This window comes from Tenrec ecaudatus, chromosome 10 (genome assembly GCF_050624435.1).
Source record: "Tenrec ecaudatus isolate mTenEca1 chromosome 10, mTenEca1.hap1, whole genome shotgun sequence".
Lineage (NCBI taxonomy): Eukaryota > Metazoa > Chordata > Mammalia > Afrosoricida > Tenrecidae > Tenrec > Tenrec ecaudatus.
Genome location: NC_134539.1, coordinates 35,214,146 through 35,286,234, shown reverse-complemented (window position 1 = coordinate 35,286,234; position 72,089 = coordinate 35,214,146). Strand labels below are relative to the sequence as shown.

Genomic DNA, 72,089 nt, shown 5'->3' with positions numbered 1-72,089 from the left:
CATTATGGTTAGCTGGAGGAGAGGGTGAACAACTCTTTGAAATCGATTGGGCAATGTGTTAGGGTAGACGAACAAATTGAGAAACAAATTCATAATCATACATATATGTGTAAGAAAGAGCTTTATATAAAAGAGTAATTGTACATTAAGAAAACATCCCAGCCCAGTCTGATCAAGTCCATTAAGTCCGATGTTAGCCCACATGTCCAATACCAGTCTATGAATTCCTCTTCAGACTCATGCAACACATGCAATGATGCTGACTGCAGGAAGATCACAAGCCAGAGGGTGAAAAGTCTTGTGGATCCAGTGGCGGTAGAAGTGTCTCAACGCTGGCAGGGGTCTCCACATGGCTCCTCCAGTTCCCAGGGCTCTAGCGTAGCTCCATGTGTCTTGTCAGAAGGAATGTCTCACAGGGAGTAAGCCTGTTTCCCCGCCTCCAGAGAGCTATTTATCTCCTCAGCGCCTCCGAGTGAGGTCATCAAGCTGAGGGGCCTAATTGACAGGTTAAACTCCATCCCTTCACTCTTAAATCTCAAATTGACAACAGATTATGTAACCACCACAGGCAATAATATAAAATATCCTAAAACTGTGTATATCCTCTAACCAAGTCTTCCTACTTCTAAGAACCTAAAGAGAGCAATTTAAAATAAAGAAGAGTTTAGATGCCGATGCACACCACTACTACAGTAGCAGTTATGTGGAAGAAATAGAAAATCTCACAATGGAATGATCATCTCATTTTCTATACTCAAAATTTGAAATCATATTCTGCCATCAAGATGATTCTGACTCATCTCGGCCCTACAGTGCAGGGTAGAGCTGCCCCTGTGGGCTTCCCAGACTCACTTCACAGGACTCGAAGCCTCACCTTTCTCCCACAGAACGGCTGGTGGTGTCGAACTGCTGGTTCTGTGGTTCCCAGACCAACATGTGTCCCAGCATTAGGAGCTCTTCTGACAGTCACTTTGGTCTTTCCTTTCTTTCCTGTCTTCTCCGTGGCTTTTCACCTTTCTTCATGGATGATCTTTTCTCTGTGTTTTAAAGATCATTTTGTTGGGGGCTCTTACAACTCATAACAATCCATACATCGATTGTAGCAAGTATATTTGTACATATGCTGTCATCATTCTGTTCTAGACATTTTCTTTCTATTGAACTCTTGGTGTCAGCTTCTCTTTTTCCCCCTCCCCCAACCATGACCCCTGGATAAATTATAAATTACTATTATTTTCATATCTTACACTGACTGCTGTCTCCTTTCCCCCATGGTTTCTGTTGTTCGTCCGCCTGGAGGAGGAGTGGTATTATGTGTCGATCATTGCAATCGGTTCCCCCACCTTCCCCTTCCCCTTCTGGTATCGCTACTCCCATTCCTGGTCCTGGTTGCTGTGTGTCATGAGTGCTCATCTCTTATCTGTACCTGTGTCATGTATGAGCTTCTTGATGCCATTCCGTAAATCCTCAGGTCTTCCATCATTAGGATTCAATAGATCACATCTGTCCTTGAGAGGCCCTCTGAATCCAGGTGGGATGTATTTGAGGTTGCATTTTGGCTCTCACGGTCATTTCCATTTCTTCTGCTTCCACCTTAATGGGCATATGAGCAATTGATGGCATGTTTCAAAGCAAACACCTGGCCTCATTTCAGCTGACGACATTGAATTTTTCCATCATCTCGTCTCATCGATACAGTCATTTTGATTCCTGTGTATTCCACCTGGTAAAGTCCGTGTGTGTAGTCACCGTTTATGTTGTTAAAAATATCATGTTGTATCTGCCATGCGTTTGCAAGTCTTTGGTCTCGCAAAACTCTACCATGTGGTTTCCGCTTTGTCTATCACCAAGGCCATGTTTTCCAACTACTGTTACTCTCCTTTGGAAGGAAAGAAAAGATCAAAGTGGCCATTAGAAGAGACTCTGCAACTTGCTCTTGATGGGAGCACAGCTAAATAAATAAAGTGGAATAAATTATGAATTTAAAAAGCTGAGCGGAACAAGTCAAAGGGCTTCTTAGGAAGACAGGGCATTAAAATGAAATGTGCAACGATCCAGAGTTAGGTAGCCAAAAAGAAAGGACGCCCTCAGCATATCTCAGACTGAAAGAATGGAAGAAAATAATCCAAACCTTGAGCTGCAATATTGGCTTTCATGGGCAAAATATTGACGGATATGGGAAATATCGAAAGAAGATGAGGCGAGTACATAGGCATTGTATCAAAAAGAATTGGTGGAAAAACAACCATTTCGAGAGGCGGCATATGATCAAGAGCCAATGGCATTAAAGAAAGAAGTCCGAGCTGCACTGAGGTCGTTAGAAAAACAAAAGGCTCCGAGAATTGACGGTATACCAATTAAAATGTTTCAGCAAGGTGATGAAGTACTTACTTGTCTATGCCAAGAAATCTGAAAGGCAGCTACCTGGCCTACCGATCTCTATCCATATTCATGCCCATTTCAAAGAAAGGTGACTGTGTTCAACAGGGTTCTCTAGAGAAACAAAACCAGGACACTTATGATTTTATAGGTATATACAGCACAAAAGAATATAACAGCTGATTAGTTCACACAGCAGTGTAGAGGGCTCGGTTCAACTCACTTCAGTGAAACAGTTAATATACTGGAAGTTCTTCAACTCACAAGGGCTGTTTGGTCCAAGGTCAAGGAAGCAGACAGATGAGTCTTCCATTGAGCAATGCAGGCAATCTGGCCAGTGGCAGCAAACAGCAGGGAGGGGTCACCAACAGTCAGCCATATGACAGGATCCAACAGTCCCAAGCTCAAGCAATGTATACACCAGCAGCATGGCAAAGCAGGTGTCAAAGGAACCTCAAGCTCTAGCGACACAATCCATGGGTTGGGTGTCCCACAGGTAGTGTAGCTCGCAAGCTGAGGCAGAGAGCTAACTAAGGCAGCTGCACACTGGTCCGATCACCAGAGAGCAAGAGAGAGAGAGAGGCAGGGCTCATCAACCAACTCTTTGCCCTCCAATCCAACTGTGACTTTATTAATCCCATATGATCTTATTAGCAAGGTTGGCACAAATACCTACTTATCACAGTGACACACAAAATGTAGAAATTATCCAATACTATCATTAATATCATATGCAAGTAAAATTTTGCTCAAGATCCTTCAACGATGGTTGCAATTATATACTGGCAGAGTGCAGTCAGAAATTCAAACCAGATACACAAGAGAACATGGCCCAAGGATTATCAATGCTGATGTTAAATGGCTCTTAGTTAAAAGCAAAGAATACCCAAAATATGTTACCTTGTGTTTCATTGGCTATGCAGAGGTATTTGACTATGTGGATCATAACGAACTATGGCTAACATTGAGAAGGATGAGAATTCCAAAGCTCTTCATGTGGAACCTGTACATGAACCAAGAGATAGCAGTTCAAACAGAACAAGGGCACATGTATGGTTTAACATGAGGAAAGGTGTGCATCAAGACTGTATTCCTTCATCATGCTATTCCATCTGTATGCTGAGCAAATAATCTGAGAAGTTGAACTATATGAAGAAGGCAGGCACCAGGACTGAAGGAAGACTTATTAGCAACAACCTTGGATATGTAGATGACACAACCTTGCTTGTTGAAAGTGAAGATGACTTGACACACTTGTTGATGAAAATTAGACTGAAGTTTTCAGCATGAATTGCAACTCCATGTAAAGAGAACCAAAATCCTCACTGCTAGACCAATAAGCAACATCATAACAGTTGGAGAAAAGATCAAAATTGTCGAGCCTTTCATCTTGTTTGGATCCACAATCAAAGCTCATAGAAGCAGCAGTCAAGAAATTAAATTACATATTGCATCTGGCAAATCTGCTACACGAAATCTCTTTAGAGGATTGCACAAGACCACTTTGAAGACTACCACGCACCCAATCCAAGCCATGGTATTTTCAATCCTCCTATGAATGTGAAAGTTGGACAATGAATAAGCAAGACTAAGGAAGAATTTATGAAATCAATTATGGTATTGAATAAGGGTATTGAATATACCTATGAGTTGGAATCAATTCAATGGCAATGAATTTTGGGGCCAGAAGAACAAATAAATCTGTCTTGGAAGAAGTACAACCAGAATGCTCTTTAGAAGCAATGAAGGCAAGATGGCATGTCAAATACTTTGGTCGTGTTATCAGGAGAGTCCAGTCCCTGGAAAAGGACATCATGCTTGGTAAAGTGGATGGTCGGGGTCAAAAAGGTGTGTTAGTGCAAATCTAGACACATTCATATATGTGTAAGAGAGAGCTTTATATCAAAGAGTAATTGAATACTAAGAAAACATCCCAGCCCACTCCATATCAAGTGCATTAAGTCCGATGTTAGCCCATATGTCTGACACCAGTCTATAAATTCCTCTTCAGACTCACACAGTACATGCAATGATGCTGAATGCAGGAAGATTGCAGGTCAGTGGGTGGAAGGTCTTATGGATCCAGTGGTGGAAGCATCTCCAGGGCTCTGGATTTCATTAGCGTGGCTCCATGTGGCTTGTCAGCAGGAAGACCAAGGCAGAGAGAGTGTATCCTGCCTCCAAAGAGGAAGAAGGAAGTTTCCAGAATCCTCATAAGAAGGCCACACCCACAAGGAGGGGATCAATCAGGGCACAGCCTAGGCTAGGCTAGGCTAGGCTAGGCTAGCTAGACAGGCTAGGCTCCACCCCTCCATTCTTTTATCAAGTTGGCGTGAAATTGTGTAGCCACCACAGAAGGAAGACCCTCAACAAGATGGATTGATCCAGTGTCTGAAACCATGGCTACAACATAACGCCAATCGAGAGGACAGTTCTGTTGTCCATAAGGTCTCTGTGAGCTGGAACTGGCTCTGGAGATGGCACCTACTCATCAGTCAGCTTGTCACCTTTGTGGTGGCTCACATGTTACTGTGATGCTGAGAGCTGTGCCAGCGTATGGCAAATGCCAGCAGGGCCACCCTCGGTGGGCAGGTTTCAGCAGAGCTGGGAGACTAACACGGACTCATGAAGAAACCCTGGTGATCTGAAACCATGTCCGTGGAAACGTGACAGATCACAGCAGAACACTGACCGGTAGGTAGCAAAACACCACCCACTGTGAAGATGGCGCAGGGCTAGGCCGCACTTTGTTCTGTTGAGCGTGAGGCTGCCATGGGTCAGAGTCGACTCCGTGCAACATTAGCACAAGGTGACGGGTGACGTGTGCTCACAGCCGGGCGGTGTTTCCCGCCAGGTGAGGACAAAGTGGAGGAAGCCAGCCTGGGGGGAACAGAGGAGAACAGAGCTGAAGCCCAGCACGTGCATCCCTACGTGAGGACCTGGGAGGTCCAGGCCCACCTTCCCTTCCCTGGGCTTCTGGGAGATGCTCCTCACAAAGCTGCCTTTTCATTGCTTAAGGCCGAGTTCTTGTCACTTACAACCGAAGGATCACTAACCTGTCTGCAGCAGACCCACGCATAACAACTCAGACTGCGACAGGGCTGGGAAGCAGCACGGGAAACGTTGTCTTGCCCTAATAAGGTAAAAAAAACAACCAGATACAATGTGTTAGGTGTGCCACATATATCAGACAGAAGAACGAGAAAGGAATTCATTAAAATGATAAAAGTTGTGCCAGTCGGGGGGGTTATAAGTGATTATTTTCTCTATTCCCACACTGTTGCCTTGGTGTTTCTTACACTTGAAAAAATTAAAAAAAGAATAAAACATTTCGAGTGAGATGAGTCATAGACCAAAGCAACTGCGATGCTGAGGGAGCCGGGCCTGCTGCCCAGAGAGGGCAGGCACGGAGCTGCGGGACCCAGGGAAGGATATTTTTATTACCTCCAGCTGGAGAGATCAGAGACGCAGTCACAAAGGAAGCAGCATTTGAAGCCGGCCTTCGGTGACGGGAAGGACTTCACAAGGAGCAGAGTGGCGGGTGGGGAGGGAGGGACTTGAGGCAGAGAGGAAAGGAGAAATGAAGGTGCCTCAGTGGAAGAGCTCCAGGTTTGGGGGGGAGGATGCGGCATTGCCCGTGGCAAGAACAGAAAGTACAAAGGCGGGGGAGGGGGGGGATTTGATTCCTTGGAAAGGCTGCCATGCAGAGGTTTCAAACTGGTGGTCTCTGGCCCCTTTGTTTTTATTTAGCCAACACACCGATCCCATATCTTTTCGCTAGCTGCCAAGCCTCTCATCTCTAAGGCCACCCTCTGAATTCAGCTTTGGGGTGCCAGAGCCAGGACTCTTGTTAAACACAAAGTTCCATTGGGCCAGCTGGCTCCTTAGATGCTGCCAATAGGTGCCGAGAAAGGGTGAGTCTCTGATGGAGAAGTGAGGGTCTGTGGTCTGCACTCACTGCTTTGCTTTGGCTTCTAAGGCTGACCATTCCCCATATCCCCAAATCCAGCAGGAGCGCTCCTAAGTATGTATTTTATTTTTTAAGAGAATAAAAAAAAAAAGAAATTCTTCCATGTTCTCAGATGACCAGCAGGGCTTCTCCGCTGGGAGACTTGCCCAAGAACATTCACTTTCGGTCAGCAAACTGACCGGAAGCCCATTACAAAGTCCCGGGGGAAGAGCGTGGGTGGGTGAGCCGCCTGGGCGTGTCCACACAATGGAGTAAGGCTGTATGGAAAGGAATAAATGACAGACGGGTCTTAGATACAACGTTTCTATGGGTGGGTCTTAGATACAATGTTTCTACAGGTGGGCCTTAGATACAATGTTTCTACGATGGGTCTTAGATACAACGTTTCTACAGGTGGGTCTTAGATACAACGTTTCTACAGGTGGGTCTTAGATACAACGTTTCTAAATGTTGGGGAAGTCAACTTCCAGGTGTTATTCAGCGCATTGCTTTTACAAAGTTCACTAACATTCAAAAGTAAATATATGGCTTGAAGATGTGTACATTTAGGCTGCAACTATTGCAAAATAGGAAGGAAGGATAACCGCTGCCCTTCGTGATCATGGTCACCTCCCAGAGAAGGGTGGGGAGGGGACCCGGAAGACACCCCAGACCACGTGAGGGCACTGGAAATGTTCCAGCTCCAGAAGTGGGTGGATTCACAGGTCTTCGTTTGAATATTCCGCTTGGCAATGAATATGTACATTGTAAATAATGCCCTGCCTTTTCTGAGGTAGGAACGGTGTGTGTTTAGGAAGGAGGAGGGCAGTAAAACTGAACAGGTAAACTGGGGGCAGTCAGATCGTGAAAGAGTTTACTGGAAAGCTGAGCACTTGGGACCCTACCCTGCAGATTCTGGGAAGTCCCAAGAGGCTTGGGGTCAGAAGGGGTGTAGACAGATAGATAGACAGCCCGGCTCTGAAAGGATTGCGGGGCGGACAGCTCGGGGAAGCTCCCGTTGCAGTCAGGTCAGAAAGGGAGAGGAAGCAGGGGGGTGGGGGTGGGGTGGGGTGGGTAAGACAGCAGGTGAAGGGATCCTCAAAGCCCTTTGCATCCGGGCAGCAGAGAACAGAGAAGGCAGCAGAGCAGGTGTTTGTCAAATATGAAAAAAGAAGAAAAAGATCTATTTTTTTCTTGTTTAAAGGAAAAGCAGGTGTTTGATCCCACCTCCCCGGGGGAGTTCTTAACTGGCAAAAGTTACCAAAGTGTTCCCTTCTTCAGAAGCCCTGCTAACCTCAGTGCAACGCTGGCAGGTGAGACTCAGCTCGCACACTGGCTTTGGCAACTTTGCAAAGCTCCCAGCGGCCTTGCTGTGTGGCACACAAATGACAGCTGTGGAGTTTTACATGGAAGGCCACCTGGTAAGGAGAAGAGTGGGTGATGTTGGGAGGGGGGTGCACCTGGGTTCTATCCTGGCTTTACCATTCAGACAGCACTTCGTCCCTCTCTCTGGCCCCAGTCTCCCCTTAGATGAGCCGTGACCAACCTGTTGAATTCTGAGAAGGTCCCTAAGGCAGGGCTGGATGGGCTTTCCTGCTTCCTGCAGGAGCCCCACTCAAAGGTGAAGCCGTTTGTTGGCTTCCTTCGACTGACAGGAATTGACTACTCATTCACTACCACAGCGCCTAGGGGAGCTGGGGATAGGGGCTGCAAAGGATGCAGCCCGAGGCCCCTTGGAAGAAAGGCCTGGTGATCTTTTTCAAAAAATCTGTCATGAAAAGTCCTGTGGAGCCCAATTTTACTTTGCATTGCTTAGGGTCAGAGCCGATTCAACAGAGCCTGGTTCTTAGTCACCAGCGGCCAGTTGTTGCTCTCAGAACCTGAACTACTTCGACTCACTGCTTTGGGTCAATTCCTGCTCACAGACTCGCTGTGGGACAGAGTAGAAATGCCCTTTGAGGGGGTGGGGGTTCTGAGACACTTGGATCTTTATGGGAGCAGACATCTTTCTGCTCTCATCTTTCTCCCTTGGACCAATGGGTGGGCTCAAACCACTGACCTTGCAATGGTCAGACCTCTGCTACATGGGCTCCTTAAGGCTTTTATTTAGATGGCTTCTGTTACATATGAGGAGACAGAGAGGTAGTTAGTTATTGTGCCAACCTGGCTGATAAACACATGTGGGGTTAATTGAAGGGTGGAGAGAGAAATGGCTCAATGAGCCTCGCCTTTCTAGTTCTTGTGTCTCTTGCTCTCTGATGGTCGGACCAGGGTGCAGCTGCCTTAGCCAGTTCCCTGCTTCAGCTGGCAAGGCTGACTTCCTGCAAGAAATCCCTGAGGAGAAGCCATGTGGACCTACCCCGATGCAGCCCTGGTTGCTGGAGCAGCCGTGTGGAGACCCCTGCCAGCGCTGAGATGCTTATACATTCACTGCTTTGGCTTTCCTCCTGCAGTCGGCATCATTGTGTATGTTTTGTGAGATGGAGGACTTCATGGGTTGGTGTCGGACATATGGGCATTCAATAACTTGCTCAAAGGTGCCTGGCTCATCATGACAGAATTGGTGTTTGAGTACACAGTCTGACTCTAGGGGCCTGTAGATTCAGATGCTAGCTTCCTGTCTCCGGTCACTCCCTCCCACCTCCAGGGGATCCTCCATTGTATCCACAGCACAGGGTTCACTAGACCTCTAAGCTGACTGGACAGCCTCTTCCAGACTGGGTTCAGGCCTGGGCAGTTAGCTCTGTTCCTCCCACCACACAGTCTAACGCAGGTCGGCAGGGCTCTCAGAGATGGACACAGAGGGAGGGTGAACACTGGGACAGAAGTAAAGCCCAACAGTGACAAGGCTCCTATGACTACTTGCCAGCCCCTACTCTTTGCCAGACCCTGCCCTGGCGCTGTGGGCACAGAGAGAAGTCAGACCTCTAGAAGCCCAGCCTGACCATGCAGACAGATCAGGGAGGATGCCAGACGCTCTGCGACTATTGTCTAATATCACCCAGACCACCCTCACTGGGGGAGGGGAGGATAGAGCGGGTAAAACCTGCCTGTGTTCTGAACTGCCAGTGGCCCTGCTCCCAGACTTGGAGCCAGGCTGGTCCTGGGGGAGGGTGGACCAGCAGGGACATTAGCAGGCCCGACCTAGAAAACTTGGCACTCCCACCCTTGGTTGGATGTGATCTGTACCGCGTGGGGCCTGGCAGGGACTGACAGATGAATCAGACACAGTCTCTGCCCTTGGCCTCGGGGATTTCACAGGCCAATGGGCAGGGTGAGCGGCAGACACAATAACCATCTCACTGATGCACACAATGAGACACAGGCAGAGCCCCAGGTGCCAGGTGGGGGAGGCAGATTCTAGCTCACTAGTCGCATGCATTGAGCCACATCTTCGTTCTTCAAGTATGGAAACAGACAGCCAAGGCAGGGCAGAACCTTGCTCACGACCACACAGTGGTCAGTACCACAGTCAGCTTTCCTCCCATGCCACCCTCCATCCCCCGCCCGCTCACCCACAATAGAAGGCGCAGAGCTGAGAAATGCAGCTTCTCCAAATTGTGAAGACAGTGTGGTTCCGACAGACCAAAGACTCGATGCCCCATTCTCAAAGGCTACCCCCCAGGCCCCCAGGGACACGGGACACGGTCCTGATGCTATCACTGCTTTCACACCCAGCTCAACCCAGAGCCTGCCTGGGATGGGCCTCCATCTTCACACAGACCCCGGGGGAATGGGGGGCTTGTTATACTGCCCAGGCTCTGATGTCCCTATCCTTGGTCCAGCCTCGTGGCCACTCTACAAACTTTGGGTTGAACTCAGAGCATCTGGAACCAAGAGATGTTTCTGTATGGGCAGGAATCTAAGGGTTGGGAGGAGAGGTAAAAGCATGCCCACTTGATGGGCACCTGCTGAAGAACCCTGGTGGCACAGTGGTTAGAGCACTGGGGTGATAACCAGAAGGTCAATGGCTGGCATGCCCTGGACGCCCCTGGGGAGGCGTGCGGCAGTCTGCTCTCATGGAGATCGCAGCTTTGCAAACCCTGCTCTGTCCTGTTAGGTCACTATGATTCAGAATGAACTTGGCGGCAATGGGTTCAGAGCACCTATGGGAGCCTGGGGTAGTGTTAAGACACCCCCTCCCTGCGTTGTCTCAATTCACCTCTCTGCAGAGGTCGGTCCCATGCTGTTGTCACGTGTCTTCAAGTTGGTTCCAACTCACAGAGACCCTCCAACCATGCAAAGCCACCCTGCCTGGTTCCGCACCATCCCCACCATCGTTACCCTCGGATCCTTGCCTCGTTGAGGCACTTCCTCTTTGGCGCTGTCCTGTTAGAGAAGCTGTCTGAATTACGTGAGACAAGAGTCTTGCCGCCCTCCTGCTGAAGAGCATTCTGGCTGTACTTCCTCTGAGCTAGCTCTGCTTATTCTCCTGGCAGTCCGTGGTGCAGTCAGTGTTCTTAGCCGACACCGTCATTCAAAACCCCCACTCTTCCTCTGTCTTCCTCATTCATCATCAGCTTTCTCCTGCACTGGGGTGAGTGAGATGCCAGGGCCTGCGTCCGGCTCACCTCAGTCCTCAAAATGACATCTTTGCCTTGCAATAATTTAAAGAGAGCTTTGGTAGCAGAACTTTGCGGAATTTCAAATATGCCATTTGATTTCTTGACTGCCACTTCCATCAGCGTTGACTATGGATCCGAGTAAAATGAAATCCTTGACAGCGCCTGGGTTCGTCCGGGTAGACTAGAGAAACAAATTCAGAGACACTCATATGTGTGGGAGAAAGAGCTTTATTTAAAGAGTCATTGTACATTGAGAAAACATCCCAGCCCAGTCCAGAACAAGTCCATAAGTCCAAAATTAGTCCTTATGTCCGATACCAGTCTGTAAATTCTTCTTCAGACTCACACAACACATGCTATAACGCAGAATGCAGGAAGGTCACAGGCCAGTGAGTGGAAAGTCTTGTGGATCCAGTGGTGGTAGAAGTATCTCAGTGCTGACTTGGGTCTCCATGTGGCTCCTCCAGCTCCAAGGCTCTGGCTCCATCAGCATAGCTCCATGTGGCTTGTCGATGGGAATATCTCGCAGGGAGACAAGCAAAGAGTGTATCTGGCCTCCAATGAGGTATTTATCTCCATGGTGCCTCCAAATGAGGTCATCAAGCTGCGGCCTGATTGACAGGCTAAACTCCACCCCTTCGCAAGGTGACAAGAGATTATGTAACTGCCACAATGTCCTTCTTTTCTCTCTTTACCATGATGTTGTGTACTGGGCCGGAGAAGTTTTGTTTTCTTTACACTGTGTTGTAATCCGTCTTGAAAGCGGCACTCCTTGGTCTCCGTCAGTGCGCGCTTTGAGTCCTTGTGACTTTCAGCAAGCAAGGTTGTATGTTTAGCATATCACAGGTTGTTAATGAGCCTGCCTCCCATTCTGATGCCACGTTCTCTTTCACGTAGTCCAGCTTCTCAGATGAGCTGCTCAGCATACAGATTGACTACGTGTGGTGAAAGGATACAACCCTAACACGCACCTTTCCCGGTTTTAAATCATGCGGTGTCCCCTTGTTCTGTTCAAGGACCGCCTCTTGGTCCAGATACAGGTTCTGCAGGAACACAGGGCAGTGCTTGCAGCCCCTTCTTCTCAATGTGGCCCCCAGTTTGTTACGATACACACCTTCAGGTGCCTGCACGCAAGCAATAAAGCACAAGTAAGCAACGTGCCGGTGCTCTCTGACGTCATCTGGTGTCAGCAGTGATACCCCTCGGTCCACAGCCTTTTCTGAATCTGGCTTGCGTTCCTGGCAGCTCTCTGCCGCGGCACCGCTGCAAGCATTTTCAGGGCTCTTAACGCACCTCCATAATTTCTGTCGGACAAAAGAAAGACAGCCAGCCAGGACTCTTGCCCCTGCCAGAGGAGCTCCTCTTTTCCATCGTGACCTTCTATGGATACTTGCCTTTAAACAACATGGGTTTCAAACATTACAAAGCAACCAACAGCCTGGCTCTTGCTTCACTCTTCACAGAAGGGAAACTGAGGCCAGATGGCAGAGGGACTTGAGTTTGTACCACCCAGCCTTTCTCCTCCGTGCTGTGAGGTCATTGCCAGGAGTCAGTGGCTGCTGGGTGGAAAGCAAGACCAGAGACTGACCCTGAAATGAATGCTAGGAAGGTGCAATTCTCCGTGGGCTCGAACCTGCGAGCAGAGCTGCCACCTCCGCGAGGCCAGAGGGGAGAGCCAGTGGAGGCGCCAGGGTGCGTACCACCATGTCACTTATACTGTACAAAGTGGTCTACAATGGGGTTAATGAACTATGCCTCACCTCCTTCACAATGGACTATAATACAGATATCTCATGCCATCTCTTCGGAGACCATAAGTGTATGAACTTGGTTCTCTGGAGAAGCAAAAACAGCGACACCTGCAAGGGTTGTATATAGAAAGAGATTTATATCAAGAAATGGCTGAAAGTTTAGTGGTAGAAATACATACATCCAGTCAGGTTCAAGTCAGACTTCTGATTCCTGGCAGTTGATGAACAGGAAGCAGGATGAGGAAGCAAAGAGGGCGGGGTGGGGGGAGAGGGGACACAGGCTGGTGGATGCAGAGCTTAAAGTCTGCCGAATGATTCCACCATCAGTCACTCACTGGTGGCCCCTGGGACCTTCAGGCAACAAAGGCAACAGGAGATGGGGGAACCAGACGCAGAGTCCAGCTCCCACAGTAGGCGGAGGCCCAGAGAGGATTCCAGGGTCTCTCCTTGGCCTCTCTCTTATATAAAAAGGCTTGTGACGCCAAGGAGGCATGCACAGGCTTCCACTCGAGGTTGAGCTACATCCCTAGCCTGACCCACGAGTGTCTGGCTGACATAATCCCTAGCTATCACAGTAAATTAGAATCAAAGCAAAATAGAAACCTCTAACTGAAGCCTGTACCAAATTCTAAATATACACAAATGTTAATAAATAAATAAATAAATAAAAACCTTGTTGGAACTAGATCTTAATATGAGTGATGGTTCTTTCTAGAGGTGGTGGAGTGGTTGGGGGCGAGGAAAGTTTGTTTTTTTGATAGCCTCCTGTATTTTCTAACTTTTCAACTAAACGTGCATAGCCTTTCAAATCAGAAAGGGAAAAGAAAGCTCTTCCTTCCCTCTGAGAGAGCCAGACGCACTCGGCCTCTGACGCAAGTGAGTGTTCACTGAGCATCTTCCGTTTCCAAACTCGGGGACTTGCTCAGCTCCAAGGCTCACCGAGGCCATTATTAATCATTTCACCAGTCGGTCGCCACACAGACAGTTTAATGGGTTCCCTCCTAATTGCTGAACCAACCCTTACAGAGTCTGGAACTGTTGCAACACCCCTTCCTACTTTGCATTAAGGAAAGCGCTTTCAGTAGTTCAGCTTTAACACCAAGATACGATGTGTGCACTTCACACTCCAGAGGCTGCCCTTCGCATCCCAAGAAGGGACCTTGCCAGCGCTTTCTCGTGCACAGATTAAAAACAATCACTGCAACAGGAGCAGAGCACAGCTGCCATGGCGTGGATTCCGGCTCACGGCAGCCCCCTGTGTTTCCGAGAAGAACTGCACTCCCTCGGGTTGGGTAGCTTTGGGAGCCCTTTCAGCTTCGCTGTAGGCTTAGGTGGTTCCTTTTTTCCTTATGGTTGAACTTAACCTTGGTGCTAATGGCCCTGGGGCCCTGGGCGACTGTGAGAAAGTCACTCAGCTTCCTCCTTTCCAGCTACAGAGACTTAGCTCCTTTCAGAACCCTGGTGGTGGCCAGATGGACAGTTCTCGGCCTCCCGACTCCTGCCTTGGTGACTCAAAGAAACCCACTCAAAACTCACCGCCATCGAGTGGACGCCGACTCAGAGCGACCCTGTAGGGCAGGGGAGAAGTGCTCTGTGTGTTTCCCAGACTGTAACTTTTTTGGTTTGTTTTCTTTAACTCTATATAATCATTTATTCATTTTTTAATATTTTAAAATCATTTTATTAGGGGGTCATACAACTCTTATCACAATCCACACATCCATCCATTGCACTGAGCACATTTGTACATTTATTGCCCTCGTCATTCTCAAAACATTTGCTTTCTACTGAGCCCTTGGCATCAGCTCCTCATTCTCCCCATCCCTCCCTGCCCCACCTTCCTCACGAATGCTTGATAATTTATAAATTATTATTATTTTGTCATGTCTTACACTGTCCGACGTCTCCCTTCACCCACTTTTCTGTTGTCCATCCCCCAGGGAGAGGGTTATATGTAGATCCTTGTAATTGGTTCCCCCTTTCTACCCCACCCTCCCTCCACCCTCCCAGTATCGCCACTCTCAGCACTAGACTTGAGGGGTTCATCTGTCCTGGATTCCCTGTTTCCAGTCCTATCTGTACCAGTGTACATCCTCTGGTCTAGCCAGATTTGTAAGGTAGAATTGGGATCAAGATAGTTGGGGGGAGGAAGCATTTAGGAACTAGAGGAAATTTGTATTTTTCATTGGTGCTATACTGCATCCTGACTAGCTCGTCTCCTTCCCATGACCCTTCTGTAAGGGGATGTCCAGTTGCCTACAGATGGGCTTTTGGTCCCCACTCTGCACTCCCCCTCTTTCACAATGATATGATATTTTGTTCTTTGATGCCTGGTACCTGATCCCTTCGACACCTCATGATCACACAGGCTGGTGTGCTTCTTCCACGTGGGCTTTGTTGCTTCCCAGCTAGATGACTGCTTGTTTATCTTCAAGCCTTTAAGACCCTAGACGCTATATCTTTTGATAGCCGGGCACCATCAGCTTTCTTCGCCACATTTGCTTATGCACCCACTTTGTTTTCAGAGATCATGTCAGGAAGGTGAGCATCATGGAATTCCAGGTTAATAGAACAAAGTGTTCTTGCATTGAAGGAGTACTTGAGTAGAGACCCAATGTCCATCTGCTACCTTAATACTAAACCTATACATATATGCACATAGATCTATTCCCTATAGTCATACATACATATATTTATATATGTATACCCCTGTATTTAGGCCCTTTGCCTCCTAGCTCTTTCCTCTATTCCCTTTTACTTTCCTCTTATCTCACTATCATGTTCAGCCTTCATCTGGGTTTCAGTAGTTCCTCTCCGTTACGTTGTCCTTGATCAAGCCCTACTAGGCCTCCAACACCCTCCTCGCCATCAATTTTGGATCACTTGTTGTTCCCTTGTCCCTGGGTTTGTTAACACCCACTTCCTTTCCCCCAACCCCCCCTCTGTTGGTCCAGTTGTTTTCTCCTCCAGATTGTTTATCCCACCTATCTTATCCAGATAGACATACAGAAATAATAATATGCACAAAAGCAAGACAGTGCAAAACAAGGCAACAAAACAAAAACCAATGACAAAAGAAAAGAAAAACTTGTAAAGAGTTCAAGGTCTGTTTGTTGACCTTTAGGATTATTTTCCAGTCAAATCTGGTGGGGTTCCACACTCAGGCCCCAAAGTCTATTTTTGGCATTCCCTCAGGACTTCCTTGCTCTGTTCCCTTTGCTGTTCTGTTGCATATTCTTAGTGGCTTGCTTCGGTGTGGTGGCATCAGATTAGATGCAATTCCTGCACTGTGTCTCCAGTGATGTCCCCTGTAGGGCTATGGGTCAGTGAGAGGGATGTCGTGTCTTGTAGTGGGGTCAGCCCTATGGTCCTCTCTGTGCATTGGCTGCTCTGAGCAGGAATATCATCCTCAAGGCTTGGTGGGCCAGGATGTGCTTCACTCTCTCCTCCTCCTCCTTCGTTGTTCCTGTGTGCTCTTATCAGACATGTCCCTCTCCCTGAGCTGTAGCTTCAGTACTGTCCTCTGAAGTGGATTCTTCTGGGGGGAGGGGGAGACTGTCCACGTAGCTGGGATTGGGACTGGCCCCTCAGACCTCTACTGGTTCCCGACTTCATGCCGATATGTTGCATTCATATCTTGGAGCACCGGGTTGAACCCAGACTGTAACTTTTTATGGGAGTAGAAAGCCCTGTCTTCCTCCTGAGGAGCGGCTGGTGGTTTCGATAACCCTTTACTGCTGGGCTGGTTGATTTCCATATCCAGACTGCCAGGCTGCCGAGAAGCAGCAGCATCCTTCCGGGGCATTGCTGATATACAATTTGGTAACACAAATGGGCAGATCATTCTGATCTAAATCTTTATGGGCCTCCCAGTGCCTCATTAAATGTCCAAGCCCCAGAGGCTCTAAATCAATGCTGCTCTTCCCTTCAGGAGGTGTTCCGATTGCCCCATAAATTACACACCAGCGTCTGAGGGGACCTGCAGGCCCTTCATCTTGCAATCCAGCTGCCAATGTTTTTATGGGACATAGAGGCTCCCTCGTCCCTCCATCCCCATGGTTACAAGGCTGCCCCACGGAGAGTCCTCCCTGGTGCATGAGCTCAATCTCTCTGATGCCTGCTCTCCTGGGAGCAGGTGAAGTTCCCAGTGGGGAGTTCTTTGTTCTTAGCTCCTGCTCTGCCACCCCAGAGACAGCAAATAACTTACCCCATGCCGGTGAGGGGCCTCCGCCACCGTGCCTGGAAGTCCTGGGGAGTCTTGTCCTGAGATCAGTGCCATCGTTAGCACCCTGTTCCCATGGGTCACATCATGGTTGCTAGGTGTGGTCGAGGTGGTTCCGACACCCGGCCACCGTGTGCACAAATGACCCGAACACTGGCGGCCTTCACCACCCTCACCATTGTTCCTGTGTTGGAGCCCTTGCGGCAGCCACGGCGTCCATTTGATCGTCCTTTGGATCGAGAGCCTTCCTCTTTCTCCCTGCCCTCCCCTTTCCCAGGCCTCCTCATGCCCTTCTCCAGGGACTGGTCTCGTCTGACCTGCGAAGTCTTGCCACCCTGGCCTCTAAGGAGCACTCTGGCTGTACATCTTCCAAGACACCACCTGTCAATCTGTACTGTGGTGGCCGGTGTGTTGCTGTGATGCCGGAAGCTGGTATTTGAAGTACAGCAAGGTCACCGAAATGAACAAGGTTCAGCAGAGCTTCCAGACTGTGCACAGACGACGAAGAAGGGTGAGCACGTTCATGCGGAGGAACCGGCCCCTGAAAAACCTCATGGCCATCACTGCCCAGTGATAGGGGCTGAAAAACTAGTGACGGGGAACCAGAATACTGACAGAGAGAGGGCCAGAAGATGAGCCCCTCAGGTCAAAGGGCACTGAAAAGAGGACTGAGAACGAGCCGCCTTCTCAAAGCCGAGCGAACCATAACGACTCAGACCAACAAAGCCTGTAGGAGCTGGGCCTTCAGTCCCTCCATGTGCGGGTGCAGCACGGCTCCAAACGGGAGGACACCACTGCAAACAGCCGCATTCTCGGGGAGAGACCCCCAAAGAATCGTCAAGGTGGCTGGCTGACCAAGCAAAAGGAACAGGCAAGGACTTCATAAAAGCAGCCCCAGAGGTGCCAGTGGTTAAGCTCTGAACAAAAGCTGAGAGGTTGGCAGTTCAAATCTCCCCCCGTGATGCTTCAGAAGACCGGACCAGTGAATGGCCTTGAAAACGCCAGAAGGCCACCAGGAGTCTGCTGGAATCAGCCCAACACCAACTGACCACAGCAGACAATGTAAGCCAGGGTTTCCCTAAGGGGGCAACCCCACCCGCTGAGGGGTGCTGGAACAATTGGGGGGGTGGGGAGCTGTAAAAGGCACTACATACACTTTGTCCTCGGTGATGGCTCTAGTGCAGAAGGTGTGCATCTCCAGGGCAGCGCTGAGCCATTGCTTTTCTGCAGAGGGACCAGTAGGCCAAGGACATTTGGGAACCTACGGCGGAAGGCCTAGAGCTTCTCCTCTTGCAACCCGGGCCCTAACATCCCTTCTCTGTTGCTTAGGCTCCTGTCTCAGGCTGGCGTGCCCACCGCCAGCTGTCTGAGGTTGGATCCCCCAGATAACAACCATGACACCAGGGTTCCCATGTGAGCACGTACTGGGGAGGAGACCTCAGAAGATACCTTCTGGGGAGTGAGGATGTGAGACAGGGAGATGAAGGCAGGCAAGAAGGGTAACCTGGTGGTTTAGTGGGTTGACCATTGTGCAAGGTAGGTGGTTCAAACCCACCAGCTGCTCCTTAGGAGACAGATAAGGTTGTCTGCTCCTGAAAACCCTACGGCAATCCTAAGAGGCAGTTCTACTCTGTCCTCTACGAGGCAGAATAGACTCAATAGCAGTGGCTTATCAAGCACATGGGACCTGGAGCGCCAGCCCCCTGGGGCCTGCTGGGGACCTGTGAGGTCACACGCCTCAGGGTCCTCCATCTCTGCCTCCCTGGGCAGGAGAGCTGGGTGATTGCACAGCAGCCTCAGCCAGTCACTGGCAGGAGAAGTTGCTTTCAATCCTCTGGCACTGCTGACCTGCCCTTGGGGAAGCTGCGGGCAGAGAGATGGAGGCGTGAAGAATAATCACATCGCCTAGTTTGGGCAAAGGGGTCCCCTGCTCTGGGAAGCTGTGTTGGCAACCACGTCCTGTGCAGAGTGAGACCAGCTGTCTCTCGTAAAGTCGCCTCCCTGTGAGGAGAGAGAGCACAGGCAGGCAGGCCAAGGAGTTCCGAGGGGGGTGCCTACAGGTCCTTGACAACTCAGGGAAAGGCTGGCATGTCCAGCCCACCTAGCAGGGCCTTGGAAGACAGGTCTGGTGATATGTTTCCAAAGGTCCCACTCTTGCCAATCCTATGGAACGCGTGTGGCTCTACACGGCCTGGGTGTTCATGAGCAGGCAATGTGCAGAGGTGGCCAGAGAAGAGGCACGGAGGCAAGACGATGACAAACCAAGGCATATGAATGTGCCAGCTCTTGCCAAACTAAAATATCTGCTTTGCACAGTGCCAATCAAAAGCTCAGGGACACACAGATATGAAGACCAAGAGATGCTAACTGAGAATCCAAGTACCTATAGACACCTAATTTCCCCCCTAATATTTTTTAAAAAGGACTAAAACACATACATGGGGAAGAGACAGCCTTTTCAACAAATGGTGCTGGGAACACTGGGTCTTCCCTGTAAAAGAAAGAAACGGGACCCAGGCCTCACGTCACGTACAAGAGCAAAGTCAGCATGGACCAAACACCTCAGCGTAAACCACGCAATCATAAAGACCACCCACGGAAAAGCAGGGACAAACTGAAGGGCCCTAACAAGGCATATAAACACATTGTGAAACATCATGAAAAATACCCACACTGTAGAAGACAAAGTAAAGAACCAGGACCTAGTATAAATAAAGCATGTATGCACATCCAAAGTTAACAGAGAACCCCCAGATTGGGGAGGGAGGGATTCAGTAATAATAGATCAGATAAAGGGATAGTCTCCAAAATTTATAGAAAATGACAATATCTTACTTAACAAAGAAAAAATACAAATCACCCAGTCAAAAAGTGGGCACAAGACAGGAAGAAACAACTTACCAACGATGCCATTCAGATAGCCAACAGCCATATGGAGAAATGTTTGAGTTTATTCGTAATAAGAGTGTGGTAGTTACATAATCTGGTGGCAACTTGAGACTCTGAAGAGTGAAGGGGTGGAGCTTAGCCTGTCAATCAGGTCGCAGCTTGATGGATGACCTCATTCAGAGGTGCTATATAGATAAATAGCTCACTGGAGGCAGGGCACAGACACTCACCCGCAAGACATTCCTGTTGACATGACACATGGAGCTATCCTAGAGCCCTGGAGCTGGAGGAACCATGTGGAGACCCACGCCAGCACTGAGACGCTTCCACCGCCACTGAATCCTCAAGACTTCCCACCCGCTGGCCTGTGATCTTCCTGCATTCGGCGTCATTGCATGTGTTGCGTGAGTCTGAAGAGGGCTTTATAGATTGGTACTGGGCATATGGGCTCCTATCGGACTTAAGGACTTGATCTGGACTGGGCTGGGATGCTTTCTTACTCTTGATATAAAGCTCTTCCTTAAACACATGTGAGTGTCTATGAATTTGTTTCCCTAGTCCACCCAGACTAGCACGAAGAGAAATACAATTTAAAACAACAACGAGACACCACCTCACATTGACAGTCTTAGCAAAATTCAATAAAGTAGAAAATAATAAATGCTGGAGAGAAGGCAGCCAGATCGGGAAGCCTTTCCATTGCCGGTGGGACTGTCAAATTGCACACGCACTGTGGAAGCCAGCATGTTCCGTAAACAAGCCAAACGCACGTACCTGACAGACCAGCGATCTAGGGAAATAAGGAAAGCAGGCCGAGCAGACATGATGCACGCCTATGTTTACTACGGCACTTTCCAAAACAGCACAGACCTGGAAACAACCGGAATCCTGATTATAAAGGAATGGATCAACAAACTCTGGTACACTCATGCAATGGAATATTGTGCATCTATCAAAAACAATGCTGGCCCTGTTATACACTGAAAGACATGCGCAGAACTAGAGGACATATGCTTAGCAAAGTTAGTCAATCTTTTGAAGACTAAATATTGAATAACACCATTATTTAAGGAAAAAAACATGAAAAAGAAACATGGTTTCAGGGACGGGGGACAAAGAAGAAAGAGTCGTGCTATTGAGGAGGGCGGGAAGAAAATGGGGGAGGGAGAGGACAAAAAGAGAGAACTCCGTTTATGGAGGATTGAATGCTCTGTTGTTGATTACATTTCTTGGTGTGGGTTGTGTCAGTCTCTATACAGTGAGCTTTAAAAACAGACAACAACAACCACAAAAATCCCTCCACATTCCTTGTTCCTCAACCTAAATCGTGGTCTGAGAGACAAAAAAAAAAAAAGGAGGCAAAGTAAAACAGAAATGGACTTGGGGATTTTAGTGACAAACAAGTTCATTCAAAAAAGCACAACAGGTAGGGCTGGCTTTTCCTTCTGCATCCACGGAGGCTGTGACACATTGTCGAAACCAGGCAGTTGCGAACACCCCAGCTTTATTCTCCTAGGGTCCCGGAGCTCAGCCATGGAAGAGGCATCTTAAGGAACTAAAATCCAGATGTCCGCCGGGCTGCTTCCTTCTGGGGTGGATGTGTGATTTCGGGGACTCCATGGGTTGTAACAGGATGGACAGAGTGGCTGCAACAATAGGCTCCAACCTCACCATGATTGTGAGATGGCGTGGGATCGGCAGTGTTTCGTTCTGTGATACGTGGGGTGTCGACGAGCGAAAGCGACTCAGCGGCACCCACCTAACAAACAAAACCACAAAAGGGGTTCTTGGCTCTTGTGTTAGTCAGGGTGGACTAGAGAGACAAATCCATAGGCACTCATGTGTATGAGCAAGAGCTTTATATAAAAGAACAATTGTATATCAAGAAAATATCCCAGCCCAGTCCAGATCAAGTCCATAAGTCCGATATGAGCCCATATGTCCAATACTAATCTATAAATTCCTCTTCAGACTCATGCAACACATGCAATGAGGCCGAATGCAGGGAGACCACAGGCCAGTGGGTGGAAAGTCTTGTGGATCCTGTGGTGGTAGAAACATCTCAGCACTGGCAGGGTCTCCACGTGGCTCCTCCAGCTCCAGGTCTCTGGCTCCATCAGCACAGCTCCATCTGGCTTGTCAATAGGAATGTCTCATAGGGAGAGTGTCTGTCCTGTCTCCAGAGAGGAAGATAGGAGCTCCCAGAATCCTCAGAAGGCCATGCCCACACAGAGGCCTCATTGGCTATGATCTGATTGACAGGCTGGACTCCACCCCTTCGCTCAAGGTAAGGGGATTATATAACTGCCACAGCTGTCATCTTTATGCGAGTCTGTGGTGACACTAGATAGATGCGAATCAAGCGCCAAGCGCAAACTGTGCCACAAGGGACCTTACAGGACTGGTTTCTTCGGGAGCCTCTAGGAAAGACTAGTAGCCAAACCAAACCAAAGTCACTGCCATCAAGCCAATTCTGACTCGTCTCAATGGATTGGACAGAATAGAACTGCCCCATGGGTTTCCCAGGGTGTGAATCTCATCTTTCCTTCTTTCTGATTTTTTATTGTCAATTGGGTGGGGGTTATATGTCTCCCTGGCAACTTATGTACCTTCTCAAGCTTGCCCTGGCCCCTCCATCCTTGTCCCCCGTCCCTCTTGCAGCTGTGTCTTACCTTCACCCAAGCGAAACCTCAGCTACCATCTAGCCTATTGCTTCCCCCTCCCTCCTTTTCCCTCCCATCCCTGGTCACCATCAAAGTCTGTTCTTCTTGGTATGAAAACCTTTATCATCTTGATTTTTAAAAAAATGTTGTAACAGTGTCTTGTACAAGGTGATTGATTAACTTCATTCAGCATAGTCTCATTCCTGACGACTGATGACAGTAGTCATGGGAAAGTGAAGTACGATTAAAGAGGAAAAGCCTGCCTTTTTCCCTAAGAAAAAGCTGGTGGTTTTGAACAGCTGAGCTTGCGGTTAGTAGTCTAGCTGGTGGCCCACTGCGCCACCAGGCCCTGGGGGGATACTACGATGGGGCATGGATTGTTGAATGTCCATCACCCTCCCCCCACCCCACCCCATGCCTTTTCTCTCTTCTGAAGGCTGCCCACACGCCTTGATGTGTGTCCACATGGCTCCAATCTCTGCATTTGTTCCCTTCCCTCCCTGCTAGACTGCCTCCCTTGCATATGGCCCCTGTGTTATTTGGGGCCCACGTGGATAATCTAGGCTAACTTCCCTATCGCAAGATTCTTAACTCAATCACACCTGTGATGTCCCTGTCACCGTGTCAGGTGATGTGTCCACAGGTCCTGGAGATGACATGACGTGTCCACAGGTCCTGGAGATGACAACGTGGCCGTCTTCGTGAGTGCTTGTGATGCATTAGCCAAGCAAAGTTGGAATGACCCGGAAATGTCGGGAGCGATAAAGAGGAGTGGGGGTAGACTTGTTGGCTTGATAAATACATTCTAAAACTTTAATAGCTAGGACAATGTGCTACTGGTGAAAAGGGGAATGGTAACATAGCCAAATCCGTTGTCACTGGAGCCATTCCGACTCATGGCCACCCTGTGTGTGTCAGAGTAGGCCTGGGCTTCCTTGTGCTTTCAATGGCTGATGTTTCTGAAGCAAACCACCAGGCCTTTCTTCCACAGTGCCACTGTGGCTTTGACTCTCCAGACTGTGGGTTAGGATGTGCTAACTGTTGTACCAGCCAGGGACTCGAACAGTAAAGCACTGAGGTGGAAACAGATCCAATTAAATGTCAACTGTTGGTTTAAATAACTGGGGAAAGGAAAGACTGGCTATTCAGTACACAGTTCAAATGGTTTTAGCTTTAGGGACCCCGTTTTCTTGAACCTTAAGTTGACAGATAGGTAGATTATAGAATCAAAAGAAAAAAATTAAGCCAGTGAAGAAATAGCTGGAACTTTAGGTCAATACATAATAGGTCTTGGTACTAAGAATTTTTTTAAGTATAAAAGCAAGAAAACTCGGCTTAAGTGGAGAGCAAATGCTTTGAGAATGATTGGGGCAGGGAATGTATGGATGTGCTTTATACAATTGATGTATGTATATGTATGGATTGTGGTAAGAGTTGTATGAGTCCCTAATAAAATGTAAAAAAAGAAAAGAGGAGAAAAAAATGATTAGGGCAAAGACTGTACAGATGTGCTTTATACAATTGATGTATGTATATGTATGGACTGTGATAAGAGTTGTATGAGCCCCTAATAATTTGTTTTTTAAAAAAAGAAATTAAGACCATAGCCAACTGTAGAGGAAATTAGCAATCGGGTCAATTCACAAGGGCAAATCATGTACAACTCTTTTTAATATGACTGAACTGTTGAATTGTATGGGTATGTGAATTATTTGCCAATAAAGCTGTTAAGGAAAAAAAAAGCAAGAAAACTCATGGCAGAAAAGACTAATGGCTTAACTACATAAATATAAAGTTCTTCTCCATCAACTGCACTACCCTAGGAGAGGCCCATGAGCACTTGGAACATGTGTTTAGTGTGGGACGTCCTACAGACAGTGAAGATGACCATGGTGATGAAACGTCACTGCAACCCAGGAGACTAACTAAAATGGAAAAGACGTCCAACACCAAACGTTGGCAAGGATCCGGAGCTACTGGTATTGTCATGCCCGGTTGGTGGGAATGTAAAATGGCACAATCACTTTGGAAGCTTAGCAAACAAATGTTTAATATACACCTGCTGTGCGGCACAGCAAGTCCATGCCTAGATGTTTAGCCAAGAGAACTAAAATGCACATGAACAAAGCGACTTATATGAGAATGTACATTAGAGCATCATTCGTAATAGCTAACTGCTAGAAACAACTCAAATGCCAATCAGTGGAAGGATAACAAGCTGCGTTACGTTACATACAACGGAGTGCCAAGCAAAAGCAGGAACTGATCTGCTGAGATACTGACAAGATGGGTAAACCCCAACAACGTTATGCTGAGTTAAAGGAACCAGACCAAAAAAACCCATATATTTTGTGATTCCACTTACATGAAATTCTAGAACAAGCAAGCCTGATCTAGGATGATAGAAATCAGAGCAGCGGATGCCTCTGGCAGAGAAGAGGGGGAGTGGGAATTAATGGGGATGGGGTGCAGAGATGGGGAATTAACTGGGGCAATAGAAATATGTTATGTTTTGATAAGAATGTGGGTTACCCGAGCATATGCATTTGTTAAAATTCATTGAATGTATACTTCATCTTTGTGTATTTCAATAGCAAGAAGAGGGAAATACACAAAATCAAAAGGCAATTGACAAATCAGGGGCGGAAGGTGAGAAAACATGACAGGACTTTTGAAATATAAGGATTATTTAGACATCAGTAAAACATTAACATCCCAAAAGAAAGTAAATAAACATGAACAGTCAGGTCCCCTCAAAGTGCACACACATGCACACGCAAAGCAGTAGTAAAACGGTATGTATATATCCCGCACAAGGGGGAGTCAAAAGGATTGCTATTGAACACTTTGTTCTAACAAACTGACACTCTGTGATCCTCACAATCGCTGAAGACAAGCTAGGTGCATAAGCAAATGTGGTGAAGAAAGTTGATGGTGCCTGGCTATTGAAAGATGTAGCATCCAGGGTCTTAAGTGATGGAAGGTAAACAAGCGGCCATCTAGCAGAGAAGCAACTAGCCCACACGAAAGAAGTACACCAGCTTGTGTGATCAGAAGGTGACATAGGGACCAGGTAACAGGCATCAGAAGACCCATAACAAACAAAAACATATTAGAGACACAAAGGCCATCTGTAGACAATGGGACACCCCCTCACAGAGGGGTCACAGGGAAGCAATGTATCAACCAGGGTGCAGTAAAGCACCGATGAAACACCCAAGATTCCTCTGGTTCCTTGAGGCTTCCTCACCCCCCACTATCATGACCCCAGTACTGTCTTTCACTTTGGGTAAGAACGGAGCATGTGCACAGGTACAGATAAGAGATAAGAGCTCATGACACATGGAATCCAGGAACAGGAATGGGAATAGTGATACCAGAAGGGCAGGGGGAAGGTGGGGAGAAGACGGGAGGAAGGGGGAATCTATTGCAATAATTGCTGACACAATCATTGTTGACACCATCCCCTCCAGGGGGACAAACAACAGAAACCATGGGGGAAGGGAGACAGCGGTCGGTGTAAGATATGAAAATAATAATAATTTATAATTTATCAAAGGGTCAGGAGTGTGGGGAGGGGAGGGAAAATGAGGAGCTGATCCTAAGGGCTCAATAGAAAGTAAATGTCCAGACAAGAATGATGGCAACATATGTACAAATATGTTTGCTGCAATTGATGTATGGATTGCTATAAGAGTTTTAAGAGCCCCCAATAAAATGATCTTTTAATTAAAAGGATGAAAAAGTGCTGCTATAAAGCCATAGAAAATGTGATTTAAAAATGATATCAAAATGTGAAGTAGCTGTTTTTCAACAGACACTGCTGGCTGTCTCTCCATCCATCTCATGGCACCTTCCCGAATCAACGGCAGCTTCATGGAAGCTTCCAACCACCACGGTCCTTTCAAGCCCCCACCCCCCGCCCCCATGCTGTCATGTGAGAGATTGACTTTGATAACACTGTAGCCGTCAATCATTTCCTAGAAGTTTGCAGAGCCTGAGGAAAAAGGGGTTTCCCCAGTCGGACACCTCCCATTTCCTTTATGCAAGGAGGTGCGATCAGTCAAACAGGGGGAGAGGAACAGGCGGCTCCGAGGAGAAAGCGTAATCAATAAACAAACACAGTCAACTGTCTGACAGCAATGATCATTTAAAATTACAAAGGAAAGTAAGACACTGGTGGGGTGTTTTTACCTATAAAATTAGCAACCAACCAACAAACAAATATTTTTTAATTAACAATACTCAGCACTGGGAAGAGTGTACTGAAACGAGGGGGTTCGTAGATTGTTTTGTCCCTTGAGAAAGCAATTTAACAATATGTATTGAGCCATAAAAATGTCCACACCATTGACCCAGCAATTCATCTTCTGGCATGGTACACTAAAGGGGGGAAATAAAAAGGGAGAGCAGGAAAAGGCTTTCTCTACAAAGACGCTCACAGTCATTTGGAAGCAGCATAAATAACCCACAATGAGCTAGTTAAGTAAATTCAGTCGCATGCATAAAATGAAATATTTGGTAGGCGTGAAACAAGCGTGACTCACTAGAAATGGAAAAAGAAATTCACTGAAGAAGAAAAAAGAACCAGCCATCTTCACCATTAAGTAAATGCAAATGAAAACAGTAGAGGTCCGCTATTCTCCACCCTGCAGGGGGGCAAAGGAAATTTGTTAATGTTCTGTTGGCAGCAATGGGGGCATTCTCCATCACTGTTCGTGCGAGTGGAAATAGCGTGACCTCTTGTGCGTGTTTATAAACTATTCAAGCGTCTAGAAAAATACGGACAGAAAGCAATGAACAGCTGTGCATCTCCTACCCAAGTTTTGAAATATTAACATTTATGAGAGCCCTTTAGGGAGCAAATTGACATTATCTATTATACGATTGCAAAAATCCCATCCAAGAAAACCCTATGAAGCCGTTCTACTGTCCAGCATAGGAGGTTGCCATGAGCCAGAAGAGGCCGCACAGCGTCTAACAACACAACAAGAACATCTACGCTCCAACATTCCCATTTCTGGGGGCCTATAGAAATAGCTTCCACACAGACACAAAGACGAACTTACGGAAACAGATTTTGAAATATAATATTTCATGGAAATAGCTTGGAACCAGAGAACTAGTTAAACAGGCCTGCTCCGTCCCCATGATAGAACACCATCCAGCTCTTGAAAAGAAATGAGCCATCTATCTAGAGGAGCCCTGATGGCACAGTGGTTATGAGTTGGGCTACGTACTGCAAGGTTAGCAGTTTGAAACCACCAGCTGCTCTGGGGGAGAAACACTGGGCTCTCTATCCTGTAAAGAGTTACTGTCTCAGAAACTCACAGGGGGCGGGTCTACCCTGTCCTATAGGGTTCCTGTGAGTCAGCATAGACTTGATGGCAGTGAGTTTTTTCATCTCTATAGATGCTAATAAGAAAGATTTTCAAGATCCAGCAGTCATGAAAGAGAGTCGGCACAGTGGCCTCCCACTCGTCGATTAAAAACATATGCATACATTCGCCTACATATGCATGACGGTGTATGGAAGAATTCCCAATAAAACGATCTAAAGAAAACATTATTTCCAGGAAGGAAATTTTCATTTTCCATCATATTCCTTTCTGAAACATTTGCGTTTGGTTTACCTTGTGTGTGGTATATGCAAGACTTTTATCATCTAAACGTTCATTTTAGAAGGTAAGTATGAATACTATATTCCCAATAAAAAATGCAGAAGGTAAAGTATTAAGTGACCAAAACAGAATGTGTGTCATGTGTGCAGAAAGGCGGGGTTGGGAGGAACCAAAGTTAATCCTGCTACTTCTTCCTGAATTCCCTGCCCACTTCCTTTAGAAGCCCTTCCCTCTCCCCAAAATTCAACCTTTTCTTTAAGCACTCACTAACACAAGATCAAACCCAAAGCTCAGCCTCCTCTTTCTGCTGCGGAGGCTAAAACGGTTTCAGAGGGGAAGCCCCCGTGTGGAATGCTAAGGAGAAACCAGTAGAAAGGAGGTTCAGACCGAGCTCTGACAGCATCATTAAATCTTGAGAACCTGGCTGCGTCCAAAGTCAAGACCGACTCTCCCCTGGAATTCCCCACTGACAGGAGTCACATCTCTTCTGTCTTGAGCCACTTGGAATTGGGATTCTGTTGCTCACAACCACAAGAGCCCTGACTCCCAAATCAGTAGCCAAATTCATAATCACAAGTATCTGCTGGGCATCTCTGCTCACCTAGCCTCCAGGCGCCTCAAACCCAGTATGCCCCAAACCAAGCACTCCATCTTCCCCTCTCCTCCGGTGTCTCTTCTTGGAGCCGGCCTCTCCACCGAGTAGACCCACAAGTAACAGGAAGGACTGGACTGATGGGAAGCTTGAAATGATAGCTTTTTCTACCCTATTTAAGATTGTCCTATTCAATTTTTTAATTTATCAAATATTCCGTTTTTCCAGCCCAGGAAACTGCACGGGAGCTGTGTATTGAAATAGTTGCTTTCCAAAAGATTAGAAAAAAAAGGTTTCCTCCCATTTCATTGACCCAGAAATCATTACTAGCATGGCCAAGTCAATTGGATTCCACTCTTCCCTAATACTTGCAGTTGATTGGCAGGTACATTTTTGCTATTAGGAGTACTATCAAAACCTGCCAATCACTGCGCCTCTGCTCCCATCGCCCTACTCAGAAGCCTTCTGTGAGGCCCCATCACCAAAGCTTCCAACCAGCCTGGATCATCGGCCAGTTCCTGAACGTGCTGCATACTGGATTGCCCCAGTGACCCTGCTCACTCTTCCCAAGAGTTCTTCCACTGACATCCATTCCTGCTCCAGTCTGCCAGGGTTAAGATCAAACTCAACTCCAGGAGGTCTTGATCCCCAGTGGGGACAAAGCCTTCTTCCTTGGCACCTAAAGCATCTGCTCATAGCACTCCCCGGGGCTTCACTAGGGTTGGTGAAGCAGATTTTATGTCAACTAGACACTCGGCCCTAGGAGTGGAGTCAAACCTGTCATCAGGCGGTAGCTTGATGATGCCGGCTTGTGTATGAGTGTGAGGGAGTCTAGGAACTGCCTCTCTCTCTCTCTCTCTCTCTCTCTCTCTCTCTCTCTCTCTCTCTCTCTCTCTCTCTCTCTCTCTCTCTCCTTTCACCTTCCTGCTTGCTGGGACTCTGCTGCTGATCCTGAGAGCTGTTGGTGCCCTGTCATGTTTCCCACCCACTTTGGACTCACACAACTCTGCACCCAGCAACCTGCAATGGTCCACTATCTTCCTCACTAGCACGTGGCTGCATGGGTCTGAAGAGGGACTTCTGCCTAGCATCGGACTGAGGGACTTGAGCTGGGCTAGTCAGGGATGCCTGCTTGATATATAAGCACTTCTTGGTATAAAGCTCTCTCTTATACATGCATGAGTGTCACTGGATTTGTTTTTCTGGATAATCCAGCCTCCCCAGCTGGTTGCCCAGAGCAGTAACTCATGGTGCTGCACCCCGCCCAACCCTCTTCCCCAGACCAAACCACGCAGAATCTTTAGGAAAGTTTATGATCAATTTTAATCATAGAATGAAATGCGATATAAATCATTATAAGTTGTTTAAAGGTAGTGTGTCTTAGATTATATGGATACTAACAACAAACTTGCTTGTAAAATATTTCTACCTTGAAGTAGAAAATATATTAGTTACAACATTATCAGTAACTGAGCAAACGCCTTTTAATATTTCTCCTTATTTTCCTTTAATTACTACTTCATCCTCAAAAAACTTACTGATAAAAACCCAACAAGGCCTTGTAGTCAGAGCCTCTGTTAATCGCTCTCCAACAAAACTGAAAACAGTGGATACTTTTCAGCAGTCTAGGCTCCAGACCTCCCCTGAGGAAGACCCCTTGGCTAGCCACCTCTCAGCACCTCACGGCCCTACAAAGTCCCAGATTCTGAGGACCAATCGCTGAGAATTGAGAAGCCAGAAATACAACCCAGTACCTGCAGACCACTGATTTTTGATAAACGACTAAAACACCTTGAGTGGGGAAGAGATGCCCTTTTAATAAATGCTGCTGGAAAAATTGAATGTCCACCTAAAAAAAATTGAACCGAACCTGGGCCTCACATCATATACAGAAACAAACTCAAGATGGACCAAAGACCTAAATATAAACCCTGGAACTATAATGATCACCAGTGAAAAATTAGGGGCAAACTTAAGGGTCCTAATACAAGGCATAAATATACTACCAAACATAATGAACAAGTATTCACGCTATAGAAAACAAAATAAAGGACTAGGAGCTTTTGAAAAATGTAACATCTATGCACATAAAAAGAGTTAAAAGAGCTCTTTTTTTTTTCAACTGTTGTCGAGTCATTTATTGAGAGGGAATGTCTATTTTAATCTTCCTGGGCTGGTTTTTAATTTTTTTCTTTTTCTTATTCTTAGTGCTGTTGAAAAGAGCTCATATTGATCTCAAGTTGGAAGAGGCAAGTCCGGTCTCAAAATGGAGGTAAAACTGCCGCCCGGTCGCCCCCAGCCCAACTCCGGCCGTCACCATCGCCACTGGGGGGGGTTGGGGGGGGTCATGATCCAAAGGAATCTGAGCAGTTGTGAAAACTGTTTATTGGTGGTCTGAGCTTTGAAACTACGGGCGATAGTTTAAGAGACCATTTTGAGAAACGGGGCACCCTCTCAGACTGTGCAGTGATGAGAGACCCCCAAACAAACGTCGCAGGGGCTCTGGTTTGGTGACTTCCCCTGGGTTGAGGAGGTGGAGGCAGCAATGGGTGCACAGCCACACGAGGCTGGTGGGCGTGGAGTGGAACCAAAGAGCGCTGTTTCCAGAGAGGGTTCCGTGAAGCCTGGTGCCCACTTAACAGCGAAGGAAATTTTTGTGGGTGGCATAAAAGAAGCCACAGAAGAATATAATTGGAGAGACTACTTTGAAAAGTGGCAAGAGTGAAACCATAGAAGTCATGGAGGACAGGCAGAGTGGGAAAAGGGAGGATTTGCCTTTATAACCTTTGATGATCACGGTACAGTTGATAACATTGTTGCTCAGAAATACCACACTATGAATGGGCATAATTGTGACGTGAAAAAGGCTCTTTCCAAACAAGAGCTGCAGTCTGCTGGATCACAGAGAGGGCGTGGAGGTGCATCTGGCAACTCTCTGGGTCATGGAGGAATCTTTGGAGGTGGTGGAGGGAACTTTGGCCGGGTGGGCGCTTTGGTGGAAGAGGAGCCGATGGTGGTGGAGGTGGTGGCAGCAGAGGGAGTTATGGATTCAGAGGTGATGGTGGCAACTATGGAGGAGGCCCTGGTTATAGCAGTAGAGGGGCCATGGTGGTGGAGGACCAGGATATGGAAACCAAGGTGGGGGGTATGGTGGTGGAGGACCAGGATATGGAAACCAAGGTGGGGGGTATGGTGGTGGAGGTAGAGGGTATGATGGTTACAATGAGGCAGGAAATTTGGGCGGTGGTAACTATGGTGTGGGAACTATAATGATTTTGGAAATTACAGTGGACAACAGCACTCAAATTATGGACTCATGAAAGTGGGGGTAGTGTTGGTGGAAGAAGCTCTGGCAGTCCTTATGGTGGTGGTTATGGATCTGGGGGTGGAAGTGGTGGATATGGTCACAGAAGGTTCTAAAAATTCAGAAGAAAAGGGCTACAGTTCTTGGCAAGAGAGGGAGTGAGGAGCTGTCAGGAAAGCTGCAGGTTACTCATTAGAGGAACTGTATGATTCTGCCACAGAAGGAGCGAGGACCCTTAGTCAGAAAAGTGACTCCAGCCTCAACAGGAAACCCCTTTTGTTCAGGACTGTCATCACCGCAGTTTGCAAAAACTGCAGCTATCGGCTAGTGCAACGTCGTGTCAATTAGATGTACATTCCTGATGACTTTTATCTGTTGTGGCTTTTTCTTTTTCTTTTCATTACATCAGGTATATTGCCCTGTAAATTGTGGTGGAGGTACCAGGAATAAAATATTAAAGAATTTTTAAATTAAACAAAAAGAGTTAAAAGAGAATCCATAGTTTGGAGGGGTGGGGGTAATATTTAGTAATGATATATCAGATAAAGAGCTAATTTCAGAAAACTACAATAACTTACTTGACAAGAAAAAATACAAATAATCCAATCAAAAATGGGCCCAAGACATGAACAGACAATTTATTAAAAATGACATCCAGGTGACTAACAATCATATAACAAAATGTTCTTCTTCATCAGCAATAAGAGAATATAAATTAAAACAACAATGAGATACCACTTCATACCAGCATTCAGCAAATAAAAAAAAATAAACCAGAAAATAATAACTGCTGGAGAGGATGTGAAAAGATTGGAATGCTCACACATTGCTGATGGGGCTGTAGAATTGTGCACCCGCCACGGAGTGAAATTCCTTAAACAAATGCAAACACAGTTACCTTATATTCTAAAATCCCTCTACTGGGTGTGTACCCTAAAGAAATAAAGGATGACTACAACATGAACAGACATGTGCATACCTATGCTTATTGCAGCAATGTCCATAATAGCAAAAAAGATGGAATCACCAAACACTGATTATAGAAAAATAGACAAACAAGCGCTGGTACAGTCGTGCAGTGGAATACTAGACACAGTAAGAACAATGATGACTGTTCAGCACCGCACGACATGGATAAAATGAAGCACTGTGCTTAGCAAAGTTCGTCAGTCTTCTAAAGATAAATATTTAACGACACCATTATTGTAAGGAAAAATAGAAAGTGGTTTTACCCCAGAAGACAAGACTTGGAAGACAATGAGGAGGCCGGGGCAGGGGCAGGGGAGGGACAGGAAATGATGGAGGGAGGGATGTGAAGGGAAAAAACGAAACACATTTAGGGTGCAATTGCTGATTTAATTTGATGGGAGGGGCTGTGCTACTATACAGAATAGGTTTTTCTTTTTTAAAAAAGCGAAACAAATAATGAAATTTAATTTTTTTTTAAGTGCGGATTCACAGCCCTAAAAGCCCTCAAGGTCACAGATCTAAGCATCAGTCCGAGTGGCTGAAAACAGAGGAAAAGTAAGACTGAGGTGGCCCTAGATGCTCCAGTGACATACAAGTTCATTTCAAACCAACCAAAGTCACCGAAACACGCTCACAAATACTACTTATCATGGTTCTGTAGCTAAAACACCAGAAATTTCACCAAATTCAGCGACTCTAAAAATGCTGGCAGCAACCCAGCAGCAGTGCTTGCTAGTAACGGCGCTTGCCGACAAACCCGTGTGATGCTGAGCGCCCTGTAACTGGGTAATTGCATGGCTCTGACCAGCGCACTGGACGCTTCCAGAAGCCTGGGTACACTTAAGCTGGGCTTACAGAAATTGTTTTTGCTGGTTTCACAAACTCCAGCGGTATTTTTATGACGGATAATCAATTCCTGCTGAAGCTCGGCGCAGAAATGTAACAGAGAGTCATTTCTGTGTCATCCCTCTCAGAGTGACAGCTGGTACAGTCGCCAGGTCCCCAGAGATGGCCCTGCACACTGCCTGTGGTTTTTGTTTCTGTGCATGGGTTTCCATAGCTTATCTCTCAGGGAAATTGTGCAATCTACTTGAATCCCTCCTCGAGCTTGGATGGACGGCTTCCTCCTCTCGGCTCCATAGCAACAGGGCTGGCTCTCTAACACTGTGCATCACAGAGGCCATAATGCTCAGCTCTTTGAGTGCAGGAACAGGGGCCCCATCTCTGTCCTCACCGAAAGACGAGATGCAGCAAGGACCCTGAAGCCTTTGCCCGGGGCTGTCAGCCTCTGTCCCCTTAACCAGATGCTCTGGTGCCTTTGGGAGCTGATTGACTGAGCTCAGTCAGCAAGGAGCAGTGAGCTTCTGAGAGATGGGGCTCCTCAGGGGCCATTCACAAGAAAGGCTAAATTCACAGGCAGGTCAGCCCTCAATCACTGCCAGTCCCTTCCTGGGACCTGGTGGCAGGTGGTGGGCAGACAACATTGCAACAAGCTGTCAAGGCCAGTGTGTTCCTCAGAGGCACCTCGGAAGCTGGAAGAAGAATCAAAGGCTTCAAGAAGGAGAGCCCCGACACCAGGAGAAAACACAAGAGAGTCCCGGGCCAAGGAGTCCCGGGCCAAGGAGTCCCGGGCTTCAGAAAGCTTCCAGAAAGAGGGACATGAAAGGATGGTGATTTGACAACGGAGAAAAGGTAAAGAAAAGAAAAAAAAACATCAACAAATAAATGAGGGAGGTGCTGTCAGCCATCCAAACAGATGAGTTTGAAAAATGTTTCCAAGTACGGAATCGCAGATTTGACAAACGCAGTAGGTGTAATGCAGAGTGTACTTTGGAGGAGGTGATGAGGTTGTTTTGTTAAAAAAAATAAAAATAAATAAATAAATAATACATAGCTTTTGGGGAAAAAAACAAAACGCCTTTATTTCTAGGTACCGCCTTGTAGATAACCCCGGACAGAATGGGAGAAACATGTACAACAAAACTCAATGACTATAAAAGGTCAGACTTAGACTCGTAGTGACTAGACATAGGTTCTCAATCTCATTTGGTCTATCACTCCCTTTACAGAAATAAAATTACTCGGCGCCTCCCTGGCAATGTGAAATGTTTGTAGGGTAGCCTAGACCCCAGGATCAAGAGTTGGGGGTCTGCGTTAGTGGCCCCCTGATAGCCCCGTCTAGAGGGTAGAGGGTAGGTGTGCCCCTGTTGACTAGTTCCCCCTTTGGAAAAACTGGAGGAGAGGAACTCTGAGACTATGGGCCTGGGATACCCTGTAAACTTAAAACTCAGACGACTTCCAGTGGCCACTTATTAGCAAAAAAGACAGGAAGACTCATAAAATAAATAACATTGCCCATGAGGACTGTGCTCCTCTAAAGAATCATCTACATGAGGCCTAGTGGTCACCGTTACCCTGGACCAGGGAGGCAAGGAAGCCAAGTTAATGGAAATGGAACAACCAGGATGGAAATAATGAGAGTGCTGACACACTGCGAACAGTGTAGCCAATGTCAGTGAGTAATACTATGTATAGAAATTGTTCCACGAGAACCTAAATCGCTATGTAAATTTTATCTGAAAAGGCCGCGCATTCTTTTACAAAATGTGATAAAGAAGTAAAGGGTCTACTACGGAGCAGAATGCAAAGAAAAACAACTTCTCAGCTTCTGTGGGCTGCGCTGAGCCTCATCCCGGGTGCTCAGGAGGTACGTGCTCCTGACCTCTGCCCCCAGGGGCGTTCCGAGCCGAAGTAGAGAGCATCCAAGCTTGGGTTTAATGCAGGTCTGTCTGCAGGAATATCTCCCCTTCCTCCTCCCCCGTCTTCTTTTTAAAATGTCACCATTAGAAAAACCCACAAGTTGGAGTCGGCCCCTCCTGCCGCTCCCAATTTTCCTTACTCTGGAGTGACTTTCAGAGAGCTGAGACTGAACTCTTGCTCAGCCAGAGCCTAGGCATTGCACTGTGTATGCCTATACATGCTGTAAGCATGAAGATAAGTCAAAAGCATGGCTCCAAAATCACAGAATCCTCTATGAAACAAAAGTAGCAATGTGGGAAGCCATTGTTTCTCAACATGCCCTCCCTCGAGCCCTCTACATGCCTGAAGGTGGCGTTCCCATCTCCATAAGCCTTCCTCAAAGAATCCTGTGCTCCTAAGCACACAACACCTGGAACAGCAGTTTGGACATCCTCGCAGGGCTCAGATTGCGTTCCTTTTAAATGCTCTCTGGTTTGGGGAAACAAAAAGAAGTCTGGAGTGGCAAGATCAGGGCTGTAGGGTAGACATATAAGCCTACAAATCTGCCGATATCAGCACGGGCATTTTGGCTGTGATTACGCAGAGACAAAGTGGTACAGTTTACGGCACTGACCAAAACCATCCCTTGGTCTCCTGGTCTTGCTGACATCTTTGACCTTGAACTCATTGTGCTGACTTCACCTTTCACTGCTATTGCCTTACCCAACACCAAAGTCTGTGCCTGGCTGACCTTAATAGCAAGAGGGTACATGCGTCCCTCAAGTTTTCTTAAAATCAAAATAGAGTTAAGCTCACCTCAGAACGAATGTGGGCCTTGAGCACCATGCTCTTTTAATATCTACTGAGATGGGATCAAATGAACAATAGTAACTGAAATGATTATAAAGGATCCATTGGGAGCAATGAGCGAATACATAGCAGAGTTAATGGGGGGCCTCAGAAAAGATGGGTCAGGATAATTGCACAGCTCAAACAATGTAACCAGTGTCTCTGAATTGAACGCGTGGAAACAGTGGACTTGGTGCATGTGTTGCTGGGTACACTCACAACAACAACGGCAAAATCACTTATCCGACTACATGCATGTGCATTTGTATGTGTTTTAAATGATGCACATTTTTTCTTCCAGAATCTTTGTTTATAAATGATGCACCAGAAATATGACCTGTGCTTCTCCTGACTCAAGAGGAGAAAGCCCAGATACCCAGCAACTCATGTGCCTGGCCCGTCTCTGCCCTCTCCCCCAGGAACCCACACGCTGCCATGGAAAGAGGGGAGGCCAATAAACACATGACTCCCATGCCTGGCGTCCTGCTCCAGGGTCTCTCCTGTCACCAGCCACCCTGTCACCACAGTGACTGACCAGAGAGGTGCCAAAGAGCTGATGAGCCATGCTTCACAGTGCACATTCTCTTTCCTGTCTGACACTTGTGGCTGCCTCTCTCCTGCCTTCCAGGGAGAAGGACGTCTGCAAAAGAGCCACCAACAACCTCCTATCTGACACAGCACTGGACCCTCGGGGCAGAGTCGGGCAAGTCTGACCCTGCCACTGCCCTGCTTGAAAGCCGACTCTATACTCCCACACACCCAGCACTCAGCTGAAGCTCCAGACCCTTGTCCATAAGGCTCATTACCCATCACCCGTCCCCAAATGCACTAGGTTCGCCGTTCCCTCCAAGCCTTTACACACTAGTCTTTCTAGTCTACCTGGTTCTAAACCAGCCTCCCCCAGAGCACTACATCTGCCTGGATTTTAGGCCCTGCGGTTTGTTCCCCCCTGTTAAACTGACCCCCACCCCACCCCAGGCCTGAGGCTGCCTCACAGCTCCGCCCCTACCTGGGCGTGGCACAAGGAGACCCCCAGAAGCATTCTAAATAAAAGGACCCTGGTTTCCTGTTGAAGCAAGGTCCCTGGCTCACTGTGGTTTTCTGGTCTTTGGAGACAGTTCCCAACACCTGGATGATCACTCACCTAATCTAAGCCAATTTGCATCCTTCCAGGCATTTCCCAGTTGGGCCTGGAAGAAGGGAACGATCCTTCTCTTAAGGCCGAGCCCAGAGCTGGAAAGGGCCCAGCACCATGTCCCCGATGTCTAAGAACCAGTTAAAGGACGAATTTGACCCATGAGTAAACTGAGAAGACGGCTGGGCAGGGGGTCTTGGCTGCATTTGCATTCCTGTCCCAGTGTCCTCGAAGTCTACAGGGGCACGATTCCTTGCTGTGAGAAAGACCTTCCCATGATTTCGTGACATGGGAAAGCCTAGTGTCTTTCCAACAACCCAAGCCCCAACCAGCGGGCTTTCTGACCCAACCAAGAGTCTTGACCCTCAGCCACGCAGTGAACAGAGAGCATTTGCCTCTGTTTCAGTGAGTCGTGTAATCGTGAACTGTTGGAGCTCCCTGCCCATGTTCATGGCAGCACTCTGCACAATAACAAAAACATGGGAACAACCTATCTGCCCATCCACAGATTAGTGGATCTGCAAAGTACGGTACATATACACAATGAAATACTATGCAATGATTACAATAGCCATGCTTTCTCGTAACATCTCCGGAGGACATTATGTTGAGCAAATAAGTCAATCACAGAGCGATAACATGAGTACGATGTGAGAGCACGATGGATGAGAGAGTCGAGGAAAGGTTTACGTGCGGAAAGAAAGCATCTTTGATGGTCATCAGGGATGGCAGGCAAAGGAGGGAAAAGCAACTCGAGTGCAGACATGCGCTAACTTGGGTTCAGAGAAAGGCGATATATGAGGGGGCTCGAAGAGTTCAGGGAAACATGGTATTAAAAGATAATGGAATTTTCCACAAACCTTTTGAAGTCCTCTCGTATGATAAAAGGAAGGTCCGCCCACAGCTAAGGAAGACACGGGGGGGGGGGGGGTGCGGGAGAGCAAAAGGTAACCATGGTGAAGACTATTATATACACAACCTTGTAATGACAAGCAACGACTCATAAGTAAATGTGTAGGTAGACATGTAAAGTGAACATATGAGATTGGTGCGATATGAGATGGCATATGGGAGCCATCTACTACCATATAAAGGTTTAACAGCTATTTCTGCAACATATTTGTATGTGCTACAAAGATATCTATTTTAGGATGGATTTTCTAAAGAAGCAAAACCAGTGGAATTATTTATTCATTTATTTGTTTGTTTGTTTATAGAGAGAGTTTATACGAAGGAAATGGCTTATATAGTTGTAGAGTTGGGCAAGTTCCAGTCTGTGGACCAAAAGTCAGGCTGGAAGCGTCTGGGTGCAGAGGTAGATGAATTCAAGGTCAACAGACAAGGTGGCATGCTATCAATGACTCCCAGAATCAGCAAGCAATAAAGCAGTCCACTGGCTCAAGTTCAGGGAACCAGAGTTTAGATGGTGAGCCAGATGCAGGATCCAGACCCAGCAAAAAGCAGCTGAGCTTTGTCACAGTGTCCACTCAAATTGAAAGCAGATCACGACCCCCCGGAGATCTTATCATGAGGGATCACTAGATCTTAACTGCCAAATCAGCAACCCTGGCGATATAAAGGCTGTTAACCACCAGGTCAGCGATTTAAATCCACCCGCCACTCCAAGGGAAGAAAGGTGAGACTTTCTGCTCCTGTAGAGATCTAAACATCTTAAAAACCGAAAGAGACAGTTCTCCTCGGTCCCACAGGGTGGTTTTGAGTCAGAATCTACTCAATGGCAGTGCGTCTGCTTTTGAGTTTATCACAGTATCCTTGTATGTAGTAGAGCACGCCATGCACAAAGCTACAGACATGTTTTAGCTGCAACCCAACAATTCAGAGTGCCGTCGCTGGGCTTTGGGGCTCAGGCCCATAGTTTCAGGAGACATCAACTTCAATGGGCACATGTCCACAAAGACAAACTGCACGTACATTGAATGGGAAACTAATGGTCCCTGTAAGCTTTCACCCAAACTATGGGGAAAAGACATGCTCAAAACAAGAAAGTTGTCTGGGATGGAGGCCTGGGATAGGAGTGGTTGCCAGTCCTGGGTTTGAGTGACAGAGGGTGGGAGTGGGAAGAACGCACAGGCAAGCCAAGAGCTGTTCTACCTTGGAGCTGAAGATCCTATGCCAGTGCTGTCTCACTGTCGCTCATCCTTAATGAGAATAGACAAAATGAGACAAGATAAGATAATGAGCGGCAGATAGGCTAATGCACTGGAAACCCCCTAGCTGGGTCAGATGCCTCAGGCTCCAGGAGCAGCATTGTTCCAACTGGCTGCAGGGCCGAGCACAGGCCCCCTCCCCTCTCTGGGCCTCTCTCTCCAGCTGTAGAATTGAGGAGTTGAATGGTTCCTAAGGGTCCTTCCAACTCGGATGTTGCCGATTCCCTGGCAGATGGAAAGGCAGAGGGAATAGGGAATTCCCAGGGATGAGAGATTTGCAGCCAAAAATTGGCCAGGGACCAATTGTATCCCTTCCTGCCTAAGCCCATGATCCCTTGGAAGGTAGGGAGAAGGGCAAGGAGGGCCCAGGGGCAAGGTTCAACAAGCGGGCACCTTGGAGAGAGGCTACGGAAGAGGGAAGTTCTCTGGGTGGCACAGTCGGTTAAGAGCTCAACTGCCAACCTCCAGGCAGACTGTTAGGACCCTCTCAGACCCCTCCAAGGCACCGTGGAAGAAAGGTGTGGTGGTCCACTTCTAAAATCTGGCTGTGTTGAAACCCTATAGACCTTCATTTCCGAAGGGACCATTATTCACAGTGGCATACTTCTCTGAAGGTCTGAGACTAAGGGCAGGGAATTCTACAAAACACAGGGGCCAAACACCAGGCATCACCTGCGGAAGCCCATCAGCCCTACTTACCAGGGAGCGCCTCTTGTTGCTTTGTGTGTGTTTGTTCCCCATTCCCTTACGGGGCACTTGCTGTGCTCTGGGCTCACTGTTAGTGCTGGGGGTACTGCAGAAAACCATGCAAGTCCCTGAGATTAGAGGCAACAAAGTAAAGTAAGTAAATAAATTTATGGTGACTGAGTTAAGAGAATTCACTATTCAAAGCACAAAAATAATGTTATACAAGTCCATTGTCCCATGAACAGCGCAATGGTCACCTGGCTTCCTAGGGCCATGATGTCCAATATGGTAAGCACCAAAGCTATTTAGATTTCCATTCAAATTCAGAAATGTTTAATTGATTGGATTTATATGATTAAATTAATTATGCATGTAGCATTAGATAAAAATGCATGTATATGTACATTATACTTACATAGACTATAAGTTATGTATTAAGTGTATTCCTGTTCAATTAGAAGTAAACTTATTTTATTTGTTATAATCTATGAATTAATTGTTCTGTTAAATTTACTAACATTTTATTCACTAAAATCTAAAATGTTGTTTCTCAGTCACCTTTCAAGCATTTCAGTAGCCATGTGTGGTTAGCGGCTATCATACTTGGATGGCACAGCTACGGGGCAAATCAAAAGTATGGCTACAAAACCAAAAAGGCCTATATATCAACGTAGAAACAAAAATACCAACCTGGGAAGCTCATGTTCCTCACTGACGCCTCCATGTAAGTCAATATGCTTCTCAGGGTGGTCTTCTATCTCTCTAACCTTTCTCCCAAGAATTCTGCACTCTTTGATCCATGCCACATCAAAATGGCAACCTGGGCATGATACAGGGAATCAGCTCACACGCCTTTGAAATGTTCTTTGAGTTTGGGAATCAAAAAGGAGTCTGCAGAAATGAGCCAATAGCGGAAAACCTGTTGGAAAGCCGGCCAATGGTGGGAGGTCCACCATCCTCTGAATCAGAGGCCCAGCTCTGCATGCTATTAGGCCTTTAGACTAGCTACGGACCCTTGGGAGTTCTTTTCCAAAATATGCCCCTTCAATAAAGTTACTCTTTCTGTTTAAATCTTGAAAGAAGATGAGAAGGCTAAAGGGGCAAGACCGGGGCTATAGGGTGGACGGGGTAAGGTTTCCCAACAGGACTCTCTTACCACAGTACTTTTTCTGTTGTTGGGTTTTTTACAAAACCACTTTATTGAGAGATTATACAGATATCATACCATTCCATAGTTCAATCTCATCAATCAGTTTCAAAACATTCTCTTTCTTCTTGAATTCCTTGATATCAGTTCCCCTTTATCCTCTCCACCACTGTATCCCACCCCCACAACCCTTATTCTACTTGCTTCATCAATCCTGGGTTTCATATTCCAAAAAACCAGAAAAACATATAACAAAAATTCAAGAGGGCCAGCCCCAAGGACAAAATACATCTGAGATAAACCGCAGTATGAAAAAAAATTTTTTTTTTAATTTAAACCGAAAATGTTGAAAACCAGATCAGGCCCAACATGCATCAGCAGGGGAAAGATCAATTGACATGGTTTAAACTGTCCTCAGGTTTATCGTTTTGATCCCCTGAAGACATCTCTCCAATGCACTCTGTTTGATAACCAGTGTGTTTCCATTCCTCTATGACGGACAGAGGGAAATCATTGGAGGCTTATTCCTCAGTAGATCTCACAAATGTCTCTTGGGCTCCCACTGCCATCCATAGTCCTCTGCAAACCAGAATCTCACAGTCGAGGCTCTCATACTAGTCCCTCCTTCAGCTTCAGATGACATGATTGACAATCCTTCGATCACTGATCTTGGTGTACTTCGTCCATGTGGCCTTAATTGACATCTCTCTTAGAGGGCTGCTTGTTTGGAGACAAGCCTTTAAGGCCCTAGATGCTATTTTATCTGTCAGCCTGGCCCCAGCTAGTTTCTTCCCCACAGTTCTTGCTACCCTTGAAGAATGAGCAGGTGCATTGTCATGGTAGGAAAACAAAATCCTCAGCATACATTTCCTGTCCTTTTTCTCACCAATGCAGTTTTCAATTAAAAAAACTCATTCCAAATAAGCCCTCGGAACTGTCCGATGTCCTTTGAGAAAATCTATCACGTGTGTTGCTGTTGCAGGATGCTGTCGAGTCTGTTCAGACTCAGAGCGACCCCATGTACAATGAACGAAGGCTTGCCCAGCCCTGCATCGTTCTTATGTTTGAGCCCATTACTGGCAGTCTCTGTGCTACCCATCTTGCCAAGGCCCTTCCTCTTTTTGCTGACCCTCTAGTTTACAAGCCTGATGCTCTATTCCAGGGACCGGTCTCTCCTAATCATGTCCAAAATACGGGAGATGGAGTCTCACTGTCCTTGCTTCTAGGAAGCATGCTGGCTGTACTTCTTCCAAAAGAGATTTGTTGGGTCTTCTAGCGGTGCGTGGTTCTTACAGTGTTCTTAGCCAGCACCATGATTCAAATGCATCCACTCTTCTCCAGTCTCCCTTATTCATTGTCCACTCCCTCCTGCATATAAAGTGATTTAAGAGGGTAGCGGGGAGGTGGGGAGAGAAGGGGGAGTGACGGGGAGCCGATCACAATGATTGACGTACAACACGCTCTGCACCCCAAGGGGACAAACAACAGAAATGTGGGTGAAGGGAGACAGAGGACAGTGTAAAATATGGAAAAATAATTAATAAATTATCAAGGGTTCATGAGGGTGGAAGGGTGGGGGAGGGATAGGAAAAGAGAGGAGCTGATACCAAGGGCTCAAGTAGAAAGGAAATGTTTTGGAAATGTTGGTGGCAACATATGTACAAATGTGCTTGAATACAATTGATGTGTGGATTATTATAAGAGCCCCTAATAAAATGATTTATTAAAATTAAATAAATAAAAATAGTTTCATTGGCATATACTTTTTAAAAAGTGATTTAAGATATGGTGTGGTAGTTATATAATCATTTGTCAATTTGAGAGGATTAAGAGTGAAGGATAGAGTCTAGCCTATCAATCAGGTCATAGCCAATGAGGTCTCTGTGTGAGCATGGCCTTCTCCTGAGAATTCTGGGAACTCTAGTATTCCACCTTGGAGGCAGGAGACACACTCTCTCTCTGCTCACTCCCTGGGAGACATTGCAGTTGACAAGACACATGGAGCTATGCTAGTGCCCTGAGCTTGAGGAGCCACATGGAGACCCCTGCCAGCACTGAGATGCTTACAATGCCACTGGATCCACAAGACTTCCCACCTACTGACCTGTGATCTTCCTGCATTCGGCATCATTGCATGCATTTCATGAGTCTGAAGAGGACTTTACAGACTGGTATTGGACATATGGGTTAATATTGCACTTATGGGCTTGATCTGGACTGGGCTGGGATGTTTTCTCAATATTCATTTGCTCTTATATATTAAATCTCTTTCCTATACACATATATGAATGTCTATGAATTTGTTTTTCTAGTCTACCCAGGCTAATACACAGTACTTAGGTCAGGTGCACCTTAATCCTCAAAGCAGCATCCTTGCTGTACAACACTGTAAAAAAAAAATCCCTGGACAGCAGAATTGCCTTATCCAATATGGGCTGATTTCTTGACTGTTGTTCCACTGCTTCTGGATCCAAGTCAAAGAAAGTTCCTGGAACCTTCCATCTTCTCTCCCTTTACCACAATGTTGTCATAAGGTCCAGTTGTGAGGACTTCTTTTTTCTTTACATTCACTTGCAATCCATACTCTCAAGATTACTCCTTAATAGTCTCAGAACCTTTGGAGATGACTTCTGCCGTGAATTGAACTGATCGAGGACATCCCCTCAGAAGTTACTGCTTTGATTGGAAGGGTTGTTTTTTTTTAAGGCATTCTAGTGAGACTAAGACAAGTGTGTCACTGAGAGACCTTGTCTGCTGCTATCCACTGGTGACAGATATATATTTAAACATGTATATCTGAACTGTAACCCGAGTACCAATACTTTCAGACATATCATATCATATAGAGCACTTCCAACTGGAGGAGTGTACTAGTCTGGGTAGACTAGAGAAACAAATCCATAGACACTCATATGTATATAAGAGAGAGATTGATATCCAAGAGCAATTGAACATTGAGAAACATCCCAGCCCAATCCATATCAAGTCATTATGTCTGATACTAGCCCATATGTCCGATACCAATCTATAAAGTCCTCTTCAGACTCATGAAACACATGCAATGATGCCAAATGTAGATCACAGGCCAGTGGGTAGAAAGTCTTTGGATCCAGTGTCATTGGAAACATCTCAGCACCGGCAGGGCTCTCTGCATCAGGGTGGGTCCATGTGTCTTGTCAGCTGCTCTGTCTCCCTGGGTGTGAGCAGAGAGTCTCCTACCTCCAAGGAGGAAAATCCCATATTTCCCAGAATTCTCAGGAGAAGGCCACACCCAAACAGAAGCCTCATTGGCTATGATCCAATTTACAGACTATACTCCACCCCTTCCCTCTTAATCATCTCAAATGGACAATTATATAACTACCACAGGGAGGGATGGGGAAAAAATGAGGGGCTGATACCAAGGGCTCAAATAAAAAGAAAATGTTTTGAAAATGATGATGGCAACAAATGTACAAACATGCTTGACACAATGGATGTATGGACGGATTGTGGCAAGAGTTGTATGCGCCCATGATAAAATCATTTTTAAAACACTTCCATCATCCTATTATTGAACTGGTGGCATCATGGTTACATATTGGGCTGCAATCTGCAAGGCTAGCAGTTCAAAACCACCGGCTGCTCCTCGGGAGAAAGATGAGGCTTTCTACTCCCATAAAGAGTGACAGTCTCAGAAACCCCCCGTGGCGGGTCTGCTCTGTCCTGCGGGGTCGCCGTGAGTTTGAAACAACTCCATGGCAGTGAATTCTTTTTTTTTTTTTTTTTTTGGTGGTTATTCTAGGGTAGTAACTTTTGTCTAACTTACTTTTTAAAAAAAGATTTGTTCTTCGTTATTGATTAGGGACTCATCTCTAAGATGTTAAATGTTAACTTAAAGAAGATTGATAAGCTAGGAATTATTTTTGTCCAGAAAAAATGCAAATGACTTCTGTCTGGAAAAATAAATAACACCAAAGGATGCTGACTTGTTTTACAGGACACTAGCCAATGTAGGCTCTAACCCTGCGCCCTGCTGCCGGCATCCTTTTTCCTGTTGATTACCTGGGTCGGTTTCTCATCCCTCCTTCAGAACCAGCTTTGTCAACCTGTGATTCCCTCACTAGCAATGACTTAAAGAAAGCTCTCACACATCCTGCCCCATGCTTGGATGAGAGTCATGCTTTCGACTGTTTGAAAATTGTGCTGTGACATCCGGTCGCTACGGGTCAGAACCGGCTGGAGGGCAATGAATTAAATGATCGGCTCTCCAAGGTTAATGGAAGTGGGGTGAGATGGCGAGGGACCACGTGCAATATTAACAAAGTAGGTGCAGGGGGAGTCCTTCGGAGGCAGTGACATTTGAGAAGAGACGAATGATATGAAGGAGCAAGCCATTTGGATTTCTAGGGGAGGCAAGTGCCCAGCATGGGGAACCACAGGGACAAAGGCTTGGAGGTGGAATCACACTCGGAGCTTGAGGAAGAGCCAGGGAGGTAGTGTGGCTGCAGTCCTGAGGTCCTGATGAGTGATGAGGTACGGGGTGGGGAGGGGGGTGCGATGGTGCAGGCCCTTGTCATCAGAGGAAAGCGCTCTGGGAAGAATTACAGGGTTTTGAGGTGGGGGGGACAATGACTCACTCCTCAAATAACCCAGGGGGAGAGTGGAAGACACCCAGTTCTTTCATGACATGGGCATCAGCCCTGCTGAGGATGAGGAGAAAGGGAGACCTCCTTCTTGGGGTGCTGAGCCCCAGAGGTGGCATCCACACTCGAGCATGGGAGTGGGGCTCACAGGGGCGTGTGAGGCAGCAAGGCTGGCAGTAGTCTCCCCCTCCCCCCCTGCTCCCCCCTCTCCTATCAGAAGTCAGCCGAGCCCCCCGCCCCGCCCCCCGTCCCTCTCTAATGACTCTACAAGGGTCTGTCCTCTAAATAACGAGACCATTTTCTCCAAAACTTTGCAGAAAGTTCTCAAGTGGCCAGCTTTCAAAGAAAAGCTTCCACTCCTGCCCTGGAGTCGCACAGGGACCAAGTCGGGTTTTCACAGACCTGGTTGCTGGAAGGGGGCTTCAGGAGATGAATAGGGAGAGGACAAGGCTTGGGTTTACAAAGAAGTGGTGACTGGAAGGGCTATGGGATCAAGTGCAATGGGGGAGGGAACAAAGAGGGCCTAGAAGTGTCCGTGGGGCTGGAAAGGGGGACAGAAGGAAGCTGCAGCCAGAAAAGGAAATGTGGTCCCTGAGGTCTCAGGGAAAAGGACATTCCAAGGGGGGGGGGCAGCGTGGGGGCTCTGGCACGACAGTGCGCATCCAATGCCAGCTCTGCTATCTATCAACTGCATGGCCTGGGAAAATCCTGTCCTCCTCTGTGATGTCGCTTCTATGTGTGCCAACCGGGCATAATAATAGCACGCCCTTCAAAGGTGTCACTTTGAGGACTAAGTGCGCCTGACCCAGGCCCTGGTACTTCCAATCACCTCACACGCATGTGAAAGTTGAACACTGAATAAGGGAGACTGAAGAAGAGTCGATGCCTTTGAAAGATGGTGTGGTGCTGGCGAAGAATATTGAAAATACTATGGATGGCCAGAGAACAAATCAATCTGTCTCAGACAGGACAGCTAGGACATTCCTGGGAGACAAGGAGGGCGAGACTTGTCTCTAGGTGTATTTTAGACGTGTTACCAGGGAGACCAGTCTCGCTTGGTAGAGGGTCGGTGGAGCAGAGAAAGACCTTGATGAGATGGCTCGTCACTGGGCCCCAACCTAAGAACAATTGTGGGGGGTGCAGAGGCGGGCACTGCTTCCGTTTGTGGTTCATCGCGTCCCACTCATACTAGTTGAAGCAGACACCTAACAAACACAACAAAGAGCCATGCAACCCTGAGATGGGAAGAGCCTGGTGGCGTCCCTCCACCACAGCCCACAGCTCTGGAAGGGATCACGGCAGAAGGTCATGGAAAGAGTAAGAGAAATGGATGGGGGAGAGGGGGGCAGCGCTCAAAATCGTAAGAAATACCAGGGTTACTGGTCTGATGGAGACTGTTAAACCCCACAAGACTAAGGTCCTTAATCATCCTTTAAGGCCTGAACTGATCTCCCCGCCCCCATGGCCCAACTTTCAGCCAAACAATAGACAGGCCTATGAAGGAAGTGCATGGCATTTTAGCCAATACTCAAAGCCAGAACCTGCCCGGGGTGACGCTCTGATGCCAGAAAGGACTAGGAGAGATGGGAGACTGGAAATGGTAAATACAGGCAGGACATGGGAAGAGCACTGTGTTAGTCTGGAAACTTTCGAGAAACAAATCCACAGAAACTGATGTATAAGAGAGAGTTTTATATAAAGGTTAAGTGTGCATCAAGAAAATATCCCAACCCTGTGCTGCCCAAGCCCACAAGTCCAACATTAACCCATTAATCCATATGTCCGACACCAATCCACAAAGTCCTCCTCCATCTCACAAAACAGATGCAATGATGCCGACTGCAGGAAAGCTGAGTCAGTGAATGTATAAGCATCTCAGCACTGGCAAGGGTCTCCACACGGCTGCTCCAGCACCCAGGGTTGCATCAGGGTAAGGTCCATGTTGCTTCTTCTTGAGGATGCCTTGCAGGAAGTCAGCCTTGCAAGTTGAAGCAGGGAACTGCTAAGGCAGATGCACCCTGGTCCAACCATCACAAAGCAAGAGACCCGAGAACTAGAAAGGCGAGGCTCACGGAGCCATTTATCCCTCCCTCTTCAATTAACCCCACATGTGTTTATCGACCGGGTTGGCACAATAAACTGACTCAAGCGCCAATGCAACCGATGTCACAAACTGTGTATGAACTGTGGGGTGGAAAACCAGTTTGCTTGGTAAACGGTCCCTCTTTGGGAACATCAACTGAGATGACATGGGCGGAGCCCTTAAGACAGGAGCAGGCCTGAGGCAGGTGCTTCAGAAGCATTAACTGCTGGTATCGTCAATGTCATTAATGAACACTCCTGGACAAGCCACCCCCACTGCCTCTGGCCATTTCTCTGTTGACTGGTGCAATCCAGTGGTGGACAGAGAGTAAACCCCAGCTTAGGAAACAGGGCGGTTCTTGTGGATGGCTCCGTGCTGAAACCCGGGGCCAGTCTAGACGATGATTGTGGACACATGTGGACTGGGTGGTCCTGGGTCGTGACAGCTGTATTCTCTTCCAGAGTTAAGCACAGTGGGAACATCACTTGCAATGAGATCGTCGCCACTGCCTGTCACCGATCTTTCACCAGAGAACTCTCTGGAAGGATTTAAAGTATTCTGGGGACTTCCCAGTCTGCGGGATGCAATGTGGATGACTGCCACCTTCATGACATCGTAGATGACATCAACAGTGGTGCAGTGGCATGTCCAGCAAGTTAAGAACTACAAAAGAAAATACTCAATAAAGGATCCTTTAATAACCATCGGGGGGTGGGAGGGGTAGGGGATGAATATTCCTAGAACTGAGAGTCTGAAGAAAAGTGATTGAGAAGGGGGCCTTGGATTAAATCCCAGCAGCAGAGGTAGAGGTGGCTAGAGACTATCTTAGTCACCGGGTGCTGCTGTCACAGATACCACGAGTGGGTGCCATTAAAGAACAGAGAGTTTCTGTCTCACAGCTCTGGAGGCTGGAAGTTCAGAGCAGGGTCTTGGTCCAGCCAAATCTTTCCTCATTGGTAACTCAGCTGCTCAGGGGTTCCTTGGAATTCCTTGGTTGTAGACAACCCTGACACAGGGCCTGTCCCCTGTGTGTGTCTGATCTGCCCTTTTTAGAACTCAGACGGCATTAGCTTTAGCACCCATGGTGGCGCTGTTGAGTCAGGGTTGAACTGCTAATGCAAGACTGGCAATTCAAATCCAGCAGTTACAGCCTCAGAAACCCTACATAGCATCTCTAGGAGTTGGAATAGGAGACCTGGTGGCATAGTGCTTACTGTAAGGTTAACAGTTCAAAACCACCAGCCGCTCCATAGCAGAAAGAGGAGGCATTCAACTCCTATAGATCCAAAGGGCAGTTCTACCCTGCCCTTTAGGGTGACTATGAGTTGGAATTGACTCAATGGAGGGGACAGACAGACAAATAAATGAGTCAGAATGATGTGGATAGCAGTGGGTTTTCTACTCCATTATGACCTATTTAACATAACAAAAAAATCTTACTTCCACACAGGATTGTATCCAAAGGGATTAGGGATAAGGATTCCAACACTTCATTTGAGAAGGACACAAATGTTAATCTAGTACAGACCGTCAGAATATCAACGTGTTCCCCAGGTAACCTCCAGGACCATCTTCCAAGCACCACCCCTGGCAGTCTTCTTCCCAGGTTAAGCCCAGAGTGAACCCCCAACTGTCTGGAAGCACTCCGTGGTCCTTAGCCTATGGGATCACCCCGTGTGGTCCTCTGAAAGACAAGTGGGGTCATCTCTTCTTCCTGACAAGGAAACCAAGGCTCAGGGATGACATGACCCAGATGCCCAGCTCGGCAGACACGTCTTCCTTTGCTTCAGGCAAAGCAGCCCCCTTTGGGCTGTGGTCCATAGTGGATCTTCACCAAAGATTAGACTTGATGGAAGGATGCTGTGATGTGAATAGGAGGCCTGCTGGCATCGAGGATAGACATTGGGCTGCGATCCTCAAGGTCCACAGTTCAAAAGCCTCCCTGAGGGAGAAAGACGGGGCCTTCTACTCTCATAGATAGTTACAGTCTCGGAAACTCACGAGGCAGTTGGACCCTGCCCTAGCCAGTTGCTCTGAGTTGGCATCGACTGCATGGCAGGGAATGAGTTCTGAGAAGCTTGAACAAATACACAGGGAAAGAAAGACTGTCAAAGCCTGGGCATGGTGAGGGGTCCTTACAGCTTTGACATGTTTGAGGCCTGAGATGGCACGGAAACCTTCCCAGCATCCCTCAGCCTCGGCTTCAGGACACAGATGCTTCCCCCCAAGGTCATTTCAAAGACTGCTCAGTGCTCGGTGCAGATCCAGGAACCACCACAGACGCTGGATCCAGGGAAGGCCTGCTCCCTGCAGGGCCAGGAGACAAAGGGCAGGCTCTTGCTCCTGGCCAGGAGCTTTGTCTGGCTCATTGAGATTCTGCATCTGCCTGCATTCACACTTGCCCAGTGGCAAACAGAACGTAGCCATCCGCAAAGCTTATCTGTTCAGCCAGGTGGGTCACAGGACAAAGGGCAGGCAAGGTGGAGGCTCACCCCATATCCCTCAACCTCACGGTGCCAATCCCTGGGAGCAGCACAATCCCGTCCCTGACCCATGGGCCCGTGCCCCTTCGGCCCCCAGAGAGTGGGGCCTCCTTTCTGTCTCTGACGGGACCGTTGGGGCTCAGCCCTCCCCTCCCTCTGGAAGCTCCTTCTTGTCACTCTCACCAGCTGCTCCACCTGGAAGGGAAGGTCCTGGAGGTCAGGGAGCCTCCCAGCCCCCACCCCGTGTCGATGGCCTCTCTCCCCACTCTTCAAGTCTGGGAAAGGAGACTATAGTAAAACTTAAACTTCCTCTTTGAACCTTTTCATATTGTCTGACTCAGTTTCATCAGCAGGTGTTACAAACAGAACAGTAATGACGCCCTTCGTTTTACGGAGGTTTCTTCTACTTTTTAATTTTTTGCTCATAGCTATTTATCCCTCTGGGCCCTGGGAGAGTTTTCTAATATCTTGTCAGCACAAACTTGCACTTCCTCTAAGTCAACAAACTCTTCATCCCCCCCTTCCCCACGCCTCCGAACCCCAGAGGCCTATGTACAGGTCACCCCTCCTTCCTACCCAAACTGTGAATGTCTCCAAGGCCCAGATCCCCACCCCCGATGCCCCATTGCCATCACCATTACCACCATCAACATCATCACAGTGTTTCCAACACAGGCCTAAGAAACAGAGACAGAGAGTTCAGGAAGGCGAAAGAAGAAAGCCGGACTCTGACTGGTCAAGCCCGGGCCAAGCTGAGATGAGCGTCACACGGGCAAGCAAGCCCCGGACAAAGGGGAGCTCCTGTTTTATGCATGTGCATTGAGACGTGGACTAAGGAAGCTATGAATATTTCATAAATTTTGAGAAACAGTCATGAATATGCATTGGAACTAGAGTTATTAATTTTGGCAAGGAAGTAAGCCGGTGGCTGTTGGAGTTCTCACTTCTAAATGTCATCTGAAAGGGTCTGGTGGTGTCTTTTCTGTGACTTTTTGTCCTTGACCAAAGTTCTCTTGTTTGGGGGCAGGCGGCAGGTTGCAGACTCCCCTTCAGCCGCAGGTTTGGCGGACAGATCGGTTGTGACTGGTACTCCCTTACTGCGGTAGTAGACCATTGTCCAGGGAGGAGACAGGGCTGAAGGAAAAAGAAGTTCCCAGAAGGTGAGGGAAACAAAATCATAGACTGAATGTGGGGAACGTGTTTCTGCTTTGGGGCATTTGTGGAATGGACAAGGTGGTGGGTGTTGGTTTGAATAACCATTACCAAGCACCATCCCCACCATTCCCTGTCTGGTAGGCGGAAGATGCTCCTCCAATCACGCCCACCCCCTGATCCCTGGCACCTGGGAACGTGTTACCTTACAAGGACAAAGAGATTTTTCATTGTGTTTAAGGGTACGAGTTTTGAGATGGGGAGATGAACCTGGATTATCTAGGCGAGTCGAATCAACACAAATCCATAAAATGGAGAAGCTTTCTTGCTGTGGTCAGAGAGAGATTGGCATTGAAGGATGAGTCAGAGAGATGTGGCATTGCTGGCTTCAAAGATAAACAAAGGAGGACCCGAGCCGGGGAGGGTAGGCGGTCTTGACAGGCTGGCACACACAGAGAAACGATTCTGGGAGTCCTTCTTCTTCAGCCCTACCTCCTTCCAGGAAAGACATCTAGCCCACCACAGTAAACTTCCAGAAAGGTACCCCTTGAGACCTGTGCTAGACTTCTGGCTTACAGAACTGTAAGACAATAGATCTGTGTTGTTTTAAGTCACTAAATGTGTGGTAAATTTGTTACTGCAGCAATAGAAAACTAATACCAACTCCTTCGGTGATACCATGATCAAAATACCACCACAATCATCACTACCCCTGTCCCCACCAATAACGCCAGCATTGCCATCATCAACAACCCTAGAACAACAATGACTCATCACCACCACCACCACCAGGACATCACCACTGTAACCCAAACCACCGCCATCAACTACAATACCGTCCCCATTACCATTACCCAGGCCACCTACCAACAACACCTATCACCACCACCATCTTCCCACCCCCAACCCCACCCCTTCCACCATCATCTCACCATTAGGGAAGCTGTGCACCATGCGTGATTGGTAGGTTGAATGAATTTTCAAAGCCTAAGGAAAGCAGATATGTGAATAAGAATTTTAAAAGCAGATGAATGAATAAAGGAATGAAGCAAAAAGCCATCTCAGAATGCCTATAAAGGAAGGTCCATTCCACCTCTTGGTGACTGGCAGAGTGGAATGTAAGCAGATTCATGGGTCTGGGCTTCATCTTCTGAACATCCCTTCCTAGTCCCGGTTCACCTCCGCCTCATGCCTCCGTCAGGCACCACGCAGCACCCTCCCCACAAGCTCAGTCCTGCGCAGGCTAACCCTATTAGCCAATGAGGTTTAAGACCACGTATGTATGTTGCTAGAAGTCCAAGACCCCATCACATGGAGGTCCAGGGTGCAGCCAGCTGCCGCTCACCTTCCGGGCAATGAGTTGGGGCTGTCCCAAAGCCCTGAGTATCTGGGGAGGAAGGGAGAAACACTGCCGCCACCACCACCCCCAGAAAAAAAATTCTGGGGTGTTTCTGGAGACTTGCCTAGTCTCACTGCCTAAGGAAGTCCAGGCTTGTTCTTCCTGTTGCTCTCCCTGCCGCTCACCATGCAGACTGATGTCCTAGGGGTCAGCAATCCCCAGAGGAGTTCTACCTTTTAGCTCCCACCCTGACTCGGACTCTTGGGACTGCCTCCCACGTGTGTGTGATGAAGTTGGGTAAAACGTCTGCCACCCCTTCTGTGACTTAACATTTCCACCAAGAAGCTTTAGTTGCTGAGAAATCAATAGGCAGAGTTAATCTTCCTGGACGCAAAATCAATCCCTCTCTGCTTGCAGTCTTGGTAGCAGACTGGAACCCGAAGGAACGGCAGCTGGTGGGTGGGGTCTCCAAGCAGAATGGCGGCAGTAACCTTTATCTATAGGTCCAGTGGGTTCACGGAGTCAAGAATGTCTAATCTGGAAGAATCCCACAGATCTGCTTGTCCAAAACCTTTTCAAGACCCTAGCCAGGCAATGCCAAGGTGACCCCACACCAGGGAGAGAGCTCCTGCTGCCTGCCGCCCTGGTCTCTTTCTGAAGCCCCTGTGGCGGCTGCAGCTTGCACAGGCCTGAGAAGCTGAAGCTGAAGCCTCCGAGGCAGAGGGTTTGGGACAAAGGCTCTAGTGGTCAGGCCACCTAGAACTTCAGAGAACCCAAGGGGGGAGATGAGACACACTTTGGAGCATTTCCTGGAAGATGGGTAGAGGGAGAGAAAAAAAAAAGTCATGCCAATCTAGTCCAGCTCCTGGTAGCCCCGTGTGTGCCAGAGATCCTGCCCTACAGGTTCATCAATGGCTGAAGCAGATCACCAGCTTTTCTTCTGAGACACCACCCCCAAGAGGACTCTGGTTCAATAGGCTTCCGGTTTCTCTCACATACTTGTCTCTGTCTGTTGGACGTTGCTTGTTTTTATCTCTTGCCCCGTCTGTCTCTTTCTAGATTTCCTCTTTGTCTCTCCCTGTCTCGCCTTCTTTGCCTGTCTCTCTCATTTCCTCGGGCTCTTCCCTACCCTCTCCATCACGAATTTTGCTTCAGAGACCTCAAAGAAAAGTGTCCATCGCAAGGCCTTATTCATCGAGCTCTGGGAACATCCCTGTTTAGGAAATCAAGCTTCTGGAATTCCAACAATGCTTCCAAAATGCCACAATCTGGAGGAAGGAGAAGAGCCCAAAGCTGGGTGTAAGAGTGTGAGGTGCCCACTCCCCACACCCCCAGCTCTGCCCTAGCTCCCTGGATGACAGCTTCCCCATCTAGAAACAGCTGGCTGGATACGTGCATTCATCTTGAGCACCGGCTCCGCCTCTGACATTCTGGAATTTGGAAGGCTCCAGATGGTCAAATTCCCCAAGGCAGCAAAGCGTGACCCCTCCCTGTGAGCGTCAAGGGACCACATACCTGCATGGCCTCTTGTCGGGGAATTTCATCCCAGCGCGCCATGCAAGCAGGTGTCTCTGTGCTCAGTGATCAGGATCTTATGTGAACCCTGGCTTCTTCCTGCCACCTGCTCTGTGTCCAAATGTGGGGGAGCCCATTTGGGGGCTTGACACTGGCCATAAAGTGCAGTGGAAAAGGCCAGATGAGAGTCAGAAATTCTGAGTTCGAATCCCAGCTCTGTCACTTTCTGGCTGTGTGGTTTTCAACCAGACGCCTGGCCTCCCTGATTTTTCCACTCCGAATCCGTAGCGTGGAGAGCAGGCCCTGCGTGGAGAGCGCTGCAGTCAGCTACAGTATCCAGTGGCCGTCCTCCATGGAGTTGAAGTGAATGACTGAGTAGCCTTCTGTGGGAATCCAGAAGCACCCGGATTTGGCTTTGAATGAAGAACTCAAGGAAGGTCTGCCAAGGAGGTGACGGGCCGTGAGCTGATGGGCAGCTGGGATTTCCGTGGAGTGTGGGGAAAGGCCCACTGTAATCAGGGGGAACACAGGCAGGCAAGGAGCCGGGACTGTCACTTTCAGGAGCAGCCCAGTGGAGCGACTAAGTTGCCGATAGACTGTGGGGAGCTGCAGGAATCTTGAAAAGAGGGTGACAGGGGTGGTCCCCATCCTGGGACACGAGGGGGGGCACCTTTGCAGGTTCTCCAGCAGGGGTGCGATAAGCTCTGCATGATGCATTAGATCCTGCTGGCCCTCATGCTGGGGCTGGATGGAACAGAGCGGGAACATGGAAGACGCCCTGCAAAGAGCCAGACAGCACAGAAGCAGAGCTATGCGGCCGACCGTCAGAATGAATTTGTACATGAGCACACGTCCCCTCAGCCACGGGGCAGAGAGAAGAGCCGAGCCAAGTGAGTTAGGGACAGGAAATGAGGTCTGAGTAGGACTTGGCAGAGGAGAGACCCTTTCTAGAAGACGAGTCGGTCAAGAAGGGGAAGGGAGAGCCACTCTCAGAAGTCTTGAATTTGAAGAAAGACTACATGTGTCAGATTATCACCCAAACGAGCTGGAGGGGCCCTTTAAGACTGTTACATTCTGCACCCCCAATGCACAGGAGGGGAAAGTCAGCCGAAGAACATGAAGGGTTTACCTGAGCCCCTGGCAAACACCAGCAAAGACTGGTCTACAACCCCAAACTCTCACCTCTAGATCCCACAGTGGATCCACCCCACCCCCCACATGTCTCCAGGCTAGTGTGTGATGTCACCTTGCCAACAAAAGGGGCAGAGCTACAGGGAACCCCAGGCAGGTGCCCAGAACCCCAGCTCCTGTAGGCCCAGGTCAAAAGATGGCCTCCACATGACCAAGGCACAGAGAAAGAGGACACCCCACTCTGTGTTCAGTGAGGGCAGAGCGGGGCCTGAGCAGTGGAGCAGGACAGGAAAGATAGGGAAAGGGGTATTTTGAAAGAAAAGGCCAACAGGATTGGGCAAATGGTGTTCAGAGAGAGAGAGAAACCAAGTGGAATCTCCCACGGCAAATACCGTTATTGAATCCCTCACGGAACATCAGAGAACCAATTTAGGCAATCTGGAGAAAAAAACAACAGATTTTATTCCACTGTTAAATTCCTCTGAACTTATTACTCTGAGGGCTAGTTTACGCTGCATTTTTTACTACCTTGTTATAAAAGAATATATTAATAATAGCTGGATTTATGGAGCACTGTCTGGAAGGGTGTTTTCTAAAATGATAACGGCAGCTGCCTCTGGGAGATGGTATTTTGAGTGATCTTAAATTTATTCTTTAAGCTTTTATGTATCACTTACATTTTTACATGCATATTTATCAACTTTATAATCGGTAAAAGCCAGCAAGCTCTTTTCATTGGTCAGGAGTCGAGGGTTGCGGGGTGGGGTGGGGGTGGGGGTATGACTAGCTGGACATGTCGAGAAATTATTGACAGATGATTTTTTTAATCCTTTCTCCTTGCATGAAACTAGCATCATTAGACAAGTTGAGCCAAAGGAGGCATAAAAACAAAACAGGTAGGCAAGAGATCCCAAATCAGTCATCATTTCTCAGAAGCTTGAACAAGTCTGTCATGAAGCTGAGCCTGGTAAGCCATGAAGACTTTGGGGTGCCAGCCCTGCACTGGATATTTTTTTTTTTCAGAGAATTCTCTGAATAGGTAACTAAATCACTGGAAGCCATGTTGAGCCACCTTGTAGAACAGAGGCACCCGCAAGAGGCTGGTGAAGGCCCAAGGGTGCCGGGATGTGCCTTCTTTCCTGGCCCTCTCTACCTCCCCCTGGTGCCGCGGCCTGGCAGGGGAGCCTGTGATTCACTCCTTCACACTGCTGCCTCCCTCAAGTGCCCTTCCCCACCCTCACCTTGATGACTCTTACGGCTCTGGGAGACTCAGGTTCAAGCCTGGCTTCTGGGAGTTCTCCATGGCTGAACAGCTAATGGCTCCCACCTCTGCTCTGACTGTACTGAGTCTGTCTCCATGGTCACCCAGCACCCTGCATGATCTGATCTGTTTGGGTGCTTGCTTCCTTAGCCAGGCTGTGAGCTCAGTTGAAGTGGAGGCTGGGAGTCTGGCACAGGGCATGGTGCCCAGCAAATATAGAGAAGAGGCTTTCACGCATAGTTGAGTCTACCCAGCATGGGTCTCTGGACCCATCTACAAGAAGCAGGCCCTGCCCTTCTGACCTCAGAGCTGCTACCTGGGTCAGTTATTGCTCCTCATTCCTCAGATACCCTCACGGGTCCAGAAACACTGGGCCCCACGGCAGGCCCGTCCTAATCCTTTGCCTGGTGTAGCTGGGAGGAAGCACTTATTGAGGACTTAAGCTGAATGAAGCCATGTTCCTCTTCGTGTAGAGAAAGTCACTCTGCAGGAGAGAAGGACCCCGCGACAGCTACATTATCCCCTGTCAACTTGAGCAAAGGGGTGGAGGCTAGCCTGTCAATCAGATCATAGCCAATGATACCTCTGAGAGGGCATGGTCTTCTCCTGAGGATTCTGGGAACGCCTGTCTTCCTCCCTGAAGGTGGACGCAATCTCTCAGCTTCACATTCCTGATGACAAGCCACATGGAGCTATGCTGATGGCAGCTAGAGCGCTGGAGCTGGAGGAGCCACATGGAGAGCCATGCCAATCCTGAGATGCTTCCACAAGACTTTTCACCCACTGGCCTGTGATCTTCCTGCTTTTGGCATCATTGCATGTGCTGCATGAGTCTGTAGAAAAATTTATGGACTAGTATCAGACATAGGAACTAATATCAGACCTAATGGCTAATATTGAACTTACAGACTTGATCTGGACTGGGCTGGGATGGTCTCTTAATATATAATTACTCTTGGCTATAAAGCGCTCTCTTATACACACACATGAGTATCAATGAATTTGTTTCTAGTAAACCCAGGCCAACACAGATGCCATCAGACAAGAGAAGCTGAATTGGGGGTGGGAACAAAGGTTGTTGATGGCTTGGGAGACCCCAGTTCCAATCCCTGAGATCCTCCGAACCAGACTGGGTCAGGCAGGCAGGCGGCTCTTCGATGCTGTGTGCCATGTGGGGACCTCTGAGCACATACCCTAGTCGGGTGGGAGTTTCGTTATTTACAACCCAGACATCGCTGTCCCATGCTGGGGTCCTCAGTGAGATGTCCAGTTGGAAAGCTGTGCTGAGACCGGGTGGCAGCCAACCGTGCTGGAAGTTTAGAGAGTAGCTGCCATCTTGGGCAGCCTTGGGAGAGATTAGAGAGGGCGGCAAGAAGGAAGGCTGGTTGGAAACGCAGACCTCCAGCAGCCCCATACGTACATCGCAGAGGTCAAGGGGAAAGAAGATTGAATAAAACCCAGGGTGTGTTATGTGGGAAAGAGCAGCTGGGCCTGGTGATGAATGGAGGAGTAAGGAGAAAGGTAGTCACGTCGAATAAATAGTCATTTCTGAAACACAGCAAACAGGGCCGTGTGCAAACATGAGTCACCGATACAAATGGGATCTCTGGGGGGTTTGTAAACAGGCAAGCCGTTGCCAAGCCACACATCTGGCAGATGATACATCCATCATGTGTAAATACTTCACATTGCATCGATTACCCAGATCAATGTTAGGCATCTATCACTTTGCAGGCCCGCACCCCAGCCTGGAGAAATGACAGCGAGAGCACGTTTCGACTGCAGTTCACAGAAAGACTAGATGAATCTGTAGCGACACACACACACACACACGTGGCTTTCAAGGCATGGGGGATGAGGCTGGGGGGCGGGTGGGATGGCATTTTGTTTTTCCTTGAGTGGATTGCTTAAACTAGATCAAGAAACCGTCATTTTCTAAATTCAAGGTGAAAACCTCTTCATCTTGGGTGGGGGAAAGCTCCCCCTCCTGAAACATAAGAAACGGGGACCAGGGAAGCTTTGTCAAGCTAGCAGCTGCAGCCGTGGAAGCTCATGCCATGGCCTGCTGTCTGTCAGCTCATGGGAAGAGAGCATGAGACTGGACACATGACCACGAGGGGCTTCTACGTGGAGAAAATTACATGGTCAGATGGTTTCATGAGGAAACTTCCTAGACTGTGTACGAGGCAACATTGAACCTCACCCGCTCCCATGAGTCCATTCCAATTCACAGAGGTCCCTGTGGGTTCCTGAGACTGTAGCTGTTTACAGAAAAAGAGAGCCTCTTCTTTCTCCTGCTGAGTGGCTGGTGGTTTCAAACTGCTGACCTTGTGGTTAGCAGCCCAAGAAAACCACTACACTACCAGGGCTCTGCTTAATATCTCAGTCTCTCTACCACCCATCCTGACTCGTGGCACCCCTAGAGGACCAGGTAGAATTGCCCCCTGTAACTTTCGAGACTGAACTCTATGAGAATAGAAAGTCCTGTCTTTCTCTCATTGTGGCTGGTGGTTTTGAACTGCTGACCTTGCAGATAACAGTCTGATGTGTAACCACTGCACCACCAGGGCTTTATTGTACCTGGAGGTAGAGAACTGTCAGCAGCCTTGGAGAGAGGAGTGCATCAGGAGAGAGGTGTGTGTGACGAGCCATCAGGACAGAGGGGGAGCTGAGGCCCACCCGTGGGCCCGGGAGAGCAGCTGGCAACCACGAAGGAGGAGGGAGAAAGGAACTGACCCTCGCCAGCCCTTACTGGGCACCAGGCACTGCTCTAGTACTTCCTGTCCATCGCCTCACCTAGTCCCTCAAAGCAATCCTGCTGGGGATTGTATTTTGTTATTAGGTACCAGGGAGGGTAGCAACCCAAGTACAACAGCACAAAGCATAGCCCAGCCCCGCACCTTGATCGTGGGTATGCTCAAGTCCATGGCCGAGACCTCGAGGTGTTCTGAGAGCCTTCCAACCGGGACTCTTTGCCGGGGCTGTCAGACGACATTCTGTTGTGGCTCAAAGGGCTTTCATGGGCTCGTTTTCAGAAGCAGACTTTCTTCCTCATCTATCTTTGTCTGGAAGTCCTGCTGAAACCTGTCTGCCAAGGGTGACCTTGCTGGCGTGAAAAAATGGGGACAGCATAGCTTCCAGCCTCATGGCAACATGCAAGCCACCACAGGACAGCTAACCGACCGACGGAGGGTGGCTATTCTGACTGCTGGATTAAGAAGGAAGGAGGGAGGCTCAGAGAGGTTAGGTAGCTTACCTGAGGTCAGATCGTTTTTCTGAGACCGAGATCTGTGTCCTTTCCAATGGGGACACTACCTCCCAGTACCAAAAGCATGAAACCACAAACTCACTGCCATTGAGTTGATGCCGACTGAGAGTGACCCTATAAGGTGGAGTAGAATGGCCCTTCAGGGGAGTGGAAATCCTCTCTGTCGCCTGTGGAGCAGCTGGTGCATTCGAACTGCTGCCCTTGAGGTTAGCAGCCCAACGTGGAATCATGACATCACCAGGAAATCCTCTCAGGAACCATTATTTACTCCTCTACCCCTCCTCAGGCAGGTGAGGGGGCACAGAGATTCAAGGACAGACCGAAGCCGCCCCAGCAGGTGTGCACGGAGACCAGACATGACCCTGACCTCAAGTCCCTTGCCCCAGATTCCCTCCCTAGACCAGCCGGTCAATGAATTTTTCCCCCTTATATAGCTCTCGTCACCCTTGCTGTTGGAACCCGAGTGGCTTAGTGGGTATGTCTAAGAAGGAGCACTAAAGAGGGGTTGAGGAGCCCTGGGGCTCATGGGTAAGTGCTTGGCTGCTAACGGAAAGGTCGGCAGTTCAAACCCCCCCGCCACTTGCTCTGTGGGAGAAAGGATTTGGCAACTGGCCCTGTAAGGATGACAGCCTCCCATCCCACTCTGTTCTACAGGGCTGCTGGCAGTCTGAACCGCCCTGACACCACATGACAGCGGCGGCTCTGAGGGAGAATGTAAGGTGGGCACGAACTTCCCTTGGCCCAGAATCGCTCCCTCTCCCTGTCCAGACAGAGCCTGCGCTCCTTGGAAAGTAATTCCCTGAAGCCCCGTAACGCCCCCAGGTTTCTATCCAAGAGCCCCAGCCAGCCATGGTAATTTCCCAAACCACTTCTTTGAATGCTCACAAATCCCCCGTTCATGCTCAGACATAGAAATCGCATTAGCGGAGAGGAGAACTATGCGTCTGGAGGTCTGCAGAGGAGAGGGCGGCTGGCACTCAAGTGCATACACGTGAGCCCACTGGCAGCCTGGCCGTGCTCCAGACAGCAGGCTGGGCCTCTCCAGGCCAGGAGGAAAGGAGCCATCCCTCTGAAGAGTGTCCCAGCTGTGGGGGGCTGGGTCCCACGCAGCAGCAAGCACACGCGCACACCACAGGTCATTCTCACCAGAATTAATACGTCTGCTCAAGAGCTGGGCCCCAGGGGCTCTGCGGAGTCTGTGGAGCAATGGTCTTTTCCTGCATGTCCTGCAGGCCCCCTAGACCCCGGATCACTTTGCTCGGTGCTTCCAGCTAGTCGTTTACGGGGTTCCCAGAGAGCAGATACGTTTCCACCGATGCACATGTATCTGGATCCTGTACTGGCTTCTGGGGACTCAGCGATGAACTGGAAATGGCCTTTGATCTCAAGTTATCAGTCTAGAGGGAAGGCCGAGAGGGAACGGGGCCGAGGACTCAAGAAGAGGGCTCTGGGCAGGTATGGAGGCAAAGAGGCCTGGGTTTGAATCTCAGCCCTCGTGGTTGCTAGATGCATGGCCTTGGACCTGTCACTGGAACAAAGGAACGTCCGGGTTGATGTGTGGTACATGTTTACTGTGGATGGAGAAGCCGGGCGGAGAGAGAGATTATTCATAAGAGCCAGCAGTGTCACAAGGAGAAGAGAGTCACAGTTGCCAGCTGATAGAATCAGTTAGGGCTTCCTGGAGGAGGGAGCATCTACGCAAGACCCTACAGAAAAGGGGAAGACCCTACAGAACGGGGAAGGTGAGGAGGAAGGTTAGCAGGGATTAAAGGCAGGTGCTGGAGGGATCCTGGGCCCCGAGAGAGAGGCTGACCTTCAGGTGAAGAGTTGTGAGCTTTACCCAGAGCCTGTGGAGAGGTGACACATATAGTTCAGTGTGGGAAGTCAGTCTGCATTTCCGGAAGATGGTTTAAGACAGCCCCTGCATAGACCTGAAGCTGCCCCAGAGACCCCCACGAGGAGAGGGAGGGTCGGCGTGCTGACAGCGGCAGTGAACAGGATCTGGACATCGAGGATGGACTGGCTGCCGGGTGGGGAGAGGAGGAGGATTCTGAAGTGCGCCCAGGTTTCTGGCTTTGCGGTGAGGTGGGCGGCAGCACCATTCTTTCAGAGATCTGGACTGAAGGAGGGGTCATTCCAAAGACGCACCAGCCTGGCTGGCTGCAACACGTCTGGGGAAGAACATCACCGCTGCAGCTGCTGTGCAAAACATTTGCAGAATTCTGCAATTGGCATTTTCACTCAAAAAGCAGGACTTAGGCATTGGTACTGGATAACCATCCCCCTGTTTGAGGACCATCAACCAGGCGGCATATCAAGCAATGAAGATGGTCCCAACCCCACTCTGGGCTCAACTCCTCCACCTTCCATATGGGCGCAGATGGCATCCGCTTACCCTGTCCTCCGGGAACACCTGACTGACTGGAGGTCAATGCAGGCCTCCTTCTGTTGCCCGACAGGACCACCTGCGTCTCTAGAAACAGGAAACCCCATAGAAGGCACGAATACCAGTGTCTCCATCACCTGGCAACACAGAAGCTTCCCAGGGTGGGGGGCCCAGGAGAGTGCTGGGGAGCCCTGGTCACACTGTTACACAGCTGGGGGTGTGAGGCTGGAAAAAGACCCCAGAGCCTGCCAGGGCTGCAACCCAGATCTCGTCTCCTCCTGCCAAGAGCCCCCAGCAGTTCACAGCATTTCCCACCCTCATGGCTCGCTTGGTAGGAACCCTACTCTCTCTCCAAGAAACCTACCAGTCCTGCAGCCTCAAGTCCTACCCAGAAGCTGATGGGAGAGCTAATTTGCTTAGTTGGATCCTAATATCTCAGCATTTGGCCCATTGGAAAAAGGAGTCAATTCAACAAATTGAGGGACGCAATGTTGCTGACCGCAGCAGTGATCTAAAAGACGCTCACCTTTAAAAAGGGATTCATTTGGATTCATCAAATACTCACGCATGATGAGAGCTGGGGTGCCGTCAGTTACAATGGCAGGTCCCCTCTTCACCAAAGCAATGCAAACACTGGCCAAAAAAGGGGTCGGAATCCACTGTCCACAACTCCAGTAATTAACTAAAGGCTTGCAGCGATCGGGGAGCGCTTAGAGCAGAATGCGTGTGTCCATCCGAAGACTGGGACGTGGCTGCTCAGGGCAGCATGATTCATATGAGCCAAAATCCGTGGAAGCAATCCAAGTGTCCATCAAGTGATGAGTGGAGAAACAGAACATGGAAGATACATACACTGAAATATTAGTTACGATTGAGTCATAGAAAGGAATGACATACCCATGCCTGCTACCGCGCGGTCAAACCTCGAACACCTTATGTGACATGAAGGGAGCCAGGCACACACGAACACATCTGGTTTGGATTCATTCATTTGAGCTGTCTTACACGCTTTGGACACATTGTCAGGAGAGCTCAGTCCCTGGAGAAGACCACACGTCAACTGCATCCATGAACCCAGGCGTAGGAACAAGTGTAAGGATGGTGCAGGAGCGGGCAGTGTTCCGCTCTGTTGTGCATAAGGTCGCTGTGGGCCAGCACAGGATCTATGGCGCCTAAACAACGGCCGAGGTGTCCGAAAGAGCTAAATGCATGGCGGTGTTGTGGTTGTTAGGTGCTGTCAAGTCGGTTCCCAGCGACCCGTGCGCAACATGGAAGACTGCCTGCTTTGGCGCCACCCCCACAGTCACTGCCCAGCTTGAGCCTATCGGTCCAGCCACTGTGTTCACTCCAAGAAGCAGCCAAACAAACAGAAAAATGGATTCTAGATTCGTGGCTGCCAGGGACGGGGAGGTAGGAGGCAGGTGGTGGGGTGGGGGGATGGCAGCAGGAAGTGATTCCTATGCATACAAAATTCCTTTTTAGGGTTTAAAAGTACTCAGATTCTATCACCCCAGTCACGTAGCCTTCCTCACCCACTGCTCTGATCCTGACTTAGATGAGGTGAACAGTTCTTAGGCTGCTGGAGAGGAGAACGCAAACTCTCTACAGCTTTGGGAGGCTTGGGAAAGGGGGTTGGGAAACAAAAAGAGAGACGGAGGGAGGAAAGGAAGGAGAGAGTGAGAGAGAGAACGATGGGATAGCATATATGTGTCTTAGATTCCTAGTGCTGCCATGACAGAAATACCACAAGGGGGTGGGCTTAGCAAACAGAAATGTACTTTGTTATCATTGACAAGGCTAGAATTCCAGACACAGGACACTGCTGGAGGGGAAGGCTCTCTGATCTGGGGGAACATCCTGGCTCCAGGATTCTTCTCTGCCTGCATCCCTGGGTGACCCCAGCATCTGCCTCTCCTCAGCCTTCTCGGTGCTCATCTGCTCTTTTGATCTCTCAAAAGTGATTAGATGGAAGACACATCCTAATGATATGGCCTCATTAACATACCAAAGAAAGCCCTATTCCCAAATGGGATTACATCCCAGCGTTAGGTTCCAGCACAGGCTTGAAGGGAACAGGAGGCAATCCACCACCCGCAGGAAGAGCCAGTTCCGCTGCCATAGCCTCCGGGGAGTTGTTGTGCATGTAGTTCCTCATTTGTAAAATTGCAGAAGGACAGAGAGGGGTCAAGATGTTAAGCTGCCAGGGTCTTCCCAATTTGTTCTGATTGACTCTCAAATTCTCATTGTGATACGTGAATGAGGTTGGTTGGTTTGTTTTAATCCAAAGAAAATAATCCCTCATTATCTGAGATGCCCCAGCACAGATTGCTGAAAAGCAGGCCTCAGGAGTCAGACTCCCTGACCTCAAACCCAAACTCATTAGGCCTATGACCTTGGGTAGATAGATGCTTCCGTCTCCTGGTTTCTAAAATGAGAACTCATATTTGTATGTTGGTGTAGGGTTGGTATCTGGGCCCAAGGAGTTAATACAAGCAAAGTACTTAGAACAGGGCCTGGCTGAGAGTCAAACCAACCAAACTCACTGTTACTGAGCTGCTGCCTGCTCCTAGCGGCTCTATAGGACAGAGGGGAACTGTCCCTGTGAGTTTCAGAGACTGTCACTCTCTACGGGAGTAGAACGCTCTGTCGTTGGCCACGGTCCCCACAATATAACATCACTCTTTACATTTCCTCCTTGTGTTTACTGTTCCCACTCCTCCTCCTTCCCTGCCCTCTCCTGCCTTCTGAGTTTCTCCCTGGCCTCGTGGTGCTCTTTTGATCTCATCCAGTTGACTGGGTGCAGGCACGATGCTTGTCTCCTTGGTGGTGTTCACCTTGTAGACCTAGCTATTGTTTGATTGAACATTGAGCTATGGGACGGCTTCGGCTCCAGGCTTGGAGGTTATCTGGGGGCCAGAGTGCCCAGGTGCTGCCAGTCTCTATCAGACCAGTAAGCTTGTGGGTGTTGTTGAGTTTTGTTCCACATTTTTCTCCCCCACTTCCAGGACCTCCTGTGATGATCTGTTTGGAAGCAGTGAGGCATGGTAGCTGGGCACCATCTACTTCTTCTGGTCCCAAGGTCTCTGAGGGTGGGGTCTGGGTGGTGCAGGCATCTCTGATTATCTTCATTCCTTGCTCAGGATAGGGAGATACCAATAATTGTACCTTACTTGGCTGCTCGGGTTTATATTTTAATGCTATTATAAATGAAATTTAGAATTTTTCATTTCTGGATTCTTCGTTGCTGATGATAGAAATATAGCCTAAGTTTGTATATTCTGCTGGAAAATCATGTGAAATAGGGACAAAGAAATGTCTGTTGAGTCTCTGAATGTGGGGCGCCTCTAGAGGAGACAGATTGTTGGATTCTAAGCACAGTGGTTGGATTCTAAACCTCCACGGAGGCTGCGCCTTGTGACTGGGGAGGCAAGCCTAAGGAATGTTCTGAGAAGAGAGAAAGTGAAAGCGGCCTGAACGACGGCTCCAGCGATTGGTAGGACATCACTGAGCGGACAAGAGACGTGATCATCAGAGAAAAGGCTGAATAAAATTTCCCTGAGCGGCACAAATACTGTCGTTTTCAGAGCAAAAGAACATGCAGAATAGCAGGCCAAATGAAATAAAGGAGACATACTCCTTGATATAATCTGGTGAGAAAAATGTTACCTTGATATAATCTGGTGAGAAAAATGTGACCTCTCAGTCACCATAGAATTTACTAACCACCAGCTACGTGCCAGATAAGAATAACAGAAAACTTTTACAGACTGATCAAGACAGAAGAAAAATAAAACTAACCTTAAAATCAAACACAAATTTCAATTGCCTGAAAAGTCTCAGAAATAGTCCTCTCAAAAAGGAAATACTGTAGCAGCTAAAGATCTTGAAGGAAAAGATTACAATCCCAAATTCTCAAGCCTGCCAAATTGTAATTTATGTGCAAATACAATCTTGCAGATACCTTTTGGGGTTCAGCTAAAGCTGTAATCTGGGGTAAAATGCTTAGGGTTAAATAATGTTATTTTAAAATAAGATTAATGAAAAGACTCAGCCTTCAACCAAAAGAGTAAAGGAGGAAAAAGTTAACCCAAGGAAAGAAGAATGAGAAGATGGCAAAGGTAGAAGATATCAATGAACTACCACCCGCGGTGAAAGAGCCCAAATAGAACAGTAATAACTGCAAAAGGAACCGCCTGGAAAAGACTGGCAATCAAGACAAATAACAGTCATCTATAGTCAAGGCAAAAAGAGACACACAGAGAGACCGTTATTCAAGCAAGAAAGGAGAGGTGGGGGGAGCGGGGAGGGAGGGGGAGGGAAAAAAGGAAAATGAGCTGATCCCAGGAACCCAAGTGGAAGGCAAATTTTGAGAATGATGAGGGCAATGAATGTATAAGGGTGCTTTACTCAACTGATGTATGTATGGAGTGTGATAAGAGTTGTATGAGCCCCAATAAAAAGATTTATTTAAAAATAAATGAAATGGAAAAAAAATCTCTTAAAAAAAAGAAAGAAAGGAGAGATAACCAGAGGTTCTGAGGGAAAAAAAAATCTGAATTGAAATAGATAACCTTCCATTTGGATCCCTTGTTGTTCCCTTGTCCCTGGATTTGTTAGCACCGCTTCCTTACCCTCCACCTCCCCCTATCCCATGTCCCCCCAGAACTGTTGGTCCCGTTGTTTTTCCTCCAGATACTTCATCCACCCTATCTTATTTAGACAGACTTGCAGAGATAATAACATGCAATTGGTGGTGAGGTGGGTATGGCAGGCCTGGTAGGGAATGACCAAGGGTAAGGTAACGAAGAGGTATAGTTGAAACCTAGGTGGAGACAGAGCATGATGGTGGGACGGGAGGAAAGTCAAGAGAAATAGAGGAAAGAGCTGGGAGGCAAAGGGCACTTATAGAGGTCTAGACAAAGACATGCACATGTGCAAATATATATATGAGGCTGGGGAAATAGATCTATGTGCCTATGTTTATAGGTTTAGTATTAAGGTGGCGGAAGGACCTTGGGCCTCTACTCAAGCACTCCCTCAATGCATGAACACTTTCTTCTATTAAATTGGCATTCTATGATGCTCACCCTCCCGACACAACCACTGAAGCCAAAGCGGGTGCACAAGCAAATGTGGTGAAGAAAGCTGATGGTGCCCGGCTATCAAAAGATATAGCATCTGGGGTCTTAAAGGCTTGAAGATAAACAAGCGGCCATCTAGCTCAGAAGCAACAAAACCCAAATGGAAGAAGCACACAGCCTGTGCGATCACGAGGTGTCGAAGGGATCAGGTATAAGGCAGCATCAAAAACAAAAAATCTTACCATAGTGAATGAAGGGAGAAGTGTAGAGTGGAGACCCAATGCCCATTTGTCATCCACTGGAGATCCCCTTGCAGAGAGGTCTAGGGGAGGAGATGAGTCAGTTAGGGTGAGATGTAGCACCGATGAAGAATACAGCTTTCCTCCAGTTCCTAAATGCTTGCCCCCCCCCAAACTATCATGATCCGAATTTTACCTTGCAAGTCTGGATAGAGCAGAGGATGTATACTGGTGTACATAGGAGCTGGAGGCACAGGGAACCCAGGGCGGATGATACCTTCAGGACCAGGGGTGTGAGGGGCGATACTGGGAGGGTGGAGGGTGAGTAGGTTGGAAAGAGGGAACCAACTACAAGGATCTACATGTGACCTCCTCCCTGGGGGACGGACAACAGAAGGGGGGGTGAAGGGAGATGTCAGACAAGGCAAAATATGACAAAATAATAATTTATAAATTATCAAGGGCTCATGAGGGAGGAGGGAGTGGGAAGGGAGGGGGGGAAAGAGGACCTGATGCAAAGGCCTTAAGTGAAGAGCAAATGCTTTGAAAATTATGAGGGAAAAGAATGTACAGATATGCTTTATACAATTGGTGTATGTATGGATTGTGATAAGAGTTGTGTGAACCCCTAATAAAATGTTTTTTTAAAAAAAGAAACAGATAACCTTCTCTTTTTTTTTCCTAGATAACCTTCTAAGAAAGTAAATTCCCAATTTTTTTACTGGAAAATATATAGAAAGTATTAATAGATATGTAAAATATGGCACTTGGAAAAGAAGTTTTAAACATAAACCTGTAACTACACGGGCCCTTGGCCTCTATAGGTTTGCCGGTGCATTGTGTTAAGGCCTCAAGCAACAGACACTGCCATCAAGTCGGTTCTGACTCAGAGTGGCCCTGGAAGATAGAGTAGAGCTGTCCCTGAGGTTTGCAGGGCTGCACATCTTTATAGAGTAGAAAGCCTTGCCTTCTTCCCGAAGAGTAGACTGATGGCATCCAACTGCTGACCTTAGGGTTATCAGTCCAACATGTAATCCACCAGGGCTTCTTAAGTAATAGATAATGCCTATGCTGTTTATGTGGTCCCACAGCCTAAAAAGCTGAAATGCCCCCTAGAGTATAGCACAAGGTTAACACGGCCCTCAAACCAAGACTTATCATTTATTCATTCACAAAAATGCGTTGCACACATTAAACATTTAACAATTAATCTTACATAAATATAATTATTAAATGTCAAGTTGAATACTGTTGAATCAAATCCAGCAATAGATTAAAAGAATAATATCTCACAATGACTATAGACCGATTCAATATTAGAAAAGCTGTTATCATAACTTTTTATTTTAATAGCTCAAGAGAAAATATGATAATCATGATAAATGTCCCAAACCACGTTTGATAAAAATGCATAACAAGTGTACTTGACACAATGGATGTAGGTATGGATTATGAGAAGAGTTGTATGAGCCCCCAATAAAATGATTTTTTTAAATGCATAACAAGATAAAAGAGATGTGATCCCAACAATCCTCACTTGGCAGCAAAGCTCCAAGAGCAGATTTCTGGAACTCAGAAGTAAGAAAATTATGCTTTCAACTCCCACTGTCTAGGATGGCTTTGAAGAGCCTAGCTAATGCCAACCAGAAAACCAGCCGCACTGCCAATGAGTCAATGCTGACTTATTGCAACCCTATAAGCATATCGGACAGGGTGGAGTTTCTGAGATAGTAATTCTTTATGGGAGCAGAAAACCCCGTCTTTCTCCTGAGGAGCTGGCTGGTGGTTTTGAACTGATGACCGTACAGTTAGCAGCCCAACTTGTAACCACTATGCCACCAGGGCTCCTAATGCAGTCAACCCAAAATACAGAAAAACCAAAGAACCTAAACTCTAGTGTATTAAACAGACATAAGTTCAGTCATACGACAGAAAACTGAGCACATACCAGAGAAGATGGAAAGATAAACAGACAACTATCCGGAGATCTCTTTTTGGGCATCAGCAAGTTAATTCTGCCTCTGGGGACCCTACAGGACAGAGTGAGACTGCCCCCCCCCTCCCCCCGGGTTTCCTGAGCTTTATAGGAGAGGTCTCCAGGTCTTGTCTCCTGCGGAGCTGCTGATGGGATCAAACCAGCCATCCTTTGGTGAGCAGCAAGCTGTTGACTATGGCACCACCTGGGCTCCTTAGCTATAGGTGACATATTCTTGTACATGGTTATGGGCAACGTAGGGGTGGGTCAGCATATAACCCAAAGCCTTCAATGTTTTGTTGGTGGAGACAGTGGGTTGGCTTCCATCCACTCTTCATTGGTGTTTCAAGGGATTTCAAGTAAGCAGAAGTTTGGCCCAGGAGAGAGAGTAATCGAATCTAATCCCTGCTCTTAGAATTTTTTTTTTAAACTATAATTCCCTACTTTGTTGGGAAACTCAAGATTTCACAGTTTGATGGGAGCAAAAGTGTCCCCTTAGGAGACCAGTCGTGTACCATCATCATGGGATAGTCATTCGAGAAAATCGAGTGATGGGGGGCGGGAGATGTGGAGAGAACCCTGCACAGTGTTCTGACCCAGCTCTACTACTGGCTCCAACACATGACTCCAGACAAGTCCTTTCTTCTTTCTGGGTCTCTGCTTCCCCATCTATACAATGAAGGTGTTTGACTGGCTCATTTCTACCACCCTTGCCAGCCCACAAGAAGACACTGGAAGACATCCTCTGAGCTGGCTTGTGAAATGCCTTTGTCACAGCCCAGTCCCTGGCATTAGAACCTGCCCCACATTCCCCCAGAGAGGATCAGGCTCCCACTGAGTCCTCAGGAGCCCAGCATCCTGGTCCACTCTCCTCCATCTCTGCAGGGGGCTCTCAGGCCGTCTTTGGTGCCGCTTCAGGGCTGACAGTGAAGCTATGCTCACAAAACTCCTGTGTTCTCCCAGCATGTTGAAACTCAAGACCATTTGGCAAGAAACGTGGTCCCATGGGGCCAAGGATGGCAGTTTGCCCGCCGCCCCACTGTGTGCCAGACCTGCCCTGCAGGATGGAGCTTGCATCCCTCTACCCAGGATTTGAGTGGGACAGAGTAGGAGCTCCCCCGGCTCTCCACATGGCCTAGGAGAACATTTCTGGCGAAGTCACGCCAACATCCTCAGGACGTCTCCCCCAGTCCCTTTGAATGCTGAATGGGAGAGCACTCCCCAAGGTCTCAAGGGGCAGATCTCGGATTTCCACAAGTGGAGCAAATTCTGCCTCTTAAAACCCTCCCTGGTGCCAAGTTAGGCCTGAACCCTGAGGAATTTGTTGGAGGAAATACTTTGTAAGTCCACCGAGGGTGGAAGGGCAGTTGCTGCTCAGGCTCTAGGGCCAGACAGACAAGCCTGAGACAGATGCTTGCTCACATCACCTAGCCTCTCTGTCAAGCTTGTTTAGGGGAGAGGGGGTACTGGGAGTTTAGCATGGGGTCTAGTACACAGTTGCTGTTTGCTTCATAAGACCCCCTGGCTCATGGCAGTCACATGCACAACAGAATGATCTTGTGCAGGCTGCCGGGTCCTGAGCCAGTCAGACCATTGTGATCCAGAATTTTTGCGCTGGATGATTTTGGGAAGTGTAGATCGCCAGACCTTTCTTCCTAATGCCTGCATCCAGACACTCCACTGAAACCCATTCATCATCGTAACATAAGGACAGACGTCCCGCTTTTGACAGGATAGTCCCGATTTTTAATAATTTTTCCCACGTCCTGCGGCATTTTTAAAAAGTCCCAATTTTTGGAAAGACAGGACAAGCTAGAGTATATGGTTTTCGGGTGCCATGTGGCAATTTCACCACGATATGAGTTTTATCAATGGTGTCCCACTTTACCAATGTTAAAATCTGGTCACCTTATCGTAACACC

General features: G+C 48.0%; 1 non-coding gene and 1 pseudogene across 1 annotated transcript; both read left to right on the top strand.

Annotated features, from left to right (window-relative positions):
* Positions 1–30,897: 30,897 nt before the first annotated feature.
* LOC142457894 (heterogeneous nuclear ribonucleoprotein A3-like) lies at positions 30,898–32,051 on the top strand (annotated as a pseudogene).
* A 16,554-nt stretch (positions 32,052–48,605) lies between these two features.
* Positions 48,606–48,731, top strand: LOC142460518 (small nucleolar RNA SNORA65). Its single transcript, XR_012786709.1, has one exon. It is a non-coding gene; the product is annotated as a small nucleolar RNA SNORA65 (small nucleolar RNA).
* Positions 48,732–72,089: the final 23,358 nt, after the last annotated feature.